Raw genomic sequence first — 69,400 nt, 5'->3', positions numbered from 1 at the left:
ATTGCAGAATGCAATTTAATTGCACCAGACCATCATACTATTCATTGTTTGACTGAAAGCATTGTGAAAACGTGTTACTAAAAAATGACTTCCCTTGATCTCCATGGTACATATCACAAAGACGAACATCTTTTGATTAGATGAGGATCAACTATCCTCTTTTTATTAAGCATTTTTGAATGTACCCTATCACCCTATGTAATACCATTAAGTTTGCTAGTTTCTATTGGCTGTTGGTGAGCTCCAAGTCCAGCCATTATTTAATAATCTCATAGCTTAAGACATCAATGGTGATAAGATGCATTTTTTCTATGTGCAGAAATTCAGACTCTACCTGAAGAGAATTGCTCAGCATCATGCAGGAATACCTCATCCATTTGTTGCGCCTGTATCTAGTGCTAACGTTGCTCCGTTAGGAGGACTGGAATTCCAAGCTTTGGCTGCTTCTGGTCAGATCCCTCCTCAAGCTCTGGCTGCTTTGCAGGATGAACTCCTTGGTCGACCTACAAGCAGTTTGGCGTTGCCTGGAAGGGACCAGTCATCTTTGCGAGTGGCTGCAATCAAAGGAAACAAGCACCATGAAGAAAGAGAAATAGCATTTGGTCAACCCATATACAAGTGTCAGAATAATGCATATGGTGCATTCCCTCAAAACAGCCCAGCAGTTGGAGGATTGCAACCTTTTGCAGCTTGGCCCAATAACAAAGTTGGTATGACTGATTCAACAAGCACATTGGGAAATGTGGGCAATTCTCAAAATAGCAATATGCTATTGCATGAATTGCAGCAACAGCCAGACACCTTGCTGTTAGGAACCCTTCACAATATTGATGCCAAACCTTCTGGTGTAGTTATGCCATCTCAGTCGTTAAATACATTCCCGGCTAGTGAGGGTATCTCACCTAATCAAAATCCCTTGATTATACCATCTCAACCCCCAAGTTTTGTGTCATCAATTCCTCCATCCATGAAACATGAATCTCTTCTTGGATTACCTTCAACGTCAACCAGTCTGTTGGGCGGGCTTGATATGGTTAATCAAGCTTCAACAAGTCAGGCTTTGATTAGTAGCCATGGAACAAATCTTCCTGGTCTCATGAACCGTAGCTCAAATGCAATCCCTTCACCAGGAATTAGTAATTTTCAAAGTGGAAATATTCATTATGTTGTTAATCAGAACGCTATGGGAGTTAGCTCTAAGCCACCAGGTGTTCTAAAGACCGAGAGCACTGACTCACTGAGTTGTAGTTATGGCTATATTGGTGGTAGCACCAGTGTGGACTCTGGCTTGTTCTCTTCTCAGTCCAAAAATCCACAGTATGATCTACTGCAGAATCAAAATGATGTTAACGGCAGCTGGTCGCCTTCACAAGATTTTGATAGTTTTGGAAATTCTCTTGGGCAAGGCCACCCTGGTACCACTTCATCTAACTTCCAGAGTTCCGCCCTTGGGAAGTTGCCTGACCAAGGACGAGGGAGAAATCATGGGTTTGTCGGGAAAGGCACTTGCATTCCAAGCCGCTTTGCAGTGGATGAGGTTGAATCTCCAACTAACAACTTGAGCCACAGCATTGGAAACAGTGGAGACATAGTGAACCCCGACATATTTGGATTTAGTGGACATATGTGAAACTTTCTTGAATTTGTAAGTAGGTGAGCACACTTTCAAAATCTTTCTACCAGATCTTATTTCTTCTATTAATATTATTATTAATTCATCCTTTGTGTTGTATTTAACCTCACCAAATTCTTGTTAGTATTTTCTTGTTCAAGCGTATTAACATTGCCAAATTGTTAATGTTACTGTTTTTTACTAGGGCGAGCTTGATTAAGTTATGCAGGCTTAAGTTATTTTTCTATATTTATACTGTGTTTGTTAAATGTTACCGCTGTGCTAACTTAGTATTTGCAAAGAACATGTTTACCATTCTCAGTGATTTTTGAAAAGCTATTCAATTCCCTTTTTCTACGGTGAACCACCTGATATGAAATTCCACAATGACTTGTGCCCTCCTTTTGAACTTGATGCAATAATGCCAAACATGATTATTCTTTTTAGTTCTGTCTCAGCTCCTAACAAAACTATTTGGCTTGGTGCAGCGTTGATCAGTGAGCACTGGAAACAAATCTAGTGGTTTGATGAATGGTTGCTAGTAATTTCGTTTCTTCTTCTTTTTTCTTCTGTAATTGGTTTATAAAGGGAATAATCTATGTGGCAGCATGTGGAATCTTACTTTATAGAAGTTTGTTCAGTTCAAAGGACTTAAAATTGGTCAGTCCCTTGTCATATAGCTTCTTTTCTTTGTTCTCTTTTTCTGTAATTACCAATTGTAGCATTATTTTTATGACCGTCGTAATTCAGCCTAGTCGATTTATTCCCGGCCATATATTATCTCTACTTGGCGCTTGGCAGGAAACGGTCCATGTCTGTCACACCCGGATTTCAGGGCACCAAGACCCGGGCGCGAACATAATCACCAGGTGTGCTAGGACTAAGTCTCACACATATGATGAATCATGACACAGGATCGAATGCCACATCTTTACTACATAACAGGAGTTCTATACAAAATAAATAAATAATTACATATAAGGAGACAACGGTCCAGCAACCCAAAGTTGACTGGGAGACGACGACCTAGACCACTCACGAACTCATCACAGCATCCTCCAAGCGCCTCATCCAGTGGTACCTGTTCTTGACCTGTGGGGGGTGTGAGACAGCAAGAGTGAGCTCACATACGTTCATCGCTCAACAAGTTGTGGGGAATAATATGCATGAACTCGCCAAAGGTGGGAGCTCACGTGAAGTGTAAGGCTTACCAAAGAGGATGGTTAGAGCTGAGCATTGCTTTTAAAGTTGGTCAAAATTTTATTAGCAATTACTAAGTATAAGTAAATACCAACCCAATTAAATAGTAGAATAGAAGTAACAACATCACCTGCGATGCAATGCATATGACAAATTGAATTTAAGTTCCATAAATTAATCATGTGAGGGTCCGAGCCGCTCATGACCGTGAGCACGGCTAGTATACTAGTTTTACACTCTGCAGAGGTTGCACATCTTTACCCACAAGTCGTGTTACCCATCTGCCAAGGGGTCATGAATCCCATACACCTCTACCAAGGAAGCGAGGCAGGGTAACACTACGAGGTCTTTACAAAGTTCCACTAGCTTCAGAAATCCCGCTACAGTTTATAGGAAGCTCCAATGCAGGGTTCTTGCCTGACCGCCATCGCAGCAAAGTCAACCCAAGGACCTCCCTACACTGATCACTCCCTTACTGCCCTTGCCCCTTTCGGGTAAGGAAGACCTCCACTAGCTTTCCTAGTTAATCAGCCAAGGGCGTCTCATTAAACCCTTGTGGTAGCACTGTTTTCCCGGGTGGTCGCTCCATGTTCCAATTAACATAATGATCTTATCATGAACATAAATAACATAACAGAATAATTGGAACATGGATGTAATGAAATATTAACCCGAAAATCATATAAAGCAATAACATAACTACCCAATTGATTCAGGGGTAAACAAGGTAAACAGGATAAACAAACTAGGGTGTCCTATTGGGTCCCATCAAAATTAAACCTATGCATTGAATAGTGATAATAAAGAATATTATTGGGTAACAAAAGTGGATCAAGGGCATAACTTGCCTAGCACTTGAGATTCCAATTACAAGGGTGATTCTTTAGATCCTCGTAACCTCACTGCTGGTCGTAGCAATACAAGCAGACATGGTATAGACAAAATTAACATCACACCAAACATAAGAACATATTGCATAATATTGATCTACGCGTTGCTACGAGATCGTGTAATCGAGAACCACTAAGATCGGGGTTATGACTAAGGAGTTATGATTTTATAGAGGGTTCATGTGATTAAAATATTAAACTATATTATAAATTGGTTAATATAAATCTTATAAGAGGTTATTCTTGAAATACTTATCTCAACTTTAATCTAAGTCATAATTGATCATAGATCATCTTCTACTACATTAATAAGCAGATTAACAAAACTAACCAACATAAGTTAAATAAAGATCTAAAAATAATGGGATATGGTATAATAAATGTTGTTATTGCATAGTAAACATTCGTATGAGACTAACGTAACTTGAACGGATCAAATCGGAGTTAAAACAAAGGAGTTATGAATTTCCAAGGGTTTTATGTGTTTAGTACAAGATTAAATAGGATATTAATTTTAATGTGACTTTCATGTCAAAACAGAGGTACTATGTGATAAACAATAATATTATAGAATTATAGAAATTGGAATGAACGGATTTGGACATTATATGAATTTTCTAGAAATTAAATAAGTCTTTACAATTATGTCTATATTCACAAATCAATTTATAAATGTTTTTCTCTGATTTACTCACACTCTGGATTACGCACACTATTTACAGAAACCCTAGGGGCTACGGCGCAAATTGCTCTAAGACACAGAGAACAGTGAGCGGGGACGGCGGGTTGTTTTCTCGAAATCGTAGGGGCTCTTTAAGAAAAGTTCCACGGATGAAGCGGTGCGGGCAAGGTCGACCGTCTGATCCTGATCCGATGGATCCGATAGAACGACGAAGGGGTACGCGCTATTGACCACCAGATCTAGATCCGATGGTGAGGATCCCACCAACCTAAACGTTATATTGCGATTAAATCCTGAGCGCATGATGGCTGATCAACGGTCAAGAGAAGCCCGACCGAATTGATACCTCTCATCTAATCCTGACCTCTTATCGCGTGATCGACGGCCTAGGGCCTTTCTTCTCCACGTCCGTCAGCGCGGCGGAGATCTTCCCACCGTGGTGGCGACCTCGCCGACGCCTGACCCGACGCCCCAGTGCACGGTTCACGACACGATGAGCTGCTACACGAAGCGGAAGATATGGCAAACGCAGAGGAAGTGAAATTACCGAGGATCGGGCGCGCGGGCGAGCTGTCCACGATGAGGGTCGACTCGCGGCGAGGGGAGAACTCTGATGAGGAATTCACGAGGTCCCGCCGGTCCTCAACACCTGCGGATGCACCGCACTGGTACACAGTGTGAAAGGGAAATGTGCCCTTGGGCCATTTCTAAGTATTTTGGTGGTTTAGTGTCCAACACAAGTGCCTAAGTGTAAAATGGTGGACAAAGTACAAATCAAGGATAAAGGTATGTTTCTCAGACTTAGTACATTGTTTTAGAGACTAATGTATTGTGTCTAAGTGCTGGAAACAGGAAAAGACCAATTGGAAAAGCCTTGGCTCGAGCAGCCAATACTTTGCTCAGTCTGGAGCACCGGACTGTCCGGTGGTGCACCGGACAGTGTCCGGTGCGCCAGGCTGGCTCGAGGGAAAAGGCTGTTCTCGGGACTTCGACGGCGGTGTACGACTATAATTCACCGGACTGTCCGGTGGTGCACCGGACTGTCCGGTGGGCCATTCACAGGTGAACTCGTCGCTCTCGGGAATTCATCGGCGACGTACATCTATAATTCACCGGACTGTCCGGTGAGCCAACGGTCGGCCGGGCCAACGGTCGACCGCGCAATCTGTGCGGGACACATGGCCAAGCCAACAGCTAGAAGGGGGCACCAGACATGTCCGGTGCGCCAACGGCTCCCAAATCTGCAACGGTCGGCTTCGCTGTTTAAGGAAGGAAATCGGGCACCGGACTGTCCGGTGCGCCAATCGACAGAAGGCAAGATCAGCCTTCCTAGATTGCTCTCAACGGCTCCTAGCTGCCTTGGGGCTATAAAAGGGACCCCTAGGCGCATGGAGGATAATACCAAGCATTCTTTGAGCACATTTGATCACTCACACATCATTCTTGCGCACTTGTTCGACATTCTAGTGATTTGAGCTCCGTTCTAGTGTGCTAGTCTTTTTGAGCTCACGTCTGGGTCTTGTGTGTGCGTATTTGCTGTGATCTTTGTGTCTTGTGTGAGTTGCTCATCCCTTCCTTACTCCGTGATTCTTAGTGAACGTCAAAAGTGTAAGGGCGAGAGGCTCCAAGTTGTGGAGATTCCTCGCGAACGGGATAAGAAAAGAAAAGCAAAACACCGTGGTATTCAAGTTGATCATTAGATCACTTGAGAGGAGTTGAGTGCAACTCTCGTCCATTGGGACGCCACAACGTGGAGTAGGCAAGTTTTGTACTTGGCCGAACCATGGGATAAACCACTGCGTCATCTCTGTGTTGAACTCTTTGTGGTTATCGTATTGTGCAAGATCTTCTCTCTAGCCACTTGGTGATTATTGTGCTAACACTTAACCAAGTTTTGTGGCTTAAGTTTTCAAGTTTTACAGGATCACCTATTCACCCCCCCCTCTAGGTGCTCTCAATTGGTATCGGAGCCGTCCTCTTCAAGAAAGGGACTAACCACCCGAAGAGATGGATCCTAAGGGGAAGGGAATCGTGATCAACGACAAGGAGAAGGAGTCCTTCGTCAACGAGCCAAAGGATGACAAGCCTAACGACTCTGGCTCGGGCCACAGACGCAAAGATGGGAAGAAGAAGAAGACAAGACGCATCAAGGAGATCATTTACTACGACGACAGCGATGAGTCCACTTCTTCCCAAAAGGACAACAACGACGACGACTATGAGAAAAAGAAAACGGTTAATTCAAACTTTTCTTTTGATTACTCTCGTATTCCTCAAAGTACAAATGCTCATTTATTATCTATTCCACTTGGTAAACCTCCTCATTTTGATGGAGAGGACTACGGATTTTGAAGTCACAAAATGCGTAGTCACTTGTTCTCTCTCCATCCTAGCATATGGGAGATAGTGGAAAGTGGAATGCATTTTGATAGTAGTGATAGCCCCATGTTTATCAATGAGCAAATTCATAAAAACGCACAAGCTACTACTGTGTTGCTAGCCTCATTGTGCAGGGATGAGTACCACAAGGTGAGCGGCTTGGACAATGCCAAGCAGATCTGGGACACTCTCAAGATCTCACATGAGGGCAACGACGTCACCATGCTCACCAAGATGGAGTTGGTGGAGGGCGAACTCGGGAGATTCGCAATGATAAGGGGAGAAGAGCCAACACAAACGTACAACCGGCTCAAGACCCTTGTCAACCAGATAAGAAGCTATGGAAGCACGCGATGGACGGACCACGACGTCGTGCGCCTAATGCTAAGGTCTTTTACTGTCCTTGATCCTCATCTTGTAAACAATATTCGTGAGAATCCCAGGTATACCAAGATGACGCCCGAGGAGATACTTGGAAAATTCGTGAGCGGGCGAATGATGATCAAGGAAGCAAGATACGTGGACGACGCATTGAATGGTCCAATCAATGAGCCTCAACCTCTTGCTCTCAAGGCAACACGAAGCAAGGTGGCACAAATTGAGGCGGCCGGACTTAATGATGAAGAGATGGCTCTCATCATTAAGAGATTCAAGACGGCGCTAAAAGATCGCAAGGGGCAACCAAGCAAGACCAAGACAAAGGGGAAGCGCTCATGCTTCAAATGTGGTAAGCTTGGTCATTTTATTGCTAACTGTCCCGACAATGATAGTGATCAGGATCAAGGGAACAAGAGGGAGAAGAAGAAGAACTATAAGAAGGCAAAGGGCGAGGCACATCTAGGCAAGGAGTGGGATTCGGGTTGCTCCTCTTCCGACTCCGACAATGAAGGATTCGCCGCCACGGCCTTCAACAAGTCATCCCTCTTCCCCAACGAGCGTCACACATGCCTTATGGCAAGGGAGAAGAAGGTATGTACTCGAAACTCTACTTATGCTTCTTCGAGTGAGGACGAATCTAGTGATGAGGATGAAATAGATTATTCATGTTTATTTAAGGGCCTAGATAGAACCAAGGTAGATAAAATTAATGAATTAATTGATGCCTTGAATGAAAAGAATAGGCTTTTAGAAAAGCAAGAGGATTTGTTGTATGAAGAACATGACAAATTTGTAGAAGCACAAAAATCTCATGCTCTAGAAGTTAAAAGAAATGAAATGGTTTCATGTGAATTATCTTCTTGTCATAAGACAATTTCTAACTTAAGGAGCATTAATGATGATTTGAATGCCAAGTTAGAAATAGCTAGTAAATCAACATCTTGTGTAGAAAATGATGTTATTTGCAATAGGTGTAAAGATTTTGATATTGATGCTTGTAGTGAACACATAGCCTCGATTGCAAAATTAAATGATGAAATTGCTAGTCTTAATGCCCAACTTAAGATTAGCAAAAGTGAATTTGACAAATTAAAATTTGCAAGGGATGCCTACACAATTGGTAGACACCCCTCAATTAAGGATGGTCTTGGCTTCAAGAGGGAAGTCAAGAACTTAACAAGCCATAAGGCTTCCATCTCCACAAAGGAGAAAGGGAAGGCCCCTGTGGCAAGTAATGCTAAAAAGAACCATGCCTTCATGTACCATGATAGAAAATTTTCTAGAAATGTTCATGATGATAGGAGTTGTAATGCTTATAATGCTTTTATGTATCATGAAAAGAGGCAATATAGAAATGCTTATAGGAGTTATAATGCATATGATGCTTTTGATTCTCATGCCATGTTTGCTTCTAGTTCTTCCTATGTGCATGATAGAAATGTCGCTAGGAAAAATGTTGTTCATAATATGCCTAGGAGAAATGTTGCTAATATTTCTAGGAAAGTTAATGAACCGTCTACAATTTATCATGCTTTAAATACTTCCTTTGCTATTTGTAGAAAGGATAGAAAGATAGTTGCTAGGAAGTTAGGGGCAAAATGCAAGGGTGATAAAACTTGCATTTGGGTCCCTAAGGAAATTATGACTAACCTTGTAGGACCCAACAAGAGTTGGGTACCTAAGACCCAAGCCTAAATTTGCCTTGCAGGTTTATGCATCCGGGGGCTCAAGCTGGATTATCGACAGCGGATGCACAAACCATATGACAGGGGAGAAGAAGATGTTCACCTCCTACGTCAAAAATGAGGATCCCCATGATTCAATTATATTCGGTGATGGGAACCAAGGCAAGGTAAAAGGGTTAGGTAAAATTGCTATTTCATCTGAGCACTCTATTTCTAATGTGTTTTTAGTTGAGTCGCTTGGATATAATTTGTTATCTGTTAGTCAATTATGCAATATGGGATATAATTGTCTATTCACTAATGTAGATGTGTCTGTCTTTAGAAGATGTGATGGTTCACTAGCTTTTAAGGGTGTACTAGACGACAAACTTTATTTAGTTGATTTTGCAAAAGAGGAGGCCGGTCTAGATGCATGCTTAATCCCTAAGACTAGCATGGGCTGGCTGTGGCATCGCCGCTTAGCACATGTGGGGATGAAGAACCTTCACAAGCTTCTAAAGGGAGAACACGTGATAGGTTTGACTAACGTGCAATTCGAAAAAGATAGACCTTGTGCAGCTTGTCAAGCAGGTAAACAAGTGGGAGGAGCACATCACAGTAAGAATGTGATGACCACCTCAAGATCTCTGGAGCTGCTGCATATGGACCTCTTCGGACCCGTCGCTTATCTAAGCATAGGGGGAAGTAAGTATGGTTTAGTCATTGTGAATGATTTTTCCCGCTTCACTTGGGTATTCTTTTTACAGGATAAGTCTGAGACCCAAGGAACCCTCAAGCACTTCCTAAGGAGAGCTCAAAACGAGTTTGAGCTCAAGGTGAAGAAGATAAGGAGCGACAATGGGTCCGAGTTCAAGAACCTTCAAGTGGAGGAGTTCCTCGAGGAGGAGGGGATCAAGCACGAGTTCTCCGCTCCCTACACACCTCAGCAAAATGGTGTGGTAGAGAGGAAGAACAGGACACTCATAGATATGGCGAGGACTATGCTTGGAGAATTCAAGACCCCCGAGCGTTTTTGGTCGGAAGCTGTGAACACGGCTTGCCACGCCATCAACAGGGTCTACCTTCACCGCCTCCTCAAGAAGACGTCGTATGAGCTTCTAACCGGTAACAAACCCAATGTATCTTACTTTCGTGTATTTGGGAGCAAATGCTACATTCTAGTGAAGAAAGGTAGAAATTCTAAGTTTGCTCCCAAAGCTGTAGAAGGGTTTTTATTAGGTTATGATTCAAATACAAAAGCGTATAGGGTCTTCAACAAATCATCAGGTTTAGTTGAAGTCTCTAGCGACGTTGTATTTGATGAGACTGATGGCTCTCCAAGAGAGCAAGTTGTTGATCTTGATGATGTAGATGAAGCAGACGTTCCAACGGCCGCGATACGCACCATGGCGATTGGAGATGTACGGCCTCAGGAACAATTGGAGCAAGATCAACTGTCTTCCTCAACTATGGTGCTTCCCCCAACCCAAGATGACGAACAGGTACCTCAAGTGGAGGCGCATGATCAAGGGGGAGCACAAGATGTTCAAGTTGAAGAGGAAGAAGCACCTCAGGCACCTCCAACCCAAGTTCGAGCGACGATTCAAAGGGATCATCCCGTCGACCAAATATTGGGTGATATTAGCAAGGGAGTAACTACTCGTTCAAGATTAGTTAATTTTTGTGAGCATTACTCCTTTGTCTCTTCTATTGAGCCTTTCAGGGTAGAAGAGGCCTTGCTAGATCCGGACTGGGTGTTGGCCATGCAGGAGGAACTCAACAACTTCAAGCGCAATGAAGTTTGGACACTGGTGCCTCGTCCCAAGCAAAATGTTGTAGGAACCAAGTGGGTGTTCCGCAACAAACAAGACGAGCACGGAGTGGTGACAAGGAACAAGGCTCGACTTGTGGCAAAAGGTTATGCCCAAGTCGCAGGTTTGGATTTTGAGGAGACCTTTGCTCCTGTGGCTAGGCTAGAGTCCATTCGTATTTTGCTAGCATATGCCGCTCATCATTCTTTCAGGTTGTTCCAAATGGATGTGAAGAGCGCTTTCCTCAACGGGCCAATCAAGGAGGAGGTGTACGTAGAGCAACCCCCTGGCTTTGAGGATGAACGGTACCCCGACCACGTGTGTAAGCTCTCTAAGGCGCTCTATGGACTTAAGCAAGCCCCAAGAGCATGGTATGAATGCCTTAGAGATTTCTTAATTGCTAATGCTTTCAAGGTTGGGAAAGCCGATCCAACTCTTTTCACTAAGACTTGCGATTGTGGGGGATAGATATCCCCCGGGTCCACTAAAGGAGTAAAAGACCTCACGAAAGGCCCAAAGGCCCAATAAATCATGAGGTCATTCCTTCGTGGGCCTGGGGAGAAACAACCAACAAAGCAGAGAAGACGTAAGACCGGATTGGTGCAAACCCGGACGGCCCACAACGTCGAACGAGTAAATCGCAACAGAGACCCGACTCTCCCGCGCTGGAGCCCCCATGCAACGGAGCCATGCGAGGATAAGTCGACGAGGGTTACGTAGGGATAAACTCAAGAGGTTCACTACCTTTTAGCTACTCGTTGTTACCATATCTGCGTGTACTGCCCCACGGTCGAGTATATAAGGCCTAGGGGGCACCCCTTCAGAACGATCGACCCTATCTTACTTAGCCACCCACCTCAACTCTCTGTGTCTTCAACCCAGAGAGCCCTCTTGTAACCACGTACACATATTCACCAGGACGTAGGGTGTTACGCATCTCTAAGCGGCCCGAACCTGTAAATCTTGTCCACTGTCCCTCGTGTGATCGGCACGAACCATTTTGCTACAGTCGTTGACATCGTCCTACTCCTAAAAACACCTTGAGGGGCAACCCCGGGTGTGCGGTCGGACCCAAAACACCGACAGCTGGCGCGCCAGGTAGGGGGTGTGTCGACGATCCAAGCTAGCTCAATGGCCGTTACTTTCAACAGCAAGATCACCATGCGTCCCGGATCCATATTCTGCTTTGGGACAATCTCGTTTGTAGCGGATGAAGAGGGAATTCTACACCGTATCGTGGATCCACCGGAAAAGAAGTCTCGTCCAACAAACCCCGAGAATGCCGGAGAGGCGCAACCTCTGGCTCTTCGGAAAAAGATTGTCTTCGGAAAGTCGGGGGCCGAGAGTTCGCTGACCCGGAAGACTCCGCTGTCTACTTCCCCGACGAAAGAATGGACACGGATCGCGAGGAAGAAGGAGACCAGGGAAAAACAAGTCGTTTTTTCCGTTCCTCTGGCCTGAAAAGAGAACGGAAAGAAAGTCGCCACGACAGCAGCACCGTTCTACCCCGACGTCCTCTTCATCGGGAGAGTGGAGTCACCCACCGTCTCTGACGACGAGCCGACCGCGCCCGGAGAAGAACCGCCTCAGCGAGAATCCCGCCGACGGAGGAACCGGCGTAGGAACGTTCGACGACATCACACGGCTGGAGAACGGGATCCGGAGCAGCCTGTCTCGCGAGACGAGGTTTCGGAGATAGGAGAAACTCCGGAAGAACGCGTCTTCAGAGAACGAAGGAACTCCCGACGACGTGATCGCCGGCGGGCTCAGGAACAGGCCGAGCAAGACGCGAGGCAACGCCGGGAGAATCCGCTCTTCGGGCGCAACCTGAATCCCGACTTCGCCCGAGCTATGAACACGCCGAGCGAAGTCGGAGGGGTATTAGCTCGGATAGCTGATGGACTTCCTCGGACTCCCGACGCCGAGGGATACCGACGCCTGTTCACCCAGGCAGCCAACCATCTTCTACCGCTTGCTCACCCGCCGAACGATCTACGACACGCCATCAACAGTCGCCGAGACGCGCGAAGCTCCATCAATGCTTCGCGCGAACGGCGGCATGAGAACGAGATTCGCCGTTGGGAGGAGTACGACCGGGATCATGGCATCCCGACTTAGAGCCAGGCCACCAGGACTGAGTCGGCAACGGCCTCAACTGGCGGTACCACCCGGGGACGGTCGAGGAACCACCATCACAACTCCCCTCCCCGGGACAGACATCGTCCCCGACGACAGGAGGACACGTGCGGAGTGTCCGCTCTTACTCCGCGCCTTAGGGCCATCCAATGGCCTCCCAACTTCAAGGTATCCAATGTTGACAAATATGAGCCTAAGCAGGATCCAGGGGGTTGGCTAGCCGTCTACACCACCGCTGCTCGGGCTGCCGGAGCATCTGAGGACGTTATGACCGCGTATCTGCCCATCGTCCTTGGGCAAGATGCGCTACAGTGGCTACGACATCTACCCCGACACTGCATCGACGACTGGGGAGACTTCAGTCGACGTTTCACCGCCAACTTCCAGTCCCTCTCCGACAAGCCAGCGCAACCGTGGGACCTCAAATCCATCAAGCGCCGGGGGGATGAGACTCTCCGGTCGTACCTCAAAAGGTTCCAGACCATGAGAAATCGCATCCCCGAGGTCACGGAGGCGGCCGTGATTGAGGACTTCTACAGAGGATCCAACGACTCGGTTTTTGTCCGAGCCATACTACAGAAGGCGCCGACTACTTCTGAGGAGCTGTTCCGGGAAGCCGACCTCTACATCACCGCCGACGAGCGAGCTCAGGACCTCATCAGAGGAGTAAAGCATGCGCCGGCAGCACCACGACGCGACGCGAACCAGCCACCCGACAAACGCTGGGAGAAGAGGCCTCGCGAAGAAGTACACGCCGCCGGACCGCCTGCCTCTCGCGCCCGAGGAGGACCTCGCGGAGGCGAGCGCACGCTGGACGACATCCTCGACGCCCAGTGCCCATACCACAAGGACATGCGCCACACTCTTCGCAACTGCCGGGACTTCAAGCACTCCGTTGGGCATGGCCGACCCTTCCAACCTCTACCTCCTCCTCCGCCGAGGGGAGGACCAGATGAACAACGACAACCCCATCGGCAGGAGGAGGGAGGAGGAGGAGCTTTCCCACGCGTTGACAGGGAGGTCAACGTCATCTTCGGCGGACACGGATCGCAGGAGAACAGAAGACAGCAAAAGCTCAACGATCGCCAGATACTGGTGGCGACCACCGGTCCTCCCGCCCCATACCGGTGGTCGGAACACCCGATCACCTTCACTCGGGAAGACCAATGGCTCAACTTTGACCATCCGGGCAAATACCCGCTCCTCGTCGATCCGGTGATCCGAGAGAGCCGGGTGAAGAAGGTGCTAGTGGACGGGGGGAGCAGCATCAACGTCACCTTCCCCCGGACGCTCCAAGGCTTGGGGGCTCACCTCAAAGAGCTCCACAAGTCGGACACTCCTTTCTTCGGCATCGTGCCGACGGAGGGGGAATACCCGCTGGGCCACATCTACATGCCAGTCACCTTCGGAACTCCGGAGAACTACAGAACCGAGTTCCTGAGGTTCGAAGTGGCAAACTTCGACTGCGGGTACAACGCCATCATCGGAAGGCCGGGATTGGCCAAATTCAAGGCCATTCCGCACTATACATACATGATACTGAAGATGCCAGGACCGCGAGGGATCATAACTGTGCGCGCCGACTTCCAAGGCGCCGCAGAATGTTTCCGAGTGGCCATCCAAGCAGCCCTCACCACCAAGCCGTCAACGGTCCCTTCTACACTGGCGAATTCTAAGCCTGAGGAGGACCTCTCCGTACCGGCAAACGAAGCTCAGGCCGCGACCTCTATGCGGCCGACTGAAGAAACCAAGCGAATCAACCTGGGGTTCGCTGATGAGCGCAAGACAGCCATCATCAGCTCCAGCCTGGACGACAAATAGGAAAGCGCGCTCGTCCAGTTCCTGCAAGATAACCGAGATGTATTCGCATGGCAACCTGTGGATATGCCGGGAGTCCCAAGAGAACTGGCCGAGCACAAGTTGAAGGTTTATCCCCAGGCAAGGCCGATCCGGCAAAAGCTACGTCGTTTCACGCCCGACAAGAGAGAAGCCATTCGCGCCGAGTTAGCTCGCTTGGTCGCGGCTGGATTTATTAGAGAAGTATTGCACCCCGAGTGGTTAGCCAACCCTGTTCTTGTACTCAAAAAGAATAAAGTGGATTGGCGCATGTGCGTCGACTATACTGATCTCAACAAACACTGTCCGAAGGATCCCTTCGGGCTCCCGAGGATAGATCAGGTGGTGGACTCTACCGCCGGATGTTCTGTGCTGTCTTTCTTAGATTGCTATTCCGGGTATCATCAGATTAGTTTGGTAAAAGAAGACGAAGAGAAAACAGCGTTCATCACTCCGTTTGGTGCTTTCTGTTATACCTCCATGCCGTTCGGCCTCAAAAACGCTGGAGCGACTTATCAGAGAGCCATTCAAACATGCTTAGCCGATCACTGGGGCAAGCGTGTGGAGGCTTACGTAGATGATGTGGTGATCAAAACAGAGAATTCGGAAAACTTCATCGAAGATTTACAGCTGGTTTTCAACAGCCTGAGAAGATATAGATGGAAGCTCAATCCTGAAAAATGCGTTTTCGGGGTACCAGCAGGAAAGTTGCTCGGGTTTATCGTCAGCCACTGGGGAATTGAGGCTAATCCAGATAAGATTGAAGCTATCATGAAGATGGAAGCTCCCCGGTCACAAAAGAAGGTCCAGCGACTTACTGGGTGTATGGCAGCTCTGAGCATATTTATATCCAGGCTGGGAGAAAAAGGTTTGCCATTTTACAAGCTACTCAAGGTGGATAAGTTTCAATGGACTTCAGAAGCACAAGAAGCTCTAGACGCACTAAAGAAATTCTTGACAACACCATCAGTACTGAAACCACCCCGGCGAGCTACGCCGACTCAACCGGCTGAAGATTTGCTGCTATATATCTCTTGCACGACTCACGTGGTAAGCACCGCGTTGGTAGTCGAGCGAGTAGAAGAAGGACACGCCTATCCAGTACAACATCCTGTTTACTTCATCAGTGAGGTTCTGGGCCCTTCGAAGAGAAAGTATCCTCAGGTTCAGAAGCTATTATATGCAGTACTTCTAACTGCCCGCAAGCTGTGTCACTACTTTGACGACCACAAAGTCATAGTAGTCACTGGTTTTCCAATAGGGGACATTCTTCACAACAAGGAAGCCATTGGCCGAATAGCCAAGTGGGCTTGCGAGCTGGGATCCCACGACATCGAGTTCCGACCTCGCACTGCCATCAAAACTCAAGCACTGGTTGATTTCGTATCAGAGTGGACAGAACAGCAAGTACCAGATAATCCAAAAACTGCGGAAGTATGGCGAATGTATTTTGATGGCTCGCTGAAGCTGCAGGGAGCAGGAGCAGGGATTCTTTTCATCGCACCTAGGGGCGAACACCTCAAGTACGCTCTCCAGTTGCTATTCCCGGCCTCTAACAATGCAGCTGAGTATGAAGCTTTGATACACGGATTGAACATCGCCATATCACTGGGCGTCAAGAGATTGATGGTATACGGAGATTCTCTGGTAGTCATCAGCCAGATAAACAAGGAATGGGATTGTTCAAGTGATTCAATGGGAAAATACTGCGCTGCCGTCCGAAAGCTAGAAGATAAATTCGAGGGTCTGGAATTTCATCATATAGAAAGAGATCAGAACACAGCAGCCGACGTATTGTCCAAGCTCGGATCTGGCCGAACTCAGGTCCCACCCGGAGTCTTCGTGCAAGAAATTCTGCAGCCGAGTATCTCAATGGATCAAACAGAAGAATGCAACGTCATAAATCAACCCGGGTCGGACTCTGATGACTGGAGAAGGCTGATTATTAAGTACATAAAGAATGAAGAAGAACCAGACGACAAGAACTCGGCAGAGCGCATTGCCAGGCAGTCGGCTCACTATACACTCATTAGGGAGGAATTGTACAGAAGGGGCGCATCAGGCATCCTCATGAAGTGCGTTCTCCCGTCCACTAGGAAACAACTTCTGGAGGAGGTCCATGCAGGGCAATGTGGGATACATGCAGCATCCAGAACACTAGTCGGGAAGGTTTTCAGGTCAGGATTCTATTGGCCGACGACGAAGAACGATGCAGCCGAGTTAGTTCAGAGATGCGAAGCTTGCCAATACTTGTCAAAGCAACAGCACATGCCAGCACAGCAACTACAGACCATACCAGTAACCTGGCCTTTCGCATGCTGGGGACTGGATATGATTAGACCTTTCAAGAAAGCTCAAGGGGGATATACTCATGTATTGGTGGCGATTGACAAATTCACTAAATGGATAGAATTCAAGCCCATTGCTTCTTTAACCTCTGCTAAGGCCGTGGAATTCATACAAGACATAATATTCAGGTTCAGGATACCAAACAGTATCATCACTGACTTAGGATCCAACTTCACCAGTTCAGAATTCTTTGACTTCTGCGAGCAAAAGAGCATTCAGATCAAATACACATCTGTAGCACATCCAAGAGCCAACGGGCAGGTTGAGCGAGCCAACGGAATGATATTGGAGGCACTCAGGAAAAGGGTCTTCGATAAGAATGAAAAATTCGCAGGAAAGTGGATAAGAGAATTGCCTTATGTTGTTTGGAGCCTAAGAACCCAACCCTGCATGGAAACACTCCTTTTTTCATGGTCTATGGATCGGAGGCAGTACTACCTGCTGATCTCAAGTTTGGGGCGCCAAGGTTGATCTTCGAAAGCATAGCAGAAGCTGAGGTCACCAGGCTGGAGGACATTGACGTACTTGAGGAAGAACGGCTGAATGCGGTAATCCAATCAGCATGGTACCAGCAGACTCTAAGGCGCTATCACGACAAGGCTGTGCGGCAACAGTTCTTTTCAGTAGGAGACCTCGTCCTCCGCCGAATTCTAACGGGGGAGGGACGACACAAGTTATCACCCTTATGGGAAGGACCCTTCATAGTAGCAGAAGTCACTTGGCCCGGATCGTATCGCCTCACTCAGATGGATGGCACAGAAGTTGGGAACTCTTGGAACATAGAACACCTCAGAAGGTTTTATCCCTAGCGGTATTTCAAAACCGCTGAGGCGACAATGTATTCTGTAAAGTGGAAATATGTCATCAATAAAGAGAGATTTCAAAGATACTCGACTCGTTTACGATTGACTTGCATTCTTACTTAACTCGGGGTGACCACTATGCCCTACAAACGGAGCAATCGACTTAAGTCGGCAACGACTTAAGGCGGTGCAACATGCTCACGCTTACTTAACTCGGGGTGACCACTATGCCCTACAAACGGAGCAATCGATTTAAGTCGGCAACGACTTAAGGCGGTGCAACATGCTCACGCTTACTTAACTCGGGGTGACCACTATGCCCTACAAACGGAGCAATCGACTTAAATCGGCAACGACTTAAGGCGGTGCAACATGCTCACGCTTACTTAACTCGGGGTGACCACTATGCCCTACAAACGGAGCAATCGACTTAAGTCGGCAACGACTTAAGGCGGTGCAACATGCTCACGCTTACTTAACTCGGGGTGACCACTATGCCCTACAAACGGAGCGATCGACTTAAGTCGGCAACGACTTAAGGCGGTGCAACATGCTCACGCTTACTTAACTCGGGGTGACCACTATGCCCTACTAACGGAGTTATCGGCTAAAAGTCAGTGGTGGCTTAAGCTGGTGCCACATACTCGCACCTATGTAATTCAGGGGATGACTTCCATATCCCGCGAACAAATTTCATAATCATCATGCGTCACTACCACACATTTACGAACCAATAAATCCTGATACAATAAGAGAGTAATTATGTCATTCGAATGATAAACTGATGTCTTCTAAATACTCGATCATGCTAAACGCGCGCTCAAAGCACGCAAAATGTTTCTCTATTTCGTAATGTCTTTTTTAGGAGCGACCGACGAAGTAGGACGGCTCGAGGAATCGGGGGCAGCGTTCACGTCAGCCTTTATGTCTTCAGGAACAACCACGCCGGGTCTCCTCATCAAGATTCGTCCCACCCGAATAGCCTTGTCCATGGCTTTGTCGCGCTGGGCTTTGAGAGTAACAGAAGTTTCTTCAGCAACTTTAGCAGCCAGTCGAGCGGTCTCTAACTCCTGGGCGATGGATTTCTTGGAAACCCGGAGTTCTTTGATGGTGGCATCCTTTGCTGATATCAACTGCTTAAGGCGGGTCACTTCGTCCGGGGATTCCTGCAGCTTACAACGTTGATTGTCCAATTCCTCCATTGTAAAGCGGTGACTCCTCTCCAGAATAGTCAGCGAGTTGCTGGAATCACGATACAATCTGTCAAGACTGTCGCGAAAGGCAGCAAGGATACGCTTTTCTTCCTGCAGACAAAAATCAACTCCTTCAAAAACCAAGCAAGTAATAAGAACACAGCAAGGCAAGGTGCAGTTTTATAAATTACCTTCTCAGAATCAAGCCGAGCATGGAGAGAAGAACTCAGGGCATTGGCGTCATCCAAGGCGGCGGAGACTTGACTCAGTTCAGTTTGGCTCCGAGAGTACTTCTCCTCGAAGTCAACGCACCGTTGAACCATTTCAGCCTGATCTCGGGAATGTTTTTCCTCAAGAATTGCAATCTGCCGAGTCATTCCTAGCAAGAAGTAATCAAACAAAACGAGGTCAGAAGGTAAAACAGTCCACAACAAAGGCGAAGAGAAGAAAAAGGGCACTAACCAGCGTTAGTTGCCTCCAGCTCAGATACACGACGATGAAGTGACACTGGATTCCAACACGCAAGAGACGAAGCCACTTCTGGGACGGAAGCACCCTGCGATCTCAGCTGGCTGGCCATCCCATCTACCAAAGCCTGATGAGAAGAACAAATGAACATAGTGACGAAAGTTCATGCAACATAAAGAACAAGCTAAAATACAGCACAGTACCTGGAGGTTGGAAAAGAACGAAGGATCCCCAAATCAGGAGAACTCAGCTGATAACCAGGCGCAAGGCCACCACCCGAAGCAGCTTGCAACGGACCAGTAGGAATCAGTTCAGTGCCTTCAACAGAGCCAAACGCCCGATCAGCGGGGACGCTGCCCTCTAAAGCGCCTCCCTGGTCCAAAGTTTGGGCCACCACCATGCAGCCAGAGTGTGGAGGTGATCCCGCATGAACATCCATGGAAGTGCAGGAAGGAGACCCTGCTTGGGCACCCTCGGGGGCTGGGTCATAGCTGGCACTGCCCACCTGAGCTGGATCATCCCCGGCAACACCCTCGGGGGCTGGGCAGTGGCTTACACTCTTCACCCGAGCTAAGTCATCCCCGGCGACATCCTCGGGGGCTGGGCATGTATCATCACCATTCTTGAGGTCCAGGCTCTCCGCGGTAACCACCTCTAAGGTTGACGGGCCTTCGGTCACTTCCATGGGACCAGGACAATTCAAGTCAGCATCCCGACCCTCGAGATCGCGCTCTAAGGTCGACGAGGCACGGGATGACCTCAACCCAGCATCAGGCACGGCAGTGCAAGTCTCTGTGGCATCATCATCCACTGGCTCTGATAACAAGTCCTCTGGGACCATATCCTCAAGAGTTTGATCAAAGTTGGCCAGGGACAGTTCTTGCAGACCAATGAGGGCAGACAAAGCAGGAGAAGGAACTCCACTACTTCCACTGCTGGCGATGAACTGTCGACTGTTTTTTCGAGTTAAAGGAGCTTCATTTTCTTCCTCCTCATCTTCCACAGTGACAACACAAGTAGCACCCCCATTGGGATCAGTAGCAGTTTGGGTACACCCATTGGGGTCGGCGTCAGTAAGTCCAGTCGCAGGCACTCTTTCAGTAGCAGGAAATGAGGTACCAGCGTCCTCATCAAAACTGGATACCCGTCGGAGGCGTCTTCTTTTCTTCTTTTGCTCATCAGCAGAAGGCTCAGGCTGATTGGTTCGGCTAGGACGCCTCGGGCGAGTACTGACAGGTCTCGGGACATCCAAAGTTGTATCAACCTCTGGGAGGGGCACCACTGCCAACGTACCAACAGGAACAGCGTCGGATGAATCCTCAGCTAACAGATCAAGCATGTCACTTATGTCCGCATCACTAGGGTTCAGGGGCACTTCAAAATAAACCTGCCGTTCATCATCAGGAATCTCCCCAAGCGAAGCAACCAAAGTACTGACTTCTTCAGCAGAGGGTCGCACTCTAAGGCCCAAATTGCCATCAGTCACAGGTGGATTTGACACAAAAAGGGTGAAGGCTTTGGGAGGAGGCAGGTTCCAGGCTGAGTATGCCACTGGAGCACCAACATTTGACACCTTACCCCTGAGGATCATTTCAAGTCGGCTTACCAAGTCTACAGAAGGAATTCTCCTATTGGTAACCCGAGTTGAGTCGGCCAGCCCCCGATACAGATATGCTGGATAGGCCCTATCTTTCAGTGGCTGAATGTTCTTGAAAACAAAGTCAGCGACCACAGCTTCAGCAGTTAGACCTCTCTCTTTCAGCAGTCCTACTTCAGTTAGCAACACGCCTGCCTCAGCCACTTCCTGATCTGTGGGAGACTCGGTCCAGCTCGGAGTACGAACGTCTGGCTGTCTTCCCGACCGGGAGGGGAGAGAATTTCCATAATTATCAACTATGAACCACTCTAGACGCCATCCCTTAATACTGTCCTTGAGGGGAATCTCAAGATACTCGGTTTTCCGCCCGCGGTGCATCTCCAAACTGGCACCTCCGACCAACTGATGCTGTCCCCCGGCCATCCCAGGGCGACAATGATACAAATACTTCCATAAGCCAAAATGCGGCAGCACGCCAAGAAAGGCTTCGCATAAGTGGACGAAAATGGAGATTTGCAGAATGGAATTAGGGTTCAAATGGGTCAAGTTAATGTGGTAGAAATCAAGGAGGCCGCGGAAAAAGGGAGAGATGGGAAGGCCGAGGCCGCGGAGAAGAAAAGGAGCGTAGACTACAGACTCGTGGGTATCCTCTGTTGGGACAGTAGTCCCGCGGCAAATCCGCCAAGAACAGAGTTCCCGCGGAGGAAGAACCCCGATGGATACAAGGTGGAGAAGTTCAGCTTCGGAAATAATGGACATATGGTTACCTGCGAAAGGCAACTGGCTGTTGGGGTCGATTGGAGGGATCACCGCAGCAGACCAGCTCGCAGTTTTCCTCTTGGGCGCCATCTCGATTTTCACCAGCGAACAGAGTAGGAGGCGAATGGCAGAGAGGATTTAGAGGCGGGAATGCAAGAACTAGGGCACGAAAAGCAAAGGCGGCTAAAAGCGCAGCTCTTATGGGATATTCTCGAGCCAGATACCGTTTCAAAAAGTGCCCAGTCATCACCCGGCGGTTATTTCCAAAACCCCAGCGTGCCACGTGGTCATCCGGCAGTTATCTCCAGAACACCGATGCGCCACCTCATCACTCGGCCATCATCCTCAAAGTGGCTCGGGCAGCCTGCTATCACTCAGCGTTGCCTCTAAAACGCTGTTTTCATGTTCAGTTGCTCGGCATTACTTCTAAAATGCCGACGTCGACCTCCAATCACTCAGCGTTGCCTCTAAAACGCTCTTTTCACGTTCAGTTGCTCGGCATTACTTCTAAAATGCCGACGTCGACCTCCAATCACTCGGCGTTGCCTCTAAAACGCTGTTTTCATGATTCAGTCGCTCGACATTACTTCTAAAATGCCGACGTCAACCTCCAGTCACTCGGCGTTACCTCTAAAACGTTGATATCATATTCAATCACTCGGCGTTACCTCTAAAATGTTGATATTACATTCAATCACTCGGCGTTGCCTCTAAAACGCTGATACAGTGTTCAGTTACTCGGTGTTGCCTCTAAAACGCTGATCTTGTGTTCGATCGCTCGGCATTACCACTGAAATGTCGACGTCGACCTTCAACCACTCGGCGTTACCTCTAAAATGTTGATCTCGTGTTCGATTGCTCTGTATTACTTCTAAAATGCTGACGTCAACCTTCAATCGCTCGGCGTTGCTTCTAAAACGCCGATACCGACTATAAGATTACTCGGCAGCTACTTCTGGAAGCGTCAGTGTGATGCGCAAGTTATTCATCTACTGTCTCAAAAGAATCAATTCTATAATCAAGGAAGGCGAGTCATCGAGAAGGAGCCAACGTCATTTTTTCATTAAGGGAAGACAATAAGCTTACAAACCAACTCTTTGCGAGTTGATGCTTCCCTACTATTACTACATTACATTACTACTACTACTATACTACACTATACTACTCTACATTACTACTACTACTACTATACTACACTATACTACTCTACATTACTACTACATTATTCTAACTACACTATACTAATATCTAAAGACCAGTGGCGTTTAGCCACTGGCCTTGCTGCTGCTGCCACCGCCGCCGCCCCTGGTGCTGCCCTTGCTGCTGCCGCCTCTGGTGCTGCCCGTGCTGCTGCCGCCTCTGGTGCCGCCCTTGCTCCCGTCGCTGCCGCCGCTGCCCCCGCCGCTGCCGCTGCCGTCACCGTCGCCGTCGCCACCGTCGTCGTCGTCGTCGTCGTCGTCATCCTCGTCCTCGCCGCCGTCCGAGTCCTCCTCATCCGAGCCCTCGAGCCCGGAGCGCTCGACGGCCCGGATGTACGTCCAGACTTCCGCGGCAATCCCCTGGGAGTCGTCTGAATCATCAGACGATGCCGGGGGAGAGACGGGAGTCGGAGACCCCTCGGACTCGGAGGAGAACTCTTCCTCCAAGTATTCCGAGTCGCCGAAATCCTCCGACGGAGGAGTCGGCTCACGCTTGCGTTTGTTACTCTTGCCCATGGCGGAAGCAGACAGAAGGGAAGAGAAGGATGCAGTAAAGAACAGCGAAGAGATGTGAAAAAACCAGAGGAGCGACGACGTTATTTATAGAAGGGAAAGGCAACCGCTCACCTCCAACCGTGGTCACTGAACAGTCGCAAAGCATTAAGCACTTCCACCCGTCTGAAGACACGTCAGAAGGCTGACGCCGTTTCATGCAACACTACACCCATTGGGACTCCAGTCAACAGCGCAAAGGATATGATTACACTCGCCGTCTCATCATATTACTACTCAGAAGCAGCCGGCTAAAACACTCAGCGTACCAAGCCGTCCCTTGCCCACACCCATTGGGGGGGACGCCCAGGAATTATCAGTATATTTTTCAAAATGGTCACATCCGTGCAGGGCACGCAGTGAATACCTCAAGACAAAAATGAGATATCAGTAAGGATCAGAGGAAAGCCAAATATAGCCAGCAAAGTACAAGATATGGCCGACAGAAGCGACGTGAAGACTAGACAGAGAACGTCCATCAAACGTCCAATCAGTCGCAGAAGCAAATAAATTGCACTACCTAGCAAGATATGGATGGATTGCAAACTCGGCTGCTAAAGACAAAATATATGCTGACCTCTGCAGCAAAATATTGATGACATAATGCTGACCTCCAAAGCATAATGCAAATAGCTTCATGCCAATTTTTACAAACGAAAGGAAGACCTTCGAATGGATTATCCTTAAAAAATCCATTTGAAGGTCGGGGGCTACACCCATTGGGTGCATCTCCGGTGCACCCCATGGATTATCATTCCAAGCCGAGATAGTGCCGACTTCTAAGGCGAGGGACAAGATTAAAAGACCAACCCTCAACCAAGATGCAGGAGCACAAATGGAGATAATTTCCGGGAAAGACCTTCGAGTAGATTGTTTTCTAAAATCTACTCAAAGGTCGGGGGCTACACCCATTGGGTGCACCTTCGGTGCACCCAATGAAGTTCAAAATCCTACAAGTTGAAATGCCGACCTCTAAGGCGCAAACATGAAACCAAGCCTTGGTCAAATGAGTGACCGGAGCAAGAGAAGACAGCAGGAAGACGTTCTTCTTCAAAACACTTGCAAGTTGGACCTGGGATCTTTGGGCTGATTACTTCTAAATTAACCCAAAGATCGGGGGCTTGTGGGGGATAGATATCCCCCGGGTCCACTAAAGGAGTAAAAGACCTCACGAAAGGCCCAAAGGCCCAATAAATCATGAGGTCATTCCTTCGTGGGCCTGGGGAGAAACAACCAACAAAGCAGAGAAGACGTAAGACCGGATTGGTGCAAACCCGGACGGCCCACAACGTCGAACGAGTAAATCGCAACAGAGACCCGACTCTCCCGCGCTGGAGCCCCCATGCAACGGAGCCATGCGAGGATAAGTCGGCGAGGGTTACGTAGGGATAAACTCAAGAGGTTCACTACCTTTTAGCTACTCGTTGTTACCATATCTACGTGTACTGCCCCACGGTCGAGTATATAAGGCCTAGGGGGCACCCCTTCAGAACGATCGACCCTATCTTACTTAGCCACCCACCTCAACTCTCTGTGTCTTCAACCCAGAGAGCCCTCTTGTAACCACGTACACATATTCACCAGGACGTAGGGTGTTACGCATCTCTAAGCGGCCCGAACCTGTAAATCTTGTCCACTGTCCCTCGTGTGATCGGCACGAACCATTTTGCTACAGTCGTTGACACCGTCCTACTCCTAAAAACACCTTGAGGGGCAACCCCGGGTGTGCGGTCGGACCCAAAACACCGACAGCGATGGTGATCTTTTTGTGTGCCAAATTTATGTCGATGACATAATATTTGGTTCTACTAACCAAAAGTCTTGTGAAGAGTTTAGCAGGGTGATGACGCAGAAATTCGAGATGTCGATGATGGGCGAGTTGAACTACTTCCTTGGGTTCCAAGTGAAGCAACTCAAGGATGGCACCTTCATCTCTCAAACGAAGTACATGCAAGACTTACTAAAGCGGTTTGGGATGAAGGACGCAAAGCCCGCAAAGACTCCGATGGGGACCGACGGACACACCGACCTCAACAAAGGAGGTAAGTCTGTTGATCAAAAAGCATACCGGTCCATGATAGGTTCTTTGCTTTATTTATGTGCTAGTAGACCGGATATTATGCTTAGCGTATGTATGTGTGCTAGATTTCAATCCGATCCTAAGGAGTGTCACTTAGTGGCTGTGAAGCGGATTCTTAAATATTTAGTCGCTACGCCTTACTTTGGGATCTGGTATCCAAAGGGGTCTAACTTTGACTTGATTGGGTACTCAGATTCCGACTATGCTGGATGTAAGGTCGATAGGAAGAGTACATCGGGGACGTGCCAATTCTTAGGAAGGTCCCTGGTGTCATGGAACTCTAAGAAACAAACTTCCATTGCCCTATCCACCGCTGAGGCCGAGTATGTTGCCGCAGGACAGTGTTGCGCGCAACTACTTTGGATGAGGCAAAACCTCAGGGACTTTGGCTACAATCTGAGCAAAGTCCCACTCCTATGTGATAATGAGAGTGCTATCCGCATGGCGGAAAATCCTGTTGAGCACAGCCGCACAAAGCACATAGACATCCGGCATCACTTTTTGAGAGACCACCAGCAAAAGGGAGATATCGAAGTGTTTCATGTTAGCACCGAGAACCAGCTAGCCGATATCTTTACCAAGCCTCTAGATGAGAAGACCTTTTGCAGGTTGCGTAGTGAGCTAAATGTCTTAGATTCGCGGAACTGGGATTGATTTATAGCATACACGTGTTTATGCCTTTGATCATGTTCCTTATGCATTTTGTTGCTTAGTTATGGTGCTCAAGTTGTACAAACACTCCCTGGACCTCACAAGTCCGTTGCAAAGTGATGCACATTTTTAGGGGGAGCTGCGTTACAACTTGACCCTTTGAGACTAACCATGTGCTTGAGTTTGCTTATTTTAGTCTCAAAGGAGGTTTGAAAGGGAAAAGGTGGGCTTGGACCATGAAAGACTTCCACTGCACTCCGATGAGAGGGTAACTAATTCCAAGTTCATCTCATGTACTCTTATTGCCTTTGTATTCTTATTGAAGATTTTGGTGAGGCAATGGGGTTCTAGGGCCAAGATTGATCCCGTTTTGGTGCTTGATGTCAAAGGGGGAGAAAATAAAGGCCACAACAATAGATGGATCAGCTACCACTTGAGAGATTTTGAAAATAGTAGATTAGAGCTCTTGTGGGGAGAAGTGTTGATTATGGGAAAAAGGGAAGTTTTTGGAATCCTTGATCAAATTTCTTTGGAAAACCTCTCTTTATGTCTTTACAAGTGGTTTTGACTTAGAGATAGGAATTTGAGTTTGATTTGCAAAAACAAACCAAGTGGTGGCATAGAGTGATCCATATATGTCAAATTTGAATCAAAATAATTTGAGTTCTTATTTGAAGTGATTTTGTACTTGTTCTACTTGCTTTACGGTGTGTTGGCATAAATCACCAAAAAGGGGGAGATTGAAAGGGAAATGTGCCCTTGGGCCATTTCTAAGTATTTTGGTGGTTTAGTGTCCAACACAAGTGCCTAAGTGTAAAATGGTGGACAAAGTACAAATCAAGGATAAAGGTATGTTTCTCAGACTTAGTACATTGTTTTAGAGACTAATGTATTGTGTCTAAGTGCTGGAAACAGGAAAAGACCAATTGGAAAAGCCTTGGCTCGAGCAGCCAAGACTTTGCTCAGTCTGGAGCACCGGACTGTCCGGTGCGCCAGGCTGGCTCGAGGGAAAAGGCTGTTCTCGGGACTTCGACGGCGGTGTACGACTATAATTCACCGGACTGTCCGGTGGTGCACCGGACTGTCCGGTGGGCCGTTCACAGGTGAACTCGTCGCTCTCGGGAATTCATCGGCGACGTACGGCTATAATTCACCGGACTGTCCGGTGTGCACCGGACTGTCCGGTGAGCCAATGGTCGGCCGGGCCAACGGTCGACCGCGCAATCTGCGCGGGACACGTGGCCAAGCCAACGGCTAGAAGGGGGCACCGGACTGTTCGGTGTGCACCGGACATGTCCGGTGCGCCAACGGCTCCCAAATCTGCAACGGTCGGCTTCGCTGTTTAAGGAAGGAAATCGGGCACCGGACAGTGTCCGGTGTGCACCGGACTGTCCGGTGCGCCAATCGACAGAAGGCAAGATCAGCCTTCCTAGATTGCTCTCAACGGCTCCTAGCTGCCTTGGGGCTATAAAAGGGACCCCTAGGCGCATGGAGGATAATACCAAGCATTCTTTGAGCACATTTGATCACTCACACATCATTCTTGCGCACTTGTTCGACATTCTAGTGATTTGAGCTCCGTTCTAGTGTGCTAGTCTTTTTGAGCTCACGTCTGGGTCTTATGTGTGCGTATTTGCTGTGATCTTTGTGTCTTGTGTGAGTTGCTCATCCCTTCCTTACTCCGTGATTCTTTGTGAACATCAAAAGTGTAAGGGCGAGAGGCTCCAAGTTGTGGAGATTCCTCGCGAACGGGATAAGAAAAGAAAAGCAAAACACCGTGGTATTCAAGTTGATCATTGGATCACTTGAGAGGAGTTGAGTGCAACTCTCGTCCGTTGGGACGCCACAACGTGGAGTAGGCAAGTTTTGTACTTGGCCGAACCACGGGATAAACCACTGCGTCATCTCTGTGTTGAACTCTTTGTGGTTATCGTATTGTGCAAGATCTTCTCTCTAGCCACTTGGTGGTTATTGTGCTAACACTTAACCAAGTTTTGTGGCTTAAGTTTTCAAGTTTTACAGGATCACCTATTCACCCCCCCTCTAGGTGCTCTCACAGTGTCGTCGCGACCTCGCTCAATCACACCACCAATGCAGGGCAGGTAGCCAAGAGCCCCTAGGCGGAGCCGCCGCCGAGACCCACAATCCCCGAAATTCGCCGCCACGCGCAGCAATTGGAGGTCAAGTAAAGGAAAACCAGGAACGGGGAGTGCACGATGCTTGGTTTATAGCCCTCAACTAGCTGCAGTCGGATCCCAACGGCATCCGATTCCTATGGGGTCATGGCGCCATGCGCGGACCTGAGGAAGGAGGGCACTGGCACGCTAGCGATTGGGCCCTACTCGCTAGAGAAACGCGGCGCGTGTGGCGTAGAAGTCGCTTTCGGTTGAGAGAGGAGACCGAGCTCCACGCGGCAACCATAGAGATAGCCCGCATCGGCCGGGGCTGCGGAGTTAGTTGCAAGGTAGCCGGATGCGAACGATTAGGGGAAGAAGAAACACAGGGCGCGTAGAGGCTGACACATGGGACCCGCGGGCAGAAGCAGCGGCACACTCGCGCGCGAGAGCACGCAAGCACCGATTGACGCGCGGGCCCCTTTTGTCGGAGAACGCAGGCGCGCGATCTTCTGTCCACGGCTGAGACGGCCAGGCGGGGCCCACCCGTCAGCGCCCTGCCGCGCGAGCAGCAGCCGGGGTACACAGGTGCAAAGGCGCGGGGATAAGGCTTAGATGGGCCGGAAAGGAGAAACGCGGCCCAGCTAGGGTTTTCTTTTCTTTACATTTTCTTTTATTCTCTCTTCCCTTTCAATTTAAAATCTCAAATTTGAATTCCACTCAATTTGTGAATTTAAACTCATCTTTAACAGTACAATGTGAACTTACTATTATGGCAGAATTTTATTTATTTATTTATTTTATTTAGTATTTTCTTCTCTAAAATAATTCTTGGTTTTCAAAATGCAGTCCTCAATTTGTAATACTCAGGTATAATTTGAGATATCTGAATTTACTATTTCTTTTCTTCATATATTTATTTTATTAATAATAATTTTTTTTCTTATACAGATTTTGGGCCTTACAATGTCTCAGTTATTCAGCTACTCCTGTTTGAAGTTTTCTTTTCCCCTTTTGCAGTGCACTCCTGTTTTAAGGTTGAACAGATAGACACCGATCGCATTACGATGAAACATTAGCCGTAACTGAAATACCAAATTCTAGATGTACTAGGTCAGTACCCGTGCATTGCAACGGGAACATATAATACCATGATAACTTATATACAAAATGTGTCTTATATTGTTATAAGAAAATATTTCATAATCCATTTGTGATCCTAGCCATACATAAATTTTGTTATTTTAATTTAGTTGTTTCACTACTACATTGCAACCATCAGTATCATGCAGACTTCGATATATGTCATGATTTGCATGGTCTCATTATTGGAGAGCACGTGCCACACCTGCCGGTAGAAGTTCCGTCGTACATCGTTAGTCATCAGGCACACACCACCATACACACTTGCTTAAACAAAAAATGCAAGTGTGTGTTTGCGAAGAGAATTAAAGGCAGACCGACACAAAAGGTACCCCGACGATGGCGAGTGGTCATTGTTGTCGGTCCACCTCTGCTCACCTCCGGTGTCGAGATGACGCCACAATCCTTGATATAATAGTCGTCGAACGCACGCGATATGGTGAGTACCGATCACTCTTGGCTGGGCTGCCAAATGAAGTGCACCCCGGGCTCATCAGCGAGGTAGTACACCTGGTCGTTGCACCACCGGATGTGCTACTCCTCTACATACATCTTGTTCGAGGACACTCACATAACAACAACAATGGTCGTCATTCCAGCGCACAAGAATTCATGGTCGGTCAGTAGCGACTTACGTGGCAGGTTAGGCTTCAGGTGGATGATAAGCTAGACAGCGTGATGGCGTCGTCGTAGGTTGTGATGCCCAGAACAACCCGAGAGTCGTCGACATTGGCGACGACCATGAGGTCCCCATGTTTGACGATGGATAGCGCGGTGCAGCCGCTCTGGACCACGTCCAAGCGGCGGCTGCGCCGGAGCTTGCCTACACAGCGGCGCATGGGCCATGTAGGACTGCTTCTAGAGGTCGAACTGGCAGTCGCCAAGTTTCTTCTCGTCGTCGGTGAGCGACGCCAACGCGAGCGCCTCGTGCTAGTGGTGTTTGTTCGGGGTTTCCAAGTAAGAAACATGGATTCATCTTTGGCATTGGTTTATGAAAATGATTTATAAGTTAGATCCATGGAAAATATTACGGAGAATAAATGTTACACATGCAAAAAAAAGTATTTAAGTTGAAAACATTATTCAAACAAAAGAAATTGCATGCAAGACTCTTCTTTAAATACTACTCCCTCAATCCAAAAATATAATTTAATAATCTCAGTGATACTTATCTACTACTACACATTGTGCAAGGGTAGCAGGTGGACTTCGGGAGAGATGTATTATATATTTTTACTATAATAGATGTAGACATAAACACACATGTGGTTAGTGGTAGCTACAAACACATTTATTTGAGAGGTCGCGGGTTTGAATCCCCTTGGAGCCTGTTTTTTTAATTTAATTTTAGCTAGGCGTGGGATGCACGTGGGAATGAGAATAGGCTTTGTGGGAGGGGGAATGAGAAAGACACGTGATAGCCGGGAATGGAAATGTGAATGGGCTTTGCAGGGAGGGGGAATGAGAAAGACAGGCAACTGGGAATGGGAATGAGCTTTGCAATGAGGACGGAATGGGAATGACAGAACACGGAATGGGCAGCCTACCCCTTACCGTCTTAATAGGCAGTAGAGATATACGTGTATGATATTATTTGAACTAAAATAATTCAACAGCATGTTTTTACAGTACAATAAATCTTTAGGTGAAACACCAGCCGTAACTGAAATACCAAATTATAGAATTATGTACATGTATGATTTTATTTGCATTGAAACAGTTCGACAGCACGTTTTTACAGAACAGTAAGGGAGCGTATCATGTGCTCATGGAGCTCTTGTGCTCATATAGGCACTTTAAATATGGTGCCTTCATTTCTCATCGAGGGGGTGAGGACAGCAGTGGCACACAGAAGAGACAGGCGGCGCGGCGTAACAAGGGTGACAGACTAGGGATGGCAACGGGGAATTCCCCGTCGGGTTTTAGCTCCCCAAACCCGTCCCCGCGACAAAAAAATTTCCCCGCGGGGATCCCCACGAATGCTTGCGGGGGACATTTCTTCCCCATCCCCGTTCCCCGCGGGGATAAATCCCTGTCGGGGATCCCCATCCCCGCTTAAATTATAATTAAATTGTACTTCATTTGTTATTAATGTAAAATATTGTCACTTATACACATTGTTAAATGTAAAATTCATTATGTGCACATTAAAATCAATGTATTTGTACAACGGGTGATCTCTTGACAAGGTAATTCTTTACTTTTATCATTAACTATTACATGAAAACATTGTCACATGTAAGTTTAACGGGTCCCCGCGGGGAACGGGGATGGGGAATGCTTCCCCATCTCCGTCCCCGTTTACCCGTCGGGGGAGAACTTTTCCCCATTTACATCCCCGTGGGGGAAGAAACTTCCCCATCCCCATCCCCTAATAGAGGAATTCCCCGCGGGGAATCGGGGATCGGGTCCCCATTGCCATCTCTAGGTGACACACAGAAGAAACTAGAAAATATCTATCCACACTTGGATAAGAAATGAAGGCACCAGATTTAAAGTGCTCATATGAGCATAAAAGCTCCATGAGCACAGGATACGTTCCCGAACAGTACATCTTTGGTATTTGAAATGCTTGTAAATCGATTCTGTCCATTGGTTAGCCAGGCAAGTATGTATTTTTGAGAATTTGTTACTCCGTTCTTGTCCCGGCAAGTAGTGTCTGGTTCATGCCCTCGACTCCTGCAGCATGGGCAACTAAAGTTGCTTCGCAATCGCAGTCGTGATCCCCCGCAGCCGCCTGCAGAGAGGCCATCTGCGCGCGCTGTCTGTCCGCGGGGTAAGTCCAGTACAACGCGGTGTAGGTGAGGCAACAGACGGCAATCGGCACGGCGATTTCTGCGAAGACCGCCTTGCCGAGAGCGGCGGCGTTCTCCCTGTCAGCCTCCACGCTCGTGCCGGCCGCGGCCGGTTGGTACCCGAAGACGTGCTCGGCCAGGATGCCCACGAGGGGCGGCGCGAACGAGGCGAACACCGACTCGAAGCACCTGTCCAGTGCGTACACTGTCGTCCTCGCCTTCTCCGGCACGATCTCTGCAAAAATTGGGCTGCAAAAAGACTGCGAGGTGAGCGAGTTGCCAGATGTAGCAAAGCCCTTCTACCCCCTGGCAGGGCCAGGGCTGCCGGTGGTGACACTTGTTAGAATCTATACTGTGTAGGATCGATTCCTAAGTCCTTAGAAAACCAATCCGTAACTGGAAGTGAAATCTTTATGACGAGTACATCTGTTCTACTAAGAGGAATAGGAAAACATACCTTATTGTTGGAGAGTTGTAGTTGCTGTCTTCATATTGTTGTCCTGCAGAGAAACAGCACGCATCGAATCCGAGCTGCCGTTGGTTGTAGCGTTTCCGGACACTCCGACACTTAGGCGATGGGGGCCTCTGGTAGCTAGGGTTTTGGGGCGAGGTACTAGCGTTAGTCTTTCCTGCGACCCCTTAGTCCTATATATATAGCGTCGTGTGTCTGGGGGCTCCAACCGAGGTTAGCGTGGGCCCTCCCAATCAAGGGCCCATTTAAAGAGATAGATAGTTGGGTTAAGCCCAATCCGGTCACTGATGATCAGCTGTAGAGGACACACCCAACAACACTTTCTCACTTGTTTGTGGAGACGGGGCACCAGGGCGCGACGAAGCCGAAGATGAAGAATGTGGCGGCGTACGCGGCCCCCGCAGAGGGGTTGACGGGGAGCGCGAGCAGCAGGACGGCGGCGAGCGGGATGGTCGACGCGGTGCACACCTGCGCAAGAGCGATCCTGGCCGTGTTGGGGAACCGCAGCGCCAGTGGGTCCCCGACGAACCCCGCGAACAGCGCGCCGAGCGCGTTGGCGAGGCTGTTCAGGTTGGTGATCACGGTGGTCTGCCAGTGCGTGAACCCGACGAGTTCTAGCCACATGGCGGCGAAGCTGAGCGCCGACGACGGCACCGTCCCAGCCACGCCCTGCGCCACGATGATCTGGAACGTCGGCACCTTCACCACGTCCTTGGCTTCTCCGGCGAGTTGGGCCAGCGTGGCCGCAACCGTGGACTTCACGCAGACAGGGCGGGGGTCGGCGCCGAGGACCCACGTTAGGGCGGCGATCGATGCGCTGACGAGCGCGAGGGCGTAGAACGCCAGCCGCCAGCCTGGGACGCCGAGGAAGCTCGTAGCCGCTAGCAGCACGCCGAGGGAGTTCCCCGCGACTTGGCCCATGCATTGCGCCATCAACACCCACGCGAACGCTGAGCCACGCGTGCCGTCGTCGCTGTAGTCGGCCACCAGGGAGTAGATCGCCGGCACAACGAGCGCCAGACCGACGCCGTTGAAGCCCCTGGCCAACGCCATCTGCAAGAGAGCTCTTCAACATAGCTAGCGTTCAGGTAGCGCGCGCGCACGTGTAGGAATCGCTAAAAGCCAAAGGGGGAAAACAGTTTGGAATGTCTCCTTTGTCAGTGTCCGGTGTGGGTGGCGTAACGACGCAAAACAACACCTGGCACGGCAGTCACTGACCTGGAGAAATGTGCCCGAGGCGCCGACGAGCAGTGTGGCCACGGCCCAGAGGAATGCCCCTGCGGCGACGACGCGCGCTCGGTCGTAGCGCGCCGCGGCGCACGTCGCGAGCGGGTAGCACACGGCCTGCACGAGCGCGCGGCACAGCGTGAGGGAGCCCAGCGCTGTGGGCGACGCGGCCAGCGCCTCGCCTACCTCCCTGTACACCGCGGGGAGCAGCGCCTCGTCCGCGAGCTCCAGCAGCGCCGCCGCGGTCACCAGTGCTAACGTCCATTGCCGCCTACGCCGCTGCGCCGCGCTGCTCGTGCTCCCCATTTCCTCCACAGACACTCGCGTGCAAGCGTAGGCAAGGGTCTGTTTACATATAGCTGAGGGCTGGAAAAGACTCAGCTCGACGTTTAGAATGATCCTAAGTCGAGCATGTTTTTTTTTTTGGTTCAAGAAGAAAAACGAACAAGCTTTGGGTTGTTCACTTTAGATTAAAGTCAGTTGTTTAATTGATGCAACTACAATTTATAAAGATAAAAATATTGTAGAAGTAGTAGAAGCCGATACAAATTAAAACCAAATAAACAAGTTATAGCTTGACTTATGCGGCTCGCGAGCTGACTCAATGTTCGACCTAACAATAATTTGTTATATAAAATCTTATAGGTTAGTTCCAAATAGACGATTAAATTATGTTATTTGAGATTACTATGCAAAACTAATCTATTTTCCATATTATATTAGTACTATATTTATTTTACTAATTTAAAATATGTTCATTAAATTATTTTTAAATATTTTATATTTTAGTTTGGATGACAAGTTTACATTTATAGCTAGGCTTGTTGGGTCGATGAGCCAACTTGTGAGCCAGTAGCGAGCCGAGCTAACTCTTTGCGTATTTGACCACGCCACAGCCGAGCCAACTGGGCTCGTTTCACCCATAGCTCCAATATGGCGCCATTTTTATTCTTTGCTCGTACGTGCAATTCAAGCACATTTTTTTTAGGAAAGTACTTGGAAGCATTGACCTAACATTTCTTATACGATTAACGATGCTTGCAAGAAAGTGAATGGTTTATGTATTTGCGTGATAGCAATGCCGGCGAGACGCGAGTTTCACGAGCGGAAACTTGTATTTTTGAATGACACTACTGTAGAGGCTTTCACATAGCCTTGTAAAGTCTAGGAGAAATTTGCCCTGATGTCCAAGATTGAACTTCTCTGGTTGATAGTCAATTCCCGGTGCTGCAGATCGCAAAGGTAAAGCTCAGCTATCACTGTCTTTTAGAGCAACTCCAGTAGTTCTCTAAAAGACTTTCTAAATCAATAATTTAGGTAGTTAATATAAAAACTATTCTCTAACAGTTCTCTAAATGAACTTTCTAAATTTAATAACTTGTCATCTAACCTCATTTTCTCTCTACATTTGGCAACCATTTAACAACTCTCTAAACAAAAATATTGACTGCATTACGTAGTTTTTGTGACTTATTTTTTTATGTGGATAGATACAAAACAAAATTACAACCTATATTTAGAGAACTATTGAAGAACTCACATTTTTTACTTCAAAAACATTTAGCAACTTTTTAAATCTATGATTTAGAGAGCTAAAATTTACATAACTATTGGAGTTGCTCTTAGTCCTTTTGCGTTTTATTTGTTTTGCCTCAGAAGACAGGGATTGATTTGTTATTATTGCTACCCGTCCTAAAGAAGGGCTGGTAGTTCTTGTATTAGATAAAGACAGCGCGTGCAGGAGCAAGCAGTTCACGCGTTCAAAACTTTTTGTTTCAATGACTACAATCCTAGTTTGATTGTTTCGTGACAGAAGCAATTACCAGAGCGGCTGAGCATCATGCGAAGAAAACCGGCTTAGAATTTAGAAAGCCAGCTCATTCTTGATTCTTCGGAGAACAGAAAAAATATCGGTATCCCACTATAATTTTTTAAAACCATGGGCATCATCCAATGGAAGTCGTATGGGAATTTTGCTTTCGGAATTGGCACGATTTTCTCCCAAACACTGAGACTGTACCTGTCAATCGGTTAGGTAGGGACGCTGACTCACTGAATGCGTCTTTGTATAAGTTCCACACTGCTCAAAGGCTGCAGCTTACCGAGTTCCAAATTACTGAACATCACATAAAAATGAACTCCTTGAGGCCTGACAAACAAATCAGACAGATGATTCGTTCCAAACGGCTACGTGAAAAGTTAGGAATAATGATTTTCAGATGAATAAGGTTTCAGTTCTGCACAGTGCATAGCTCAACGGCTCATGCTCCTTTCCATTTCCACCGATCATGTAATTATCACCACAAACTAAACTGCTAGAGCATGATTAGTTACAAGCACTGTGATCACTGGATTCAAGGCAGCTGCTGAATAATACATTACCCTCGTTTACTCACACGGGAGCACCCCGTTGTGCAAGCAGACCTCATGTGCAAACCTGCAATCGAACCTTCTAAACACTTAGATCATAATTCAATTGTAGACGCAACTATAATTTGTTAAGTAATTTTTTGGTAAAGTTGTGTGAGCCAGTGGTGGAGGAGTTTAAGGGCATGTACAACTCTAGGATCTTAATCGATTTTCCAAGTTTGAAGACAACTAAGTAAGGGCACGTACAACAATATTTAATATGAAATCTCTTAAAAGGTATATAAAGAGTTAATTGAATAAAATATAAGAGACACGTTCTACGCGTCTCTACATAACTCTCCATACATATTGTCTCTTAATTGTATTTGTGATCCGAAAACTCAAAATTATATCATACAGTTTTTCAACTGTCTATTGTACTTAAAATACTATTCCAGGGCCTATAGATTGTAATGCCTTCTCTACAACTATTATGACCGAAATGTAGACTGCCCCCGCCATCCACTTCGCATGCCGAAAACCCCAACCGCCGCCCCACCGCCCCGAAGGCCGCGAACCCCGCGCGCGATTCACCGCGAACTCCGCCTGCACGCCCGCGTGCCGAAACCCCCAGCCGCCATCCCTCCGGCCGCGAACCCCGCGCGCGATTCGCCGCGATCCCCGCCTGCACGCCCGCGTGCCGAAAACCCCAGCCGCCATGCCTCCGGCCGCGAACGCCAGCGCGCCCCGACAGCCGCCATCCCCGGCGCGGACAAGCCCGTCGCGCCGCGCGCCGCCGCCGCCCGCACGCTCGGGATCAAGAAGGCGCTCGTCTTCTATGCCGGCAAGGCGCCGCGTGGGGTCAAGACGGACTGGATCATGCACGAGTACAGGCTCGCTGACGCCGGCCGCCGCGCCAAGAAGGGGTCGCTCAGGGTAAGTTTCTACACACACACACAAAAAAGAGAGGGCTGAACAAGGAATTTTTTTAGCTTATAATTCTATCTTGGATCGATCTGTGTGTGTGCAGTTGGATGACTGGGTGCTGTGCCGGCTGTACAACAAGAAGAACGAGTGGGAGAAGATGCGGCTGGGGAAGGGGGCAGTCGTCGGCGCAGCCAAAGAGGAGGAGGCCATGGACATGAGCACCTCCCACTCGCAGACCCACTCGTGGGTCGAGACGCGCACGCCGGAGTCGGAGATCGTGGACAACGACCCGCCGTTCCCTGATTCGCCGGCGCCGGCACCCGCGATGATGGTGCCCAAGAAGGAGCGGGTGGACGACGGCGGCAGCGCCAGGACCAGCGACCTGTTCGTGGATCTCAGCTACGACGACATCCAGGGCATGTACAGCGGCCTCGACATGCTGCCGCCGGCCGGCGAGGACTTGTACTCCTCGCTCTTCGCGTCGCCCAGGGTCAGGGGGAACCAGCCCACCGGAGCCACGGGGTTGGGCTTGGGCCCCTTCTGAGTGAGCTCAGGCCTCAGGCGAGGATGGAGGCATGGAGATGAGGAGAGAAGACGGACGGCGTTGCGAACTCTGTAAATACAGGCAGCATAGGAGGGGAGTCGAACCTGACTGAACCTGGTCGGGGTTACAAGTCGAGTGTGTCGGTGTTTCGTACATGGGAATGGGAGCCGGCCCGGTCTTGGCTTGGCGCTGGCTCATTCTTTAGTTTCACTTCCTGCGCAGACGGTAGATGTGTATGCGTAGCTGTTCACTATCACTTCCTCTTCAACAGAACCGATTCACTCCGAATGGAAAAGGTTGGTTCTGCCGCGTGCAACGTGGTGGTAGACTGGCAGTCTTTCTTTCAATGCAGCAGGCATAGAGACACGTGGTAACCGTGGATATTGGATAGAACTTCCTACGGAGAATGGAGTTCTGCATCAAACGGCAAAAGGAAAAAGATCTCGACCGATCTTCATTTCCACCAAGCAGAAGCACACAAATATACAGAGTGCCATGCGACTATGCGAGCAGCGTGTCGTCCTAACTAACATACAATAGCGCAACCTGTGTACTAGAGAGCGAATTTTACATCTTCAAGCTAGCCATTGCGCCATTTATTTGCACATGGAGGGAAGAACACGGTCCATTTCTTATTGATGTCGTATAGTTGAGTTCAAATGAACAGAATCTCTCACGCTGATCAGACCTGTTGTCGGGGAAGCAAGAACATTGTTGATTCAACAATACAAACCATAAGAGCATATCATCAGATCTTGAAGGCAGCAAACAGATCTCCCTGGACGTAGTCGTTGTCGACGAGGCTGACCAGGTAGTAGCTCTTCTGAACCTGAAAGTAAGCGGACAAGAAATCGGTTTGGTAATACAGTTCTGAAAGATGAACAATATGTGTAGATTCTTTTTCACTGGCATATTTTGCGAACATTATACGGAATGAAATATTATGATCAGGGAACAGGCAAGCCCACCCCCGTGTCCAGATTTCAAACGCTTCGTCCTTCCAAACCATAAAACTTGCTGGATCAACAACGGTAGGCTGGCTAATCTCCTTGCCAGGCAAGCCCACCCCACGTGACAGCATTCACGGCGTTCGGTGCAATATTGGAGAACGATTCTCCATCCTTGTTCACCGCAATGAAAGTGAGAGAAGGGAATGCTTTGATCTTCTCAATTAGCTGGTCGTACAACTTCTCTTTTGCGCAGAAGAATTCAAGGTAGGCCTTCTGATAAACGTAGCCTCCTGGGCCACCCCAACCTGCAGAACAGGGCATAAATAAACAGGTCAGAAAGGCTCACATGATAGTTCGAGCAAGTATTTGACATGAACGGCCGAGACATTTCCAGATGATCTGGAAAGCCAAGAATTGCTATATGTAGCAGAGGAGTTTTTTTGGATCTCAGGTATCCCGATCTTGCGGCTTCGTAAACTTGGTATCCCGAAGATGGCAATTGGATTCCGGTTATTATAACAACCTATCCTTTGTAGTTTTGGTATTGTTCTTGGTTTGAGTAGGCATCAACCACTAACGACCTCAGTTCTGTCACTTGTGGACGGAGCTTGCCCTTCTCTCTCGTTGAAGATCTTCAGTCTCCGTTCTTCAAAATGCCAGAAGGTGCAGTGTTATGAGGAGGCCTTTTGGAATCAACCACACCCACCCACTAAATGGATCACACCATTTGAATCAAGTCGTATCAACTAATGTTGTTTTAGAGTTTAGTGTCTTTAATGGGAAGTGTATGAATTGTAGTGTAACACTAAACTGTCCTTTGTGACATGTGTTCTTCAGTTTAGTCTCTTGTTGTTTGTAATATGTGCTAAATAGCCTTTTATTTTATGAACTAGCCAATGGCCTTTGTGGTTCAATTATTTTATGCACTTTTTGGAGTAATATGTTCCACACCATTTAGTGGAATGATGGTCTGGACTGCAGTGCAGTTTCTTTGCCATTAAAACTGAGATCGTGTTCTTGCCATTCTCGCACCTCACCTCCGCCTCCAATCACGGCCGCCAGGAATGCGCAGAAAGCTGCCCGCCAAGCGCCCAACTCGCCTCCAATCACGGCCGCAAGCCATGCCCCGCCTCGATTCCTTACTCTCCAATCCTGCCCTCCAATCCCAGCCGCCATCAGCGCCCTCCGCCAACTCCTACCAAAATCGAGCCCTAGCCGTCATCAGCGCCCTAGCCGCTACATGCCATGCTCTGCTTCGCCGCCAGTGCTCCAAATCTCGGCCGCCATCAGCGCCTCCCCAATTGGAGGAGCTCAGCAGCGGGCACGACCCCACCGCCTGGCCCCCATCCACCCCGAATTGGCAATAACACGATCTCAGCAGTACGTATCTCCCCCACACCTCGCCCTCCATCCACATCCCCAAATGGCGTGCCTTCCTGGAATTATAAGTCCGAAGGGAGGCCACACACGAGACCACCAAGCGGACACGCGCGAGTACATCCGACGCCCACCATCAGCCAGGTGATGGTCGATTACGAGTTCATCCTGCACAATTCTTTCTCTGTATTCAGTATGTTGTTCTTTTTGCTATACATGTGACTTTCGAAAGTCCTTGCAGGAGCCTACTTCTCAGTCGACAACTGGGTCGTCCTGCACTCCCGGCGCTCCTTCGAGCCACCGCGGTATGTTCTATAAAATTTGTGTGCCGCCATGGTATGGGTTTTATACTTTTGTGGAACTAATTCTGCATGGGAAGGATTTGCTGCTCCGATTAACGCCTGAAACTGATAATAATTTCACACGCTAGAGAGAGCGGTGTTTAGAAATTCCATAGAACAATGCTGGTAAATTGTTGGAAGCAGCAGGAAGTAACGCTGGGAGTGGGCCTACTGCGCAATGTTGGGTGTTTAGTGTGTTTCTGCAATATTTTGTGTTCAGTCATACATTGGACAGTCACACATAGGTTACAGGTTTATTTCTGAAATAAATTTATTTCTGAGACAGATTACAGGTTTACCGATCCTCTCCATACAACTGGTCGGTTATGTTTCATTCAATTTTCAGTTAAGTCATAGTACTAAACTGTACAGGTCCTGTTGAATTTTCAGTTAAATCAACATGTTAATTTGGTACCATAATTTTAAAATATGTTCATCTTCTCTTGGTGCGTTAAAATATGTTAGTTTTGTACAATTCAAGTCTGTCAAACCAATTTTGCTAGACTATTTAGTAGTATGGATATCTTTATATAACGACTGCTCTTTGCTCATACTCCACCTAATTTCAGTGCCTGATTCTACTCATAGTACTAAACCACGCTGCTTGTTTCATATTGACGTTATAAACCTGTTGTAGAATTACGGTTAGAAACAATTTAGTGTTTGTGAGTGGTACAGGTCAAAATGCCTTTGATAACATACCATTTTGAAATACACGGGCATCCATGACAATAGGACAAAATAGCCCTGCACGGTATTTTGAATTTGCAGCTGTTAAAATTCATACTGTACACAATATGGTCAAATTGTCATTTTGCCCATAGACCCATCCTTACCCAGTTGTTGACCACATTGGCCAAAGTGACAGCCAAGAATTGAGTCTTTGAGAACAATTCCCTTACGGATGGGAATTTACTGCCTTGGACTTTAGATCCAATTCTCCCATCTAGAATTAATTGCAACTCAGACTTGCTTATAGTACGGCTGTCAATAGGATCACTTTCTACGTTCACCATCCATATAGAGAGCCACAAATAACCAAGTGACGCGAAGAAGGTGAATGTTCCCGAGGGGCCTATGTGTGACATGATGATCGGTGTTGCTAGGAAGCTTATGACATTTCCAAGATGGAATCCACCCATGGAAATGGCAACAACAGTGGCACGCTCATGTGTTGGGAACCACCTGTTTCATGTTCGATTTTAGATAAATCACGAAAACTGAAATCTTGTTCAATTACATTGGCATCAAATAGGGGGGGTGCAGTTATTTCATTTTATATACTTTGTAGCAACTAGAATTGACATCAGTATAGAAGAATGTATGCAGAGTCCAGAAAGTATGGTAAAGAGATGGTGAAGGCTTGTATGTGCACTTCAAAGAATGGGCCTAGAGCCCTAGACTTTTTTTTTCGAAAACGCGCAGGAGAGCTGCGCCCCTTTATATATTAAGAAGATAGGAAAAAGGTCTAAAATAGACCAAACAACAGCAGGCCTCCTCATGGGGGCCAGAAAATAGCATACAAAAAAGAACTCATCTAACAACACACCACTCAGGGAGCAGCTGCAGAAACAGCCAGAGAACATAGGGCCTTCGCCCCAGCTGCCTCCCAACGACTTCTCTCCTCGTCTGCCCAAGCAAGGATATAGGTGAGGCAAGGAGACAATCCATCAAAGACACATTTGTTTCGATGTTAATTTAGATTCCAACCAGCCATTCTCAAGTTCTTTTCTGCTTAGTCCATTCAAGCTTCAGAGGTTAATGTTTCTTAAGCAAGGCTGTCCAAAAACAACTCAATTATGAGTAGATTCAATGAGCGAAAATTGTTACTCACTTTGGTAGGAAAGTGCTCATTGTCGGAAACGCAACACCTTCTGCAAGGCCAAAGAGCAGTACAACAAGCAACATGAGGGTGGAGTGGGAGGCAGCCCAAGGAGTGAGAATTGTGGCCAAGGACCAGAGTGCAGCAGCACCTGCCATCACCTTCTTCCCGCCATATTTGTCTGCCAAAGCTCCTCCAACCATGGATGACAAAACATATCCCCATAAAAATGATGACTGCAGAAATTGGCGAGAATACTTAGCCTCTGTTGATCAGCTTAATAGCAAAATAGCTGTGCTTGTTCAGAACTATAGTCATGCATTGGGCATTTGGGCTTATTGATTTGAGTCTTCAGCAAATTTTAAAATATGTTCATCTTCTCTTGGTGCGTTTAAATATGTTAGTTTTGTACAATTCAAGTCTGTCAAACCAATTTTGCTAGACTATTTAGTAGTACGGATATCTTTATATAACGACTGCTCTTTGCTCATGCTCCAGCTAATTTCAGTGCCTGATTCTACTCATAGTACTAAACTGTACAGAGTAGAGCTTACAACTGGTCGTACCTTCCTGTTCATACAATTAGTTAGTTCCTGTTGATAACTGAATTGTAGCTATGTTACTTCCTTACTTCATTCAATTCTTAATTCACTACCTTTTCATTGTGATAGGTGAAGACAATTACCTACCCTCTGCAATCCAACTATATATAGAGATCGACGTCAAAAGGAACCTAAGGCTTTGTATTCAACAGGACCTTTACAAACGACTAACTTAAATCAGCGAGGTAACAACCAAATTATCTCACCATTCCATTTTTTATCCATTGATCCTACCTCTAATCATGTTCTGTCTTACTTTACCATTACGTCTTGTTTACTATGGAGTAGAGAATAAGGCAAGGATCTTCGAGCAGAATGCCCCTGATAGTGAGTGCAAGGTCGATCCTAAAGTGCTCTCCAAGCTATATGATCCGTGGGTGATGCCACATATCAAGGATGTCGAAGTTGAGTACCTCCTGCGCTGCCTTGACTAATCACCGATTAGTTGTAGCTGTAAATTTTATGTATGCATGGTTTCAGTTGCGCTCGAACCAATTGTCTTGACCTTGAATGGACATTTTGATGTTTATTTCATCTGATGCGTCATGTTTCATGATGTAGACTTTTATTTCTCGTGATTGATTTATAGTGAACCTGTAAGATGTAAAATGACCTTTATGACAGAACCAGCTGCAAGAACAGAGTATTCTGAGGAACCTTTGTTGAAGTAAATGTAATCGAGTTTCCTAGCAATCTTGTTCCTACTGGTATCATATTTCTTTGAGCTAATCTTGTTCATCAGCTTTATATGGCTTTTGCTATGAACAAAAGTTATGTACTTGTCTGGATTTTGTATATCATAGTGATATTTGTCGATCTATATCTATTTTTTACTCTCGTTGCAACGCACGGGCACAGACCTAGTAAAACCATAAGCCCATAAATCATAAACCCAATTAAAAGACAATATGTATAGAAAGTCACGAGGAAACCTTTTGATTTTTGGGCTTGTGTTGAACACCAAAAGTGGAAGACGGTCCAGCCTTAGGGTTCAGACGGTCCGCGGCCATATGAAGGGGTATGACCGAATCATATGTCCATTTGCTTGTTTAGGTCCAACAAGAATAAAACAGTGCTATGCAATAGAGACATATTGACTGATGTAGCATTTTCCTCAAAATGTATTATGGATATTCATCATGGAATCTATAGGAGATAGTCATAAAGGTTGAAAAATGATATCAAGAACTTGTTTTCAAACAGCCAGCAAAAGGCACAATGTCTCATAAATGCCAAATCAAAAGGTCTGATCGCACCAAACACCTCCCGTTTTTGTAACCAAGCTAAAATTCACAAATAACTGATGCCCGAAAACTAGAATACACAACTGTAAGTTTTAAAGAGTTTTAGAAAGCAAATTTACAAATCATAATGTCAAAGCATAGACAATTAACCGACTATGAACTATCTCAAACAATGCCTTTGTAAACACTCTACACATTAGTAATACACGTAGGTCAGGAAATAAATCCAACAAGAGAATTATCTGGCCTGCAAATATCAAACAAGAGGACAAAAATTGGTCACTACGAATAAGAGAAAAACAATCAAAATAGGGGCAACAGAAAAAAAAACCCTCAGCCAATTACAGTTCAATCAGCTCAAGTGTCAGGAAGACCAGCAACTTTGTTCTAGAGGTTCAAATCCTTCTACTTCCAAATGCCATCTTATAACCTCAACGCTTATGGGCCACAAGCCAGGAGCCCTAGATGCATGGGTGGTTTCTAGCTATGACCTAAGAAGAGTTGGCAGTAGAATTTTTTTGGCCTCTTTAAGGGCCCCTGTTTGTGTTGCTGCCTACAAATGGTTCATTAAATGAAGTGTTGAAGTATATGTCATAGTTTGGAAAACTAGATCATCACATATGGTAAGAGTTAATAGTATACCGTCATGAGCTTAGCCTTTAGGGCCCGTTTGGCACAGCTCCAGCTCCTGATTCTAAACGAGGATCTGGAGGAGCCGTGCCAAACGAGTATTTTTTTAAACTGATTCTCGTGTGAAGCCGAAAGATTGGGAGTCGTTTTTGTGAAGAAATGTGGGATCTAAAAAAACCTGCTCCACCCTCCCTTAAAACAGCTCCTCAATCAACCAAATATGGACCTCCCCTTAAAGTTTGATCGAAATTACCCGCAATTGCCATTGGACAAAAACATAGCGAGCCCCTCCCGCACCCTCCACGGCGCCCGTCCTATGTCCCGTGACCCCCTGCCTGTAGCTAAAGGACAGGGAGCGGTGGCTAGGGTTTCGCCCGTCTCTACTAGTTTCGTCGTCCTCCAGCCTAGCAAGAGACGCGGGTCTGCTATCCTGCAAGGCTACAACGAGAGCTCCAACCGGTTCCCAGGTACGTGCTTGTTCTGATCGCGACGTACAACATCGGCCCTAGGCACGACGCCTCAGGCTGGCCTGCCGGGCGCGGATCACGGCCGCGACGCCGACGCGCTTCCTGCTCGTCCCGACGTTCTACCTCGCTGGGCTCTGCTCTGCTCGTCCTGGACGCTCTGCTCTGCTAGTCGCGGTGCCGCTCTGCTCTACTATTCACGACCGGCTTGTGGTAGAACGCATTGGAATATTTGTTTTAGATTTTTATTTTTTTACAGCAATATGAGTGATAGTGCCGATTGGAATGAAGATAATACTGCTCTAGTGTGTGAATTGTTCGCCGAACAAGTGAAGGCGCACAACCGTTCTGGTACCCACTTAAATAAAACAGGGTACAAAAATGTGATGGACAAATTCAAAGAAAAGACTGGGTTGTCCTACACCAAAATGCAGTTCAAGAACAAATGGGACAAGATGAGGATTGAGTACACAAATTGGAAAAGACTATTGAAGGAAACTGGTTTGGGATGGGACACCACGAAAAAAACCTGGAGTGCGACAAATGAAAGGTGGAAGAACTTGAATAAGGTAATAGAACTTTTGGATGATTGTCTTTATTGCATCTTGTGTTACATGTGAAAGTCGCCTAGAGGGGGGGGTGAATAGGGCGAAACTGAAATTCTCAAAAATAATCACAACTACAAGCCGGGTTATCGTTAGAAATATAAACGAGTCCGCGAGAGAGGGAGCAAAACAAATCGCAAGCAAATGAAGAGTGTGACACGCGGATTTGTTTTACCGAGGTTCGGTTCTTGCAAACCTACTCCCCGTTGAGGAGGCCACAAAGACCGGGTCTCTTTCAACCCTTCCCTCTCTCAATCGGTCCCTCGGACCGAGTGAGCTTCTCTTCTCAAATCACTTGGGAATCAAACTTCCCGCAAGGGCCACCACACAATTGGTGCCTCTTGCCTCAATTACAAATGAGTGTTTGATCACAAGAAAGAATCAAGAAAGAAGAAAGCAATCCAAGCGCAAGAGCTCGAAAGAACACAAGCAAATCTCTCTCTCTAGTCACTAGGGTGTTGTGTGGAATGTGGAGAGGATTTGATCTCTTTGGTGTGTCTAGAATTGAATGCTAGAGCTCTTGTAGTAGTTGGGAAGTGGAGAACTTGGATACAATGAATGGTGGGGTGGTTGGGGTATTTATAGCCCCAACCACCAAACTTGACCGTTGGCTGGGCTGTCTGTTCGATGGCGCACCGGACAGTCCGGTGCACACCGGACATGTCCGGTGCCCCCGCCACGTCACCAGTGCCGTTGGAAATCGACCGTTGGAGTTCTGACTTCTGGGCCCGCCTGGATGTCCGGTGGCGCACCGGACATGTACTGTAGAGTGTCCGGTGCGCCAGCATGGGCGTGCCTGACCTCTGCGCGCGCTGGCGCGCAATAAATGCGCTGCAGGTAGCCGTTGGCGCCTGAAGTAGCTGTTGCTCCCCAGATGCACCGGACAGTCCGGTGTACACCGGACAGTCCGGTGAATTATAGCGGAGCGGCTGGAGTGAAAACCCGAGGCTGGCGAGTTCCTGAGCCCGTCCTTACATGGAGCACCGGACATGTCCGGTGCACACCGGACAGTCCGGTGAATTATAGCGCGAGTGCCTCTGGAAATTCCCGAAGGTGACGAGTTTGAAACCTGAGTCCTCTGGTGCACCGGACATGTCCGGTGGCACACCGGACAGTCCGGTGCGCCAGACCAGAGGAGCCTTCGGTTGCTCCTTTGCATTTTTGTTGAACCCAACACTTGGTCTTTCTATTGGCTAAGTGTGAACCTTTGACACCTGTATAACTTATACACTAGAGCAAACTAGTTAGTCCAATATTTGTGTTGGGCAATTCAATCACCAAAATTATTTAGGAACTAGGTGTAAGCCTAATTCCCTTTCAATCTCCCCCTTTTTGGTGATTGATGCCAACACAAACCAAAGCAAATATAGAAGTGCATAATTGAACTAGTTTGCATAATGTAAGTGTAAAGGTTGCTTGGAATTGAGCCAATATGACTACTTACAAGATATGCATGGATTGTTTCTTTCTTATTTAACATTTTGGACCACGCTTGCACCACATGTTTTGTTTTTGCAAACTCTTTTGTAAACCCTTTTCAAAGTTCTTTTGCAAATGGTCAAAGGTAAATGAATAGGATTTTGCAAAGCATTTTCAAGATTTGAAATTTTCTCCCCCTATTTCAAATGCTTTTCCTTTGACTAAACAAAACTCCCCCTACAGGAGATCCTCCTCTTAGTGTTCAAGAGGGTTTTGATATATCATTTTTGAAATACTACTTTCTCCCCCTTTTGAACACAATAGGATACCAATTGATAAATACTCTTGGAAAACACTAAGTTTTTGAAATTGAATTGGTGGTGGTGCGGTCCTTTTGCTTTGGGCTCAACCTTTCTCCCCCTTTGGCATGAATCGCCAAAAACGGAATCATTAGAGCCCTTTGTTTGAAGTGTTTTCTCCTCCTTTGGTTATAAAATAAATGAATGAAGAGTATACCAAAGTTGGAGAGATGCTTGGAGTGACGGCGAAGGATGAGTAGTGGAGTGGAGTGGAAGCCTTTGTCTTCGCCGAAGACTCCAATTCCCTTTCAATATACCTATGACTTGGTTTGAAATACTCTTGAAAACACATTAGTCATAGCATATACAAAAGAGATATGATCAAAGGTATACTTGTGTGCTATGTGTGCAAACTAGCAAAAGAAATTTCTAGAATCAAGAATATTGAGCTCATGCCTAAGTTTGGTAAAAGTTTGTTCATCAAGTGGCTTGGTAAAGATATCGGCTAATTGATCTTTAGTGTTAATGTATGAAATCTCGATATCCCCCTTTTGTTGGTGATCCCTAAGAAAATGGTACCGAATGGCTATGTGTTTAGTGCGGCTATGCTCGACGGGATTGTCGGCCATTTTAATTGCACTCTCATTATCACATAGCAAAGGGACTTTGGTTAATTTGTAACCGTAGTCCCGCAGGGTTTGCCTCATCCAAAGCAATTGCGCGCAACAATGGCCTGCGGCAATATATTCGGCTTCGGCGGTAGAAAGAGCGACCGAATTTTGCTTCTTTGAAGCCCAAGACACCAAGGATCTTCCCAAGAACTGGCAAGTCCCCGATGTGCTCTTTCTATTAATCTTACACCCTGCCCAATCGGCATCCGAATAACCAATCAAATCAAATGTGGATCCCCGAGGGTACCAAAGCCCAAACTTAGGTGTATAAGCCAAATATCTCAAGATTCGTTTTACGGCCGTAAGGTGTGATTCCTTAGGGTCGGCTTGGAATCTTGCACACATGCAAACGGAAAGCATAATATCCGGTCGAGATGCACATAAGTAAAGCAGTGAACCAATCATCGACCGGTATACCTTTTGATCCACAGACTTACCTCCTGTGTCGAGGTTGAGATGCCCATTGGTTCCCATGGGTGTCTTGATGGGCTTGGCATCCTTCATCCCAAACTTGTTTAGAATGTCTTGAGTGTACTTCGTTTGGCTAATGAAGGTGCCCTCTTGGAGTTGCTTTACTTGGAATCCTAAGAAATACTTCAACTCCCCCATCATAGACATCTCGAATTTCTGTGTCATAATCCTACTAAACTCTTCACATGTAGACTTGTTAGTAGACCCAAATATAATATCATCAACATAAATTTGGCATACAAACAAGTCATTTTCAAGAGTTTTAGTAAAGAGTGTAGGATCGGCCTTGCCGACTTTGAAGCCATTAGCAATAAGGAAATCTCTAAGGCATTCATACCATGCTCTTGGGGCTTGCTTGAGCCCATAAAGCGCCTTAGAGAGCTTATAGACATGGTTAGGATACTCACTGTCTTCAAAGCCGGGAGGTTGCTCAACATAGACCTCTTCCTTGATTGGTCCATTGAGGAAGGCACTTTTCACGTCCATTTGATAAAGCTTAAAGCCATGGTAAGTAGCATAGGCTAATAATATGCGAATTGACTCAAGCCTAGCTACGGGTGCATAGGTTTCACCGAAATCCAAACCTTCGACTTGGGAGTATCCCTTGGCCACAAGTCGTGCTTTGTTCCTTGTCACCACACCATGCTCGTCTTGCTTGTTGCGGAAGACCCACTTGGTTCCTACAACATTTTGATTAGGACATGGAACTAAATGCCATACCTCGTTTCTAGTGAAGTTGTTGAGCTCCTCTTGCATTGCCACCACCCAATCCGAATCTTGAAGTGCTTCCTCTACCTTGTGTGGCTCAATAGAGGAAACAAAAGAGTAATGCTCACAAAAATGTGCAACACGAGATCTAGTGGTTACCCCCTTATGAATGTCGCCGAGGATGGTGTCGACGGGGTGATCTCGTTGAATTGCTTGGTGAACTCTTGGGTGTGACGGCCTTGGTTCTTGCTCATCCTCCTTTTCTTGATTATTTGCATCTCCCCCTTGATCATTCCCATCATCTTGAGGTGGCTCATCTTCTTGATCTTGCCCTTCATCAACTTGAGCCTCATCCTCATTTTGAGTCGGTGGAGATGCTAGCGTGGAGGAGGATGGTTGATCTTGTGCATGTGGAGGCTCTTCGGATTCCTTAGGACACACATCCCCAATGGACATGTTCCTTAGCGCTATGCATGGAGCCTGTTCTTCACCTATCTCATCAAGATCAACTTGCTCTACTTGAGAGCCGTTAGTTTCATCAAACACAACGTCACAAGAAACTTCAACAAGTCTTGAGGACTTGTTAAAGACTCTATATGCCCTTGTGTTTGAGTCATATCCTAGTAAAAAGCCTTCTACCGTTTTAGGAGCAAATTTAGATTTTCTACCTCTCTTAACAAGAATAAAGCATTTGCTACCAAAAACTCTAAAATATGAAATATTGGGCTTTTTACCGGTTAGGAGTTCATATGATGTCTTCTTGAGGATTCGGTGTAGATACAACCGGTTGATGGCGTAGCAAGCGGTGTTGATCGCCTCGGCCCAAAACCGATCCGAAGTCTTGTACTCATCAAGCATGGTTCTTGCCATGTCCAATAGAGTTCGATTCTTCCTCTCCACTACTCCATTTTGTTGTGGAGTGTAGGGAGAAGAGAACTCATGCTTGATGCCCTCCTCCTCAAGGAAGCCTTCAATTTGAGAGTTCTTGAACTCCGTCCCGTTGTCGCTTCTAATTTTCTTGATCCTTAAGCCGAACTCATTTTGAGCCCGTCTCAAGAATCCCTTTAAGGTCTCTTGGGTTTGAGATTTTTCCTGTAAAAAGAATACCCAAGTGAAGCGAGAATAATCATCCACAATAACTAGACAGTACTTACTCCCGCCGATGCTTATGTAAGCAATCGGGCCGAATAGATCCATGTGAAGGAGCTCCAGTGGCCTGTCGGTCGCCATGATGTTCTTGTGTGGATGATGGGCTCCAACTTGCTTCCCTGCCTGACATGCGCTACAAATCCTGTCTTTCTCAAAATGAACATTTGTTAGTCCTAAAATGTGTTCTCCCTTTAGAAGCTTATGAAGATTCTTCATCCCAACATGGGCTAGTCGGCGGTGCCAGAGCCAACCCATGTTAGTCTTAGCAATTAAGCAAGTGTCGAGTTCAGCTCTATCAAAATCTACCAAGTATAGCTAACCCTCTAACACTCCCTTAAATGCTATTGAATCATCACTTCTTCTAAATACAGTGACACCTACATCAGTGAATAGACAGTTGTAGCCCATTTGACATAATTGGGATACAGAAAGCAAATTGTAATCTAAAGAATCTACAAGAAAAACATTGGAAATAGTATGGTCAGGTGATATAGCAATTTTACCCAGTCCTTTGACCAAACCTTGATTTCCATCCCCGAATGTGATAGCTCGTTGGGGATCTTGGTTTTTCTCATATGAGGAGAACATCCTTTTCTCCCATGTCATGTGGTTTGTGCACCCGCTGTCGAGTATCCAACTTGAGCCCCCGGATGCATAAACCTACAAAACAATTTTAGTTCTTGACTTTAGGTACCCAAACGGTTTTGGGTCCTTTGGCATTAGAAACAAGAACTTTGGGTACCCAAACACAAGTCTTTGACCCCTTGTGTTTGCCCCCAACAAATTTGGCAACTACCTTGCCGGATTTGCTAGTAAGCACATATGATGCATCAAAAGTTTTAAATGAAATAGCATGATCATTTGATGCATTAGGAGTTTTCTTTCTAGGCAACTTAGCACGGGTTGGTTGCCTAGAGCTAGATGTCTCACCCTTATACATAAAAGCATGATTAGGGCCAGAGTGAGACTTCCTAGAATGAATTTTCCTAATTTTGTCCTCGGGATAACCGACAGGGTATAAAATGTAACCCTCGTTATCCTGAGGCATGGGAGCCTTGCCCTTAACAAAATTTGACAATCTTTTAGGAGGGGCACTAATTTTGACATTGTCTCCCCTTTGGAAGCCAATGCCATCCTTAATGCCAGGGCGTCTCCCATTATAAAGCATGCTACGAGCAAATTTAAATTTCTCATTTTCTAAGTTGTGCACGGCAATTTTAGCATCTAGTTTTGCTATATGATCATTTTGTTGTTTAATTAAAGACATGTGATCATGAATAGCATTAACATCAATATCTCTACATTTATCACAAATAGACACATGCTCAATAGTAGATGTAGAGGGTTTGCAAGAATTAAGTTCAACAATCTTAGCACGTAATATATCATTTTTATCTCTAAGATCGGATATAGTGACATTGCAAACATCAAAATCTTTAGCCTTAGCAATCAAATTATCATTTTCTACTCTAAGGCTAGCAAGAGAATCATTCAATTCCTTAATCTTAGCAAGCAAATCATCATTATCATTTCTAAGATCGGGAATTGAATCAATACAAACATGAGAATCAACCTTAGCAATTAATCTAGCATTTTCATTTCTAAGGTTGTTAATGGTCTCATGGCAAGTGCTTAGCTCACTAGACAATTTTTCACATTTTTCTACCTCTAGAGCATAAGCATTTTTAACCTTAACATGTTTCTTATTTTCCTTGATTAGAAAGTCCTCTTGGGAGTCCAAGAGATCATCCTTTTCATGGATGGCACTAATTAGCTCATTTAATTTTTCTTTTTGTTCCATGTTAAGGTTGGCAAAAAGGATACGCAAATTATCTTCCTCACCACTAGCATTATCATCACTAGACGATTCATATTTAGTGGAGGAGTTGGATTTAACCTTCTTCCTTTTGCCGTCCTTTGCCATGAGGCACTTGTGGCCGACGTTGGGGAAGAGGAGTCCCTTGGTGACGGCGATGTTGGCGGCGTCCTCGTCGTCGGAGGAGTCGCTAGAGCTTTCGTCGGAGTCCCACTCCCGACAAACATGGGCATCGCCGCCCTTCTTCTTGTAGTACCTCTTCTTCTCCTTTCTTCTCCCCTTCTTGTCGTCGCCCCTGTCACTATCACTTGATAATGGACATTTAGCAATAAAGTGACCGGGCTTACCACACTTGTAGCAAACCTTCTTGGAGCGGGACTTGTAGTCTTTCCCTCTCCTTTGCTTGAGGATTTGGCGGAAGCTCTTGATGACGAGCGCCATTTCCTCATTGTCGAGCTTGGAGGCGTCTATAGGTTGTCGACTTGGTGTAGCCTCCTCCTTCTTTTCCTCTGTCGCCTTGAATGCGACGGGTTGAGCTTCGGATGTGGATGGATCATCAAGCTCGTTGATCTTCCTCGAGCCTTCGATCATGCACTCAAAACTTACAAAATTCCCGATAACTTCCTCGGGGGTCATTTTAGTATATCTAGGATTACCACGAATTAATTGAACTTGAGTGGGGTTAAGGAAAATGAGAGATCTTAGAATAACCTTAACCATTTCGTGGTCGTCCCACTTCGTGCTCCCGAGGTTGCGCACTTGGTTCACCAAAGTCTTGAGCCGGTTGTACATGTGTTGTGGCTCCTCCCCTTTGCGAAGTCGGAACCGACCGAGCTCCCCCTCGATCGTTTCCCGCTTGGTGATTTTGGTGAGCTCATCTCCTTCGTGCGCGGTTTTGAGCACATCCCAAACTTCCTTGGCGCTCTTCAACCCTTGAACTTTGTTATACTCCTCTCTACTTAAAGAAGCGAGAAGTATTGTTGTCGCTTGAGAGTTGAAGTGCTCGATTTGGGCCACCTCATCCTCATCATAATCTTTATCCCCTATGGATGGTACCTGTGCACCAAACTCAACAACATCCCATATACTTTTGTGGAGCGAGGTTAGATGAAATCGCATTAAATCACTCCACCTAGCATAATCTTCACCATCAAAAGTTGGTGGTTTGCCTAATGGGACGGAAAGTAAAGGTGTATGTTTTGAAATGCGAGGGTAGCGTAGGGGGATCTTACTATACTTCTTGCGCTCTTGGCGCTTAGAAGTGACGGATGCCGCGTCGGAGCCGGAGGTGGATGTTGATGAAGTGTCGGTCTCGTAATAGACGACTTTCCTCATCCTCTTGTGCTTATCCCCACTCCGATGCGGCTTGTGAGAGGAAGATTTCTCCTTCTTCTCTTTGTGATGAGAAGAAGATTTCTTCTCCTTCCCTTTGTTGGAGGAGTTCTTCTTCTTCTCCTTCCTCTTGGTGCGGGACTCTTCCGATGAAGTGCTCCCGTGGCTTGTAGTGGGCTTTTCGCCGGTCTCCATCTCCTTCTTGGCGTGATCTCCCGACATCACTTCGAGCGGTTAGGCTCTAATGAAGCACCGGGTTCTGATACCAATTGAAAGTCGCCTAGAGGGGGGGGGTGAATAGGGCGAAACTGAAATTCTCAAAAATAATCACAACTACAAGCCGGGTTATCGTTAGAAATATAAACGAGTCCGCGAGAGAGGGAGCAAAACAAATCGCAAGCAAATGAAGAGTGTGACACGCGGATTTGTTTTACCGAGGTTCGGTTCTTGCAAACCTACTCCTCGTTGAGGAGGCCACAAAGGCCGGGTCTCTTTCAACCCTTCCCTCTCTCAATCGGTCCCTCGGACCGAGTGAGCTTCTCTTCTCAAATCACTTGGGAATCAAACTTCCCGCAAGGGCCACCACACAATTGGTGCCTCTTGCCTCAATTACAAATGAGTGTTTGATCACAAGAAAGAATCAAGAAAGAAGAAAGCAATCCAAGCGCAAGAGCTCGAAAGAACACAAGCAAATCTCTCTCTCTAGTCACTAGGGTGTTGTGTGGAATGTGGAGAGGATTTGATCTCTTTGGTGTGTCTAGAATTGAATGCTAGAGCTCTTGTAGTAGTTGGGAAGTGGAGAACTTGGATACAATGAATGGTGGGGTGGTTGGGGTATTTATAGCCCCAACCACCAAACTTGACCGTTGGCTGGGCTGTCTGTTCGATGGCGCACCGGACAGTCCGGTGCACACCGGACATGTCCGGTGCCCCCGCCACGTCACTAGTGCCGTTGGAAATCGACCGTTGGAGTTCTGACTTCTGGGCCCGTCTGGATGTCCGGTGGCGCACCGGACATGTACTGTAGAGTGTCCGGTGCGCCAGCATGGGCGTGCCTGACCTCTGCGCGCGCTGGCGCGCAATAAATGCGCTGCAGGTAGCCGTTGGCGCCTGAAGTAGCCGTTGCTCCCCAGATGCACCGGACAGTCCGGTGTACACCGGACAGTCCGGTGAATTATAGCGGAGCGGCTGGAGTGAAAACCCGAGGCTGGCGAGTTCCTGAGGCCATCCTTACATGGAGCACCGGACATGTCCGGTGCACACCGGACAGTCCGGTGAATTATAGCGCGAGTGCCTCTGGAAATTCCCGAAGGTGACGAGTTTGAAACCTGAGTCCTCTGGTGCACCGGACATGTCCGGTGGCACACCGGACAGTCCGGTGCGCCAGACCAGAGGAGCCTTCGGTTGCTCCTTTGCATTTTTGTTGAACCCAACACTTGGTCTTTCTATTGGCTAAGTGTGAACCTTTGACACCTGTATAACTTATACACTAGAGCAAACTAGTTAGTCCAATATTTGTGTTGGGCAATTCAATCACCAAAATTATTTAGGAACTAGGTGTAAGCCTAATTCCCTTTCAACATGTTATATGTCTAACATCTTCTTTCTCCTATTTTGTAGCAATACAAAGGAATTGCCAAGTTTAAAGATGGGCCTCTGTTGCATGAGGAAGAAAAGCCATCATGTATGAAGATATTGGGAACACACGAGATGATCATTGGGCTCAGTCTAGTGGTACTACACCACAAATTCTGGAGGGTGAAACCACTCAGAACACCGATGACAAGGATGGAGACTATGAGGCTAATGATGACAAGGATGAAGACTATGAAGAATGTGAAGAGGTTTCACCTACAACTGCTAAAGGAAAGTGTCATATTTTGGATATTGTGTCGTGCTAGTTTTATGCAATTTATGGATTAAACATTTGAGACCATTTTATGCACTACTATGATGGGAATATTTTATATGTTATTGTTTCATAATTTTTTCCGTATATGCATCATACTAATTGGTTTGTAACAAAGTTGAACCGCAAAGGGTAAAACAAACAATCGCCACAGACCACCAACTCTCAGCAGACAAGAATCAGTTTACTTGTCAAACGGTTTTAAAAATGATTCTGATTCTCTAGGAGAATCAGGATCTAGAGCTAAAGAAGCAGGAGCTGGAGCTTTGCCAAACGGACCCTTACTTTTCCTACTGTAGGAGTATATGTAACGTAGTTTTAGTTGTAGATTTCCACATATCCACCTCCACCACTATTCAACTCTACGTCGCCTAAATCCGACTTGGGTTGTCTGCTGACTCCAAGACAACCCTAGGATCTTACCCCTCCTGAGTGGCAAGATCTACTTCACTCAAGATCTTTTTCTCGAATTGATCTATTAATTTATAGACGACTCTACGTCGTTTGGGGACGTCTTGGGTGACCTACCTGAAAGTCGCCTAGAGGGGGGTGAATAGGGCGAAACTGAAATTCTCAAAAATAATCACAACTACAAACCGGGTTAGCGTTAGAAATATAATCGAGTCCGCGAGAGAGGGTGCAAAACAAATCGCAAGCGAATAAAGAGCGAGACACGTGGATTTGTTTTACCGAGGTTCGGTTCTCGCAAACCTACTCCCCGTTGAGGAGGCCACAAAGGCCGGGTCTCTTTCAACCCTTATCCTCTCTCAAACGATCCCGCGGATCGAGTGAGCTTTCTCTTCTTAATCACTTGGAACACAAAGTTCCCACAAGGACCACCACAAGATTGGTGTCTCTTGCCTCAATTACAAGTGAGTATGATCGCAATGAAGAATCAAAGAAAGAAGAAAGCAATCCAAGCGCAAGAGCTCGAAAGAACACAAGCAAATCTCTCTCACTAGTCACTAGGGCGTTGTGTGGAGTTTGGAGAGGATTTGATCTCTTTGGTGTGTCTAGAATTGAATGTTAGAGCTCTTGTAAGTAGTTGAGAAGTGGAAAACTTGGATGACTTGAATGTGGGGGTGGTTGGGGTATTTATAGCCCCAACCACCAAACTTGACCTTTGGAGGAGGCTGTCTGTTCGATGGCGCACCGGACAGTCCGGTGCACACCGGACATGTCCGGTGCGACAGCCACGTCACCAAAAGCCGTTGGGTTTGACCGTTGGAGTTCTGACTTCTGGGCCCGCCTAGATGTCCGGTGGCGCACCGGACATGTACTGTAGATTGTCCGGTGCGCCAGTATGGGCGTGCCTGACCTCTGCGCGCGCAGCGCGCGCATTTAATGCGTCGCAGGTAGCCGTTGGCGCCGAAATAGCCGTTGCCCCGCTGTTACACCGGACAGTCCGGTGTACACCGGACAGTCCGGTGAATTATAGAGGAGCAGCTCCAATGAATTCCCGAGGCTGGCGAGTTCCGGAGGCCGCTCTTCCTTGAAGCACCGGACATGTCCGGTGTACACCGGACAGTCCGGTGAATTATAGCGGAGTTGCCTCTGGAATTTCCCGAAGGTGACGAGTTTGAAGTCTGAGTCCTCTAGTGCACCGGACATGTCCGGTGGCACACCGGACAGTCCGGTGCGCCAGACCAGAGGTGCCTTCGGTTGTCCCTTTGCTCTTTGGTTGAACCCAATACTTTGTCTTTTTATTGGCTAAGTGTGAACCTTAAGCACCTGTAAAACTTGAGCACTAGAGCAAACTAGTTAGTCCAAATATTTGTGTTGGGCAATTCAACCACCAAAATTAATTAGGGACTAGGTGTAAGCCTAATTCCCTTTCAATCTCCCCCTTTTTGGTGATTGATGCCAACACAAACCAAAGCAAATATAAAAGTGCATAATTGAACTAGTTTGCATAATGTAAGTGCAAAGGTTGCTTGAAATTGAGCCAATAAATGTTACTTACTAGATGTGCATGGATTGTTTCTTTGTTTTTGAAAGGGAAATGTGCCCTTGGGCCATTTCTAAGTATTTTGGTGATTGAGTGCCAACTCAAGTACTTAAATGTGAATACATGCCCATGGATGAACAAAGTGCAAATAAAGAGCTAAGGTATGTTTCTAAGTCTTAGTACATTGGTTTTATGTACTAATATACTTGTCTAAGTATCAGAAACAGGAAGAAGAAGAAAAGAGGAGAGTTGGCTGTGTACAGCCAAGAGACTGTTTTCAGTCTGGGGCACCGGACTGTCCGGTGGTGCACCGGACAGTGTCCGGTGCGCCAGGCTGCCTCGGCCGAAGAGGCCGCTCTCGGGAATTTGCTGACGGCGTACGACTAAAATTCACCGGACTGTCCGGTGTGCACCGGACTGTCCGGTGAGCCAACGGTCGGCCGAGCCAACGGTCGGCCGCGGATTCTGCGCGCGACACGTGGCCAAGCCAACGGTCGGATGGGGGCACCGGACTGTCCGGTGTGCACCGGACATGTCCGGTGCGCCAACGGCTCCCGGATCTGCAACGGTCGGCTTCGCCATTTAAGGAAAGGAATCGGGCACCGGACACTGTCCGGTGTGCACCGGACTGTCCGGTGCGCCCGATGACAGAAGGCAAGGATGGCCTTCTGGATTTGTTCTCAACGGCTCCTAGCTGCCTTGGGGCTATAAAAGGGACCCCTAGGCGCATGGAAGTGGACACCAAGCATTCCTACAACATTCCTAAGCACCAAGACATCGCTCTCGCGCATTCGTTTCATTGTGATAGCATATAGAGCTCTTGTGGAGTTGTGAACTCTTTGAGTGGTGTTGCGAGCTCTTGTTGCGACTTGTGTGCGTGTTGTTGCTCTGATCTTTTGAAGTCTTATGTGCGTTGCTCATTCCCCCCTCGCTCTGTGTTTCTTTGTGAACTTCAATTGTAAGGGCGAGAGGCTCCAAGTTGTGGAGATTCCTCGCAAACGGGATTGAGAAAAAGCAAGCAAAACACCGTGGTATTCAAGTGGGTCTTTGGACCGCTTGAGAGGGGTTGATTGCAACCCTCGTCCGTTGGGACGCCACAACGTGGAGTAGGCAAGCGTTGGTCTTGGCCGAACCACGGGATAAACCACTGTGTCACCTCTGTGATTGATCTCTTGTGGTATTGTGTTTTGTTGAGACTCTTTTCTAGCCACTTGGCATTTATTGAGCTAACACTTAACAAGTTTTTGTGGCTATAAGTTTAAGTTTTACAGGATCACCTATTCACCCCCCCTCTAGGTGCTCTCAATTGGTATCGGAGCCGTTCTCTTCAAGAAGGGACTAATCGCCTGAAGAGATGGATCCTAAGGGAAAGGGGATGGTGGTCGACAACAACGAGAAGGAGTCTATCTTCAACGAGCCGAAGAATGACAAGTCTACCGACTTGGGCTCAAGTCACAAGCGCAAAGATGGGAAGAAGAAGAAGACAAGGCGCATCAAGGAGATCGTCTACTACGACAGCGACGAATCCTCTTCTTCCCAAAAGGACGACGACAACGACTACAGGAAGACGGTCAATTCGAACTTTTCATTTGATTATTCTCGTATTCCACATAGTTCGAATTCGCATTTGCTTTCCATTCCTCTTGGCAAACCTCCACACTTTGATGGGGAGGACTACGGATTTTGGAGTCACAAAATGCGTAGTCATTTATTCTCTCTCCATCCAAGCATATGGGAGATTGTAGAGAATGGAATGAAATTTGATAGCTCGGATAGCCCTATGTTTATTAATGAACAAATTCATAAAAATGCACAAGCTACTACTGTGTTGCTAGCCTCTTTGTGCAGGGACGAGTACAATAAGGTGAGCGGCTTGGACAATGCCAAGCAGATATGGGACACCCTCAAGATTTCTCACGAGGGGAACGACATCACCATGCTCACTAAAATGGAGTTGGTGGAGGGCGAGCTTGGAAGGTTTGCAATGATAAGGGGCGAGGAGCCAACCCAAACATACAACCGGCTCAAGACCCTTATCAACAAAATAAGGAGTTATGGAAGCACGCGATGGACAGACCATCACGTCGTCCGACTATTACTAAGGTCCTTTACCATTCTTGATCCTCATTTGGTGAATAATATTCGTGAGAATCCCAGGTACACCAAAATGTCGCCCGAAGAAGTCCTAGGAAAATTCGTCAGCGGGCGAATGATGATTAAGGAAGCAAGATACGTGGACGACGCCTTGAATGGACCGATCAACGAGCCGCAACCTCTTGCTCTCAAAGCAACAAGAAGCAAGGAGGCGCTACCCAGCAAGGTGGCACAAATTGAGGCGGCCGGACTTAATGATGAAGAGATGGCTCTCATCATCAAACGCTTCAAGACGGTGCTAAAAGGTCACAAGGGGCAGCCAAGCAAGACCAAGACAAAGGGGAAGCGCTCATGCTTCAAGTGCGGTAAGATTGGTCATTTTATCGCTAACTGCCCCGATAACGATAGTGACCAGGAACAGGGGAACAAGAGGGAAAAGAAGAAGAATTACAAGAAGGCCAAGGGCGAGGCACATATCGGAAAGGAGTGGGATTCGGATTGCTCCTCCGACTCCGACAATGAAGGACTCGCCGCCACCGCCTTCAACAAGTCATCTCTCTTCCCCAACGAGCGTCACACTTGCCTCATGGCAAGGGAGAAGAAAGTAAGTACTCGAAACTCTACTTATGCTTCTTCTAGTGAGGATGAGTCTAGTGATGATGATGACATAGACTATTCATACTTATTTAAGGGCCTAGATAGAACCAAGGTAGATAAAATAAATGAATTGATTGATGCCTTGAATGATAAAAATAGGCTTTTAGAAAAGCAAGAGGATTTGTTGTATGAAGAACATGACAAATTTGTAGAAGCACAAAAATCACTTGCATTAGAGATTAAGAGAAATGAAATGCTTTCTTGTGAGTTGTCTACATGTCATGATTCAATTGCTAGTTTAAAGAGCAAAAATGATGATTTAAATGCTAAACCAGAAAAATCTAGTAAATCAACATCTTGTGTAGAACATGTTGAGATTTGCACTAGGTGTAAAGATTTCGATGTTGATGCCTGTAGTGATCATTTAGTTTCAATTTCCAAACTAACTGAGGAATTGGCTAGTCTTAATGCCCAACTTAAGACTAGCAAGAATGAATTTGATAAACTAAAATTTGCAAGGGATGCCTACACGATCGGTAGACACCCCTCAATTAAGGATGGACTTGGCTTCAAGAGGGAAGCCAAGAACTTAACAAGCCATAAGGCTCCCATTCCCGCCAAGGAGAAAGGGAAGGCCCCTATGGCTACTAGTGCTAAAAAGAACCATGCCTTTTTGTATCATGATAGGAGACAAACTAGAAATGCTTATAGGAGTTATAATGCTTACGGTGATTTTTCTCATGCTATGGTTGCTTCTAGTTCTTCATATGTGCATGATAGAAATGTTGGTAGAAGGAATATTGTTCATAATATGCCTAGGAGAAATGTTGTCAATATTCCTAGGAAAGTTAATGAGCCTTCTACAATATATCATGCTTTGAATGCTTCCTTTGCAATTTGTAGAAAGGATAGAAAGGTGATTGCTAGGAAGTTAGGGGCAAAATGCAAGGGTGATAAAACTTGCATTTGGGTCCCTAAGACAATTGTGACTAACCTTGTAGGACCCAACAAGAGTTGGGTACCTAAGTCCCAAGCCTAAATTTGCCTTGCAGGTTTATGCATCCGGGGGTTCAAGCTGGATTATCGACAGCGGAATCACAAACCATATGACGGGGGAGAAGAAGATGTTCACCTCCTACGTCAAGAATAAGGATTCCCAAGATTCAATTATATTCGGTGATGGGAATCAAGGCAAGGTAAAAGGGCTAGGTAAAATTGCAATCTCCAATGAGCATTCTATCTCTAATGTGTTTTTAGTGGAGAGTCTTGGATATAATTTGCTATCTGTTAGTCAATTATGTCATATGGGATATAACTGTCTATTTACAAATGTAGATGTGTCTGTCTTTAGAAGAAGTGATGGTTCACTAGCTTTTAAGGGTGTATTAGACGGCAAGCTCTACTTAGTTGATTTTGCAAAAGAAGAGGCCGGTCTAGATGCATGCTTAATTGCTAAGACTAGCATGGGCTGGCTGTGGCATCGCCGCTTAGCACATGTGGGGATGAAGAACCTTCACAAGCTTCTAAAGGGAGAACACGTGATAGGGTTGACTAACGTACAATTCGAAAAAGATAGACCTTGTGCAGCTTGTCAAGCAGGTAAACAGGTGGGAGGAGCGCATCACAGCAAGAATGTGATGACCACTTCAAGACCCTTGGAGCTGCTGCATATGGACCTCTTCGGACCCGTCGCCTATCTGAGCATAGGGGGAAGTAAGTATGGTCTAGTTATTGTTGATGACTTTTCCCGCTTCACTTGGGTGTTCTTTTTGCAGGATAAGTCTGAAACCCAAGGGACCCTCAAGCGCTTCCTAAGGAGAGCTCAAAATGAGTTTGAGCTCAAGGTGAAAAAGATAAGGAGCGACAACGGGTCCGAGTTCAAGAATCTTCAAGTGGAAGAATTCCTTGAGGAGGAAGGGATCAAGCACGAGTTCTCCGCTCCCTACACACCACAGTAAAATGGTGTAGTAGAGAGGAAGAACAGGACGCTAATCGATATGGCGAGGACGATGCTTGGAGAATTCAAGACCCCCGAGTGTTTCTGGTCGAAAGCCGTGAACACGGCTTGCCATGCCATCAACAGGGTCTACCTACATCGCCTCCTTAAGAAGACTTCGTATGAGCTACTAACCGGTAACAAACCCAATGTATCCTACTTTCGTGTTTTTGGAAGCAAATGCTACATTCTAGTGAAGAAAGGTAGAAATTCTAAATTTGCTCCAAAAGCTGTAGAAGGGTTTTTGTTAGGTTATGACTCAAATACAAAGGCGTATAGAGTCTTCAACAAATCATCGGGTTTGGTTGAAGTCTCTAGCGACGTTGTATTTGATGAGACTAATGGCTCTCCAAGAGAGCAAGTTGTTGATTGTGATGATGTAGATGAAGAAGATGTTCCGACGGCCGCTATACGAACCATGGCGATTGGAGAAGTACGGCCACAGGAACAAGATGAACGTGATCAACCTTCTTCCTCAATAACGGTGCATCCCCCAACTCAAGACGATGAACAGGTTCATCAAAAGAAGGCGTGTGATCAAGGGGGAGCACAAGATGATCAAGTAATGGAGGAAGAAGCGCAACCGGCACCTCCAACCCAAGTTCGAGCGGTGATTCAAAGGGATCATCCCGTCGACCAAATTTTGGGTGACATTAGCAAGGGAGTAACTACTCGATCTCGATTAGTTAATTTTTGTGAGCATTACTCCTTTGTCTCTTCTATTGAGCCTTTCAGGGTAGAGGAGGCCTTGCTAGATCCGGATTGGGTATTGGCCATGCAGGAGGAACTCAACAACTTCAAGCGCAATGAAGTTTGGACACTGGTGCCTCGTCCCAAGCAAAATGTTGTGGGAACCAAGTGGGTGTTCCGCAACAAACAGGACGAGCACGGGGTGGTGACGAGGAACAAGGCTCGACTTGTGGCAAAAGGTTATGCCCAAGTCGCAGGTTTGGACTTTGAGGAGACATTTGCTCCTGTGGCTAGGCTAGAATCAATTCGTATCTTGCTAGCATATGCCGCTCACCATTCTTTCAGGTTGTTTCAAATGGATGTGAAGAGCGCTTTCCTCAACGGGCCAATCAAGGAGGAGGTGTACGTGGAGCAACCCCCTGGCTTCGAGGATGAACGGTACCCCGACCATGTGTGTAAGCTCTCTAAGGCGCTCTATGGACTTAAGCAAGCCCCAAGAGCATGGTATGAATGCCTTAGAGACTTTCTACTTGCTAATGCTTTCAAGGTTGGGAAAGCCGATCCAACTCTGTTCACTAAGACATGTGATGGTGATTTGTTTGTGTGCCAAATTTATGTCGATGACATAATATTTGGTTCTACTAATCAAAAGTCTTGTGAAGAGTTTAGCAGGGTGATGACGCAGAAATTCGAGATGTCGATGATGGGCGAGTTGAGCTACTTTCTCGGGTTCCAAGTGAAGCAACTCAAGGAAGGCACCTTCATCTCCCAAACGAAGTACACGCAAGATCTGCTAAAGCGGTTTGGGATGAAGGACGCCAAACCCGCAAAGACTCCGATGGGGACTGACGGACACACCGACCTCAACAAAGGAGGTAAGTCCGTTGATCAAAAAGCATACCGGTCAATGATAGGGTCTTTACTTTATTTATGTGCTAGTAGACCGGATATTATGCTTAGCGTATGCATGTGTGCTAGATTTCAATCCGATCCTAAGGAGTGTCACTTAGTGGCGGTGAAGCGAATTCTTAGATATTTGGTTGCTACGCCTTGCTTCGGGCTCTGGTATCCAAAGGGGTCTACCTTTGACTTGGTTGGATACTCAGACTCCGACTATGCTGGATGTAAGGTCGATAGGAAGAGCACATCGGGGACGTGCCAATTCTTAGGAAGGTCCCTGGTGTCATGGAACTCTAAGAAACAAACTTCCGTTGCCCTATCCACCGCTGAGGCCGAGTACGTTGCCGCAGGACAGTGTTGCGCGCAACTGCTTTGGATGAGGCAAACCCTCAGGGACTTTGGCTACAATCTGAGCAAAGTCCCACTCCTATGTGATAATGAGAGTGCTATCCGTATGGCGGAAAATCCTGTTGAGCACAGCCGCACAAAGCACATAGACATCCGGCATCACTTTTTGAGAGACCACCAGCAAAAGGGAGATATCGAAGTGTTTCATGTTAGCACCGAGAACCAGCTAGCCGATATCTTCACTAAGCCTCTAGATGAGAAGACCTTTTGCAGGTTGCGTAGTGAGCTAAATGTCTTAGATTCGCGGAACTTGGATTGAATTGTAGCATACTTGTATTTATGCTTTTGATCATGTTCCTTTCTGCATTTTGTTGCTTATTATGGTGCTCAAGTTGTACAAACACTCCCTGGACCTCACAAGTCCGTTGCAAAGTGATGCACATGTGTAGGGGGAGATGTGTTACAACTTGACCCTTTGAGACTAACCACGTGTTCGAGTTTGATAAGGTAGTCTCGAAGGAGGATTGAAAGGGAAAAAGGTGGACTTGGACCATGAAAGACTTCCACTGCACTCCGATGAGAGGGTAACTTATTCCAAGTTCATCTTTAAACTCTTATTGCCTATTTGCTCTTAATTGAAGATTTTGGTGAGGCAATGGGGTTAAAAGGGCCAAGATTGATCCCGTTTTGGTGCTTGATGCCAAAGGGGGAGAAAATAAAGGCCAAAGCGATAAATGGATCAGCTACCACTTGAGAAACTTTGAAAATAGTAGAATAGAGCTTTTGGTTTGTCAAAACTCGTTTGTTGCCTCTTGTGTCAAAAGTTGGCTTCTTGTGGGGAGAAGTATTGATTATGGGAAAAAGGGGGAGTTTTTGAAATCTTGAATCAACTTCTCTTGGAATGACTCTCTTTATGACTTAACATGTGTGTTTGACTTAGAGAAAGGAATTTGAGTTTGATTCTCAAAAACAAACCAAGTGGTGGCAAAGGATGATCCATATATGCCAAAATTGAATCAAAATAAATTTGAGTTTTATTTGAAGTGATTTTGCACTTGTTCTAGTTGCTTTATATTGTGTTGGCATAAATCACCAAAAAGGGGGAGATTGAAAGGGAAATGTGCCCTTGGGCCATTTCTAAGTATTTTGGTGATTGAGTGCCAACTCAAGTACTTAAATGTGAATACATGCCCATGGATGAACAAAGTGCAAATAAAGAGCTAAGGTATGTTTCTAAGTCTTAGTACATTGGTTTTATGTACTAATATACTTGTCTAAGTATCAGAAACAGGAAGAAGAAGAAAAGAGGAGAGTTGGCTGTGTACAGCCAAGAGACTGTTTTCAGTCTGGGGCACCGGACTGTCCGGTGGTGCACCGGACAGTGTCCGGTGGTGCACCGGACAGTGTCCGGTGCGCCAGGCTGCCTCGGCCGAAGAGGCCGCTCTCGGGAATTTGCTGACAGCGTACGGCTAAAATTCACCGGACTGTCCGGTGTGCACCGGACTGTCCGGTGAGCCAACGGTCAGCCGAGCCAACGGTCGGCCGCGGATTCTGCGCGCGACACGTGGCCAAGCCAACGGTCGGATGGGGGCACCGGACTGTCCGGTGTGCACCGGACATGTCCGGTGCGCCAACGGCTCCCGGATCTGCAACGGTCGGCTTCGCCATTTAAGGAAAGGAATCGGGCACCGGACACTGTCCGGTGTGCACCGGACTGTCCGGTGTGCACCGGACTGTCCGGTGCGCCCGATGACAGAAGGCAAGGATGGCCTTCTGGATTTGTTCTCAACGGCTCCTAGCTGCCTTGGGGCTATAAAAGGGACCCCTAGGCGCATGGAAGTGGACACCAAGCATTCCTACAACATTCCTAAGCACCAAGACATCGCTCTCGCGCATTCGTTTCATTGTGATAGCATATAGAGCTCTTGTGGAGTTGTGAACTCTTTGAGTGGTGTTGCGAGCTCTTGTTGCGACTTGTGTGCGTGTTGTTGCTCTGATCTTTTGAAGTCTTGTGTGCGTTGCTCATTCCCCCCTCGCTCTGTGTTTCTTTGTGAACTTCAATTGTAAGGGCGAGAGGCTCCAAGTTGTGGAGATTCCTCGCAAACGGGATTGAGAAAAAGCAAGCAAAACACCGTGGTATTCAAGTGGGTCTTTGGACCGCTTGAGAGGGGTTGATTGCAACCCTCGTCCGTTGGGACGCCACAACGTGGAGTAGGCAAGCGTTGGTCTTGGCCGAACCACGGGATAAACCACTGTGTCACCTCTGTGATTGATCTCTTGTGGTATTGTGTTTTGTTGAGACTCTTTTCTAGCCACTTGGCATTTATTGAGCTAACACTTAACAAGTTTTTGTGGCTATAAGTTTAAGTTTTACAGGATCACCTATTCACCCCCCCCTCTAGGTGCTCTCAGTTTTTAACATATTGGACCACATTTTGCACCACATGTTTTGTTTTTGCAAATCCTTTTGTAAATTCTTTTCAAAGTCCTTTTGCAAGATAGTCAAAGGTAAATGAATAAGATTTTTGCAAGGCATTTTCAAGCTTGAAATTTTCTCCTCTAGTTTCAAATGCTTTTCCTTTGACTAAACAAAACTCCCCCTAAATGAGATCCTCCTCTTAGTGTTCAAGAGGGTTTTGATATATCATTTTTGAAATACTACTTCCTCCCCCTTTAGAACATAATAAGATACTAATTTGAAATTGACCAATTGAAAATCTCCAAAATTTTTAAAATTAGGTGGTGGTGCGATCCTTTTGCTTTGGGTTCATATTTTCTCCCCCTTTGGCATGAATCGCCAAAAACGGAATCATTAGAGCCCAACGAAGTACTTTCTCCTCCTTTGGTCATAAAATAAATGAGTGAAGATTATACCAAAGTTGGAGAGATGCTTGGAGTGACGGCGAAGGATGAGTAGTAGAGTGGAGTGGAAGCCTTTGTCTTCGCCGAAGACTCTAATTTCCTTTCAATATACCTATGACTTGGTTTGAAATACACTTGAAAACACATTAGTCATAGCATATATAAAAGAGATATGATCAAAGGTATACTTGTGTGCTATGTGTGCAAATTAGCAAAAGAAATTCCTAGAATCAAGAATATTGAGCTCATGCCTAAGTCTGGTAAAAGATTGTTCATCAAGTGGCTTGGTAAAAATATCGGCTAATTGATCTTTAGTGTTAATGTATGAAATCTTGATATCCCCCTTTTGTTGGTGATCCCTAAGAAAATGATACCGAATGGCTATGTGTTTAGTGCGGCTATGCTCAACGGGATTATCCGCCATGCGGATTGCACTCTCATTATCACATAGAAGAGGAACTTTGGTTAGTTTGTAACCGTAGTCCCGCAGGGTTTGCCTCATCCAAAGCAATTGCGCGCAACAATGGCCTGCGGCAATATACTCGGCTTCGGCGGTAGAAAGAGCGACCGAATTTTGCTTCTTTGAAGCCCAAGACACCAAGGATCTTCCCAAGAACTGGCAAGTCCCCGATGTGCTCTTTCTATTAATCTTACACCCCGCCCAATCGGCATCCGAATAACCAATCAAATCAAATGTGGATCCCCGAGGGTACCAAAGCCCAAACTTAGGTGTATAAGCCAAATATCTCAAGATTCGTTTTACGACCGTAAGGTGTGATTCCTTAGGGTCGGCTTGGAATCTTGCACACATGCATACGGAAAGCATAATGTCCGGTCGAGATGCACATAAATAAAGTAATGAACCAATCATCGACCGGTATACCTTTTGATCCACGGACTTACCTCCCGTGTTGAGGTCGACATGCCCATTGGTTCCTATGGGTGTCTTGATGGGCTTGGCATCCTTCATCCCAAACTTGCTTAGAATATCTTGAGTATACTTCGTTTGGCTAATGAAGGTGCCCTCTTGGAGTTGCTTGACTTGGAATCCTAGAAAATACTTCAACTCCCCCATCATCGACATCTCGAATTTCTTTGTCATGATCCTACTAAATTCTTCACATGTAGATTCGTTAGTAGACCCAAATATGATATCATCAACATAAATTTGGCATACAAACAAATCATTGTCAAGAGTTTTAGTGAATAAAGTAGGATCGGCCTTGCCGACTTTGAAGCCATTAGCAATAAGGAAATCTCTAAGGCATTCATACCATGCTCTTGGGGCTTGCTTGAGCCCATAAAGCGCCTTAGAGAGCCTATAAACATGGTTAGGGTACTCACTATCTTCAAAGCCGGGAGGTTGCTCAACATAGACCTCCTCCTTGATTGGTCCATTGAGGAAGGCACTCTTCACGTCCATTTGGTAAAGCTTGAAGCCATGGTAAGTAGCATAGGTTAATAATATGCGAATGGACTCAAGCCTAGCTACGGGTGCATAGGTTTCACCAAAATCCAAACCTTCGACTTGTGAATATCCCTTGGCCACGAGTCGAGCTTTGTTCCTTGTCACCACACCATGCTCGTCTTGTTTGTTGCAGAAGACCCACTTGGTTCCTACAATATTTTGGTTAGGACGTGGAACTAAATGCCATACCTCGTTCCTCGTGAAGTTGTTGAGCTCCTCTTGCATCGCCATCACCCAATCCGAATCTTGGAGTGCTTCCTCTACCCTGTGTGGCTCAATAGAGGAAACAAAGGAGTAATGCTCACAGAAATGTGCAACACGAGATCGAGTGGTTACCCCCTTATGAATGTCGCCGAGGATGGTGTCGACGGGGTGATCTCGTTGTATTGCTTGGTGGACTCTTGGGTGTGGCGGCTTTGGTTGTTCATCCTCCTTGTCTTGATCATTTGCATCTCCCCCTTGATCGTTGCCGTCATCTTGAGGGGGCTCATCTCTTTGATCTTCTCCTTCATCAACTTGAGCCTCGTCCTCATTTTGGGTTGGCGGAGATGCTTGCGTGGAGGAGGATGGTTGATCTTGTGCATGTGGAGGCTCTTCGGATTCCTTAGGACACACATCCCCAATGGACATGTTCCTTAGCGCTATGCATGGAGCCTGTTCTTCACCTATCTCATCAAGATCAACTTGCTCTACTTGAGAGCCGTTAGTCTCATCAAACACAACGTCACAAGAAACTTCAACTAGTCCTGAGGACTTGTTAAAGACTCTATATGCCCTTGTGTTTGAGTCATATCCTAGTAAAAAGCCTTCTACAGTTTTAGGAGCAAATTTAGATTTTCTACCTCTTTTAACAAGAATAAAGCATTTGCTACCAAAAA

At 46.8% G+C, this 69,400-nt stretch overlaps 4 protein-coding genes across 5 annotated transcripts in view; 3 read left to right on the top strand and 1 right to left on the bottom strand.

The window, feature by feature from the left end:
* Positions 1-2,375, top strand: part of LOC541639 (response regulator 10) — a 5,589-nt gene extending 3,214 nt beyond the window's left edge. Inside the window, exons 5-6 of one of the 2 annotated variants that reach the window (XM_008660780.4) lie at positions 320-1,645; positions 2,101-2,375. In XM_008660780.4, the coding sequence (XP_008659002.1) occupies positions 320-1,630 (1,311 nt within the window). In that variant the 3' untranslated portion in view covers positions 1,631-1,645; positions 2,101-2,375. 2 annotated transcript variants of the gene reach the window in all.
* A 29,567-nt stretch (positions 2,376-31,942) lies between these two features.
* LOC103640402 (uncharacterized) lies at positions 31,943-34,370 on the bottom strand. Its single transcript, XM_020544412.1, has 3 exons — positions 33,982-34,370; positions 33,092-33,816; positions 31,943-32,540 (listed from the first exon to the last, which is right to left on the bottom strand). The coding sequence occupies exons 1-3, from the start codon at positions 34,294-34,296 to the stop codon at positions 32,126-32,128; spliced, it is 1,455 nt and encodes a 484-aa protein (XP_020400001.1). The 5' UTR covers positions 34,297-34,370; the 3' UTR covers positions 31,943-32,125.
* Positions 34,371-37,170: 2,800 nt separating this feature from the next.
* On the top strand, positions 37,171-37,810 carry LOC103639421 (NAC domain-containing protein 2). Its single transcript, XM_008662166.2, has 2 exons — positions 37,171-37,275; positions 37,370-37,810. Exons 1-2 carry the CDS (start codon positions 37,219-37,221, stop codon positions 37,808-37,810), a joined length of 498 nt encoding a protein of 165 aa, XP_008660388.1. The 5' UTR covers positions 37,171-37,218.
* A 7,226-nt stretch (positions 37,811-45,036) lies between these two features.
* Positions 45,037-55,674, top strand: LOC103639420 (L10-interacting MYB domain-containing protein-like). Its single transcript, XM_008662165.3, has 2 exons — positions 45,037-45,809; positions 55,331-55,674. Exons 1-2 carry the CDS (start codon positions 45,504-45,506, stop codon positions 55,631-55,633), a joined length of 609 nt encoding a protein of 202 aa, XP_008660387.1. The 5' UTR covers positions 45,037-45,503; the 3' UTR covers positions 55,634-55,674.
* The last annotated feature ends 13,726 nt before the right edge of the window (positions 55,675-69,400 follow it).

This window comes from Zea mays, chromosome 9 (assembly GCF_902167145.1).
Source record: "Zea mays cultivar B73 chromosome 9, Zm-B73-REFERENCE-NAM-5.0, whole genome shotgun sequence".
Classification (NCBI taxonomy): Eukaryota; Viridiplantae; Streptophyta; class Magnoliopsida; order Poales; family Poaceae; genus Zea; species Zea mays.
Note: the sequence above shows the minus strand (reverse complement) of the source record. Positions and strands in the feature narration are given on the sequence as shown.

Bases quoted from the DNA above. Each gene is read 5' to 3' on its own strand.
- LOC103640402 (XM_020544412.1), bottom strand. From the start codon at position 34,296: ATGGGGAGCACGAGCAGCGCGGCGCAGCGGCGTAGGCGGCAATGGACG. The intron at 33,817-33,981 runs GTCAGTGACTGC...GCTCTCTTGCAG, and splicing joins CCTCGGGCACATTTCTCCAG to ATGGCGTTGGCCAGGGGCTT. The intron at 32,541-33,091 runs GTGAGAAAGTGT...GTCTTTTTGCAG, and splicing joins TGCCCCGTCTCCACAAACAA to CCCAATTTTTGCAGAGATCG.
- LOC103639421 (XM_008662166.2), top strand. From the start codon at position 37,219: ATGCACGAGTACAGGCTCGCTGACGCCGGCCGCCGCGCCAAGAAGGGG. The intron at 37,276-37,369 runs GTAAGTTTCTAC...GTGTGTGTGCAG, and splicing joins CCAAGAAGGGGTCGCTCAGG to TTGGATGACTGGGTGCTGTG.
- LOC103639420 (XM_008662165.3), top strand. From the start codon at position 45,504: ATGAGTGATAGTGCCGATTGGAATGAAGATAATACTGCTCTAGTGTGT. The intron at 45,810-55,330 runs GTAATAGAACTT...CCTATTTTGTAG, and splicing joins GGTGGAAGAACTTGAATAAG to CAATACAAAGGAATTGCCAA.